Genomic DNA, 72,089 nt, shown 5'->3' with positions numbered 1-72,089 from the left:
TAGTTTGGACAGGAAGCTATAAAATTGCCCCTATTTGCAAAAAAAAAAATCAAACAAACGTGGGTTGCAGCTAAACTTGGCTTATGGCAGAACCCCTCCTAGAAGTCCCCAGGCTGGCATGCCTGAAGACCAGGTTTGGACTGAACTAGAGATTCACCTGGCCACATCCGAGGATGAAACACCCAAAGGGAAGAATGGGCAGGCACCAGAGCCCTGCTAGAATGAATTCACGTCTGCAGGGTCAGTCCCTGAACAGACAGCTTTTCCAGTGTAGTCACAGCCAGTCCTCACAACCAATAAACCCAAGGGTCCATCCCTCCCACTGAACTGCAAACAACCAAGGCTCAAGTACAACAGGAGGACACATAAAACCCATACAAGAGACACGCCTGGAGCACTCAGCTCAAGTGACCAGGGAGACTATGCCACTGGGCCCTACAGAATACCTACTACAGAAGATCACTGTATTAAGACTGGGAGACATAGCAGCCTTACACAGAAACAAACACAAGGAGGCAGCCAAAATGAGGAGACAAAGAAACATGTCCCAAATACAAGAACAGAGCAAAGCTCTAGAAAAAGAACTAAATAAAACAGAGACAAGCAACCTACCAAATGCACAGTTCAAAACACTGGTTATAAGAATGCTCAATGATCTCAGGGAGAACTTTGACAAAGAGATAGGAAACATAAGAAGGAGATAGACAACATTAAAAAGAACCAGTTATAAATAAAGAATACAATAACTGAAATAAAGAATACCTTAAAAGGAATCAACAGTAGATTAGATGAAGCAGAGGACTGAATCAGCAATTTAGAAGATAAGGTAGCAGAAAACACCCAATCAGAACAGCAAAAAGAAAAAAAATTCAAAAATAGGAGGAAGTTTAAGGGGTCTTTGGGAAAACAGCAAGCACACCAACAATTGCATCATAGGGTACCAGAAGGAGAAGAGAGAAAAAGATTGAAAACCTATTTGAAAAATAATGACTGAAAACGTCCCTAACCTGGTGAAGGAAATAGATGCAGAAGCCCAGGAAAGGCAGAGAGTCCCAAACAGGCCCACACCAAGACACATCATAATTAAAATGCCAAAGGTTAAAGACAAATAAAGAATCTTAAAAGCAGCAAGAGAAAAATAGCTGGTCACATACAAGGGCACTCCCATAAGACTGTCACCTGATTTCTCAACAGAAATCTTGCAGGCCAGAAGGGATTGGCATGAGATATTCCAGTGATAAAATAAACAAACAAACAAACAAACAAAACAAAAAAACAACCAAGGACCTTCAACCAAGATTACTTTTACTCAGGAAAGCTATATGTTAGAATTGAAGGACAGACAAAGAGCTTCCCAGACAAGAAAAAGCTAAAGGAGTTCATAACCACCAAACCAGTATTATAAGAAATCTTAAAGGGACTTATTTAAGAAGACAAAGGAAAAAAAAGATAAAAAATATGAGTAATAAAGTGGTAATAACTACATATCTATCAACAATTACTTTAAATGTGAACGGATTAAATGCTCCAATCAAAAGACATGAGGTGTCTAAATGGATAAGAAAACAAGACCCTGACATATGCTGCCACCAAGAGACTCACTTCAGATCAAAGACACACACAGACTAAAAGTAAAGGGGTAGAAAAAGATATTTTATGCAAATGGAAACAAAAAGAAACCTGGGGTAGCAATACTTGTCCCAGACAAAATAGACTTTAAAAAAAGGCTATAACGAGAGACAAAGAAGGACCCAGTAATCTCACTTCTGGGTATTTATCTGAAGAAACCCAATGTGCTACTTCGAGGGCACGTGTGCATCCATATGTTCATTGCTGCATTGCTTACAATGGCGAACATGTGGAGGCAGCCTGGGTGTCCATCGATGGATGAAATGGATAAAAATGCAGTGGTACATATATACAATGTAGTATTGCTCTACCAGGGAATGAAATGAGTTCTTACCATCTGCAGCGGTATGGATGGATCTGGAGGGTACTATGCTTAGGGCAGTATACCAGATTGAGAAAGACACATGCAATGTGATATCGCTTATATGTGGAAGCTAAAGAACAAAATAAACACCCAAAACAGAATCTGACTCATAGACACAGAGAATATGTTGATGGTTGCCAGATGGGAAGGGGGTTGGTAATGGGTAGAAAAGGGGAAGGGATTAAGAAGTACAAGTTGATTGTTACACAGTAGTCATGGGGAGGAAGGGTATAAGCATAAGGAATATAGTCCATAATATTATAAAAATTATGCATGGTATCATGTTGGTACTAGATTTGTTGGGGTGTGATAGATGGGAGGGGATTGGAGGCAGGGTTAAAAAGGTGAAGAGATTAAGATGTACAAATTAGTAGTTACAAAATAGTCATGGGATATAAATTAAAGCAGAGGGAATATAGTCAATAACATTATAATAGCTATGTATAGCGCTAGGTGGGTACTAAACTAGTCAGGGAGATAACTACTTAAGTTATATAAATGTCTAACCACTATACTGTACACCTGAAATTAATATAAAATATTATTGAATGTCGACTGTAATTGAAAATTTTAAAAAGGGGGGTGGGGAAGATGAAGGGGAATAAGAGGTTCAAATTTCCAGGTATAAAACACATAAATCATAGAGATGTAATGTACAGGATGGGGAATATAGTCAATAATATTGTGATAGTATGGTGCAGTGTCAGGTGGTTGCTGGACTTATCTCGGTAATCACTTCTTTAGATATACAAATGTTGAATAACTATAGTGTACACCTTAAACTAATATCATATTGTTTGTTAGGTGTATTTTAATAAAAATCTTTAAAAATAAATACATAGAAACTTTAAAATAAGACAGATGTAAGGCTGAATGAAAAAACAAGGTTCAAATTAAGGTGCTCACATACAACCCACTTTAAATATAAATACAGAGACAGGTTGTTTTTTGTTTGTTTTTTGTTTTTAAGGATGAAAAAAAAGATATACAGAACAGTAACCCAAAGAAAGCTAGAATAGCTATATCAATATCTGACAATTTAGGACTTAAATGATAATATTAGAGAAAATAATTATATTACATAGTGATACAGAGGTCAATTCTCCAATAATTCTCCAACAATCCTAAATGTGTATTCACCTAATAGAGTTTCAATACACATAATGAAAACCTTATATAAAGGAAAGAAGTAACAGACATCTACAAAATTATAGTTGAAAACTTCCACATTCCACTCACATTAATAGAGTAGGTAGGAAGAAATCAATAAAGACAGAGATGATCTGAACCTGATCAACCAAATTGGCTAATTGATATTTACAGCACATTCCACCCAAGGACAACAGAATGTAGTTTTCTCAAATGCTCATAAAATTTAGAAGATACTCAATATCCTGGACTACAGAACAAATTTTAATAGATCTAAGAGTTGAGCTGATATAAAGTATGCTTTCAGACCCTAACAAAATTAAACTGGGAATCATTACAAAAAGGATACCTGGAAACTCCTTAAATTGATGGGAATTTTTTAAAAACTCATCTAAATAATATATGCTTTAAAGAGAAGGTCTTAATGGAAGTATAAAATAAATGAACTAAAGAAAACTGAAAATACAACGTATGAAAATTTGTTAATACAGTTAATGTGGTACTTAAAGAAAAAACTTGGAGCATTTAATGCTTATATGAGAAAAGAAATAAAATGTGAAAAAAAAATCAGTGATCTAAGCAACTATTTTAAGAAGCTAGAGTAAGAAAAGCAAATTAATTTAAAAAACAAGTAGAAGAAAGGAAATAATAGAAGATGGGAGAAGGTATTAATAAAATTGAAATGTAAAACAATAGAAACATCAAAGCTATTAAAAGCAAAAACGTTCTTTGGGGGGAAAAAGAAACAAAACTTAATGTCTTTAGGCAGATTGACAAACAAAAACAATAGGAAAAGACACAAATAATTAATATTAGAGATGAAAGAAGGGACATTACTATAGACACTGCAGATATTTAAAGGCTAATAAAGGAATATTAGGAATAATTATATGGCCATACATTTGACAAACTAGATGAAATAGTCCAATTACTTGAAAGGCACAAACTACCAAAATTCACTCAGTAGGAAAAAGGTAAACTGAATAGATTCACATTTACTTTATAAATTAATAATTAAAAACACTACAACAAAGGAAATCATGAGCACACATCGTTTCTATCACAAATTCTACCAAACATTTAAAGAAGACATAAAACCAATTCTACACAGTCTTTCAGACAACAGGAGGGGAAACTTCCGCTCACTCTATGAGACCAGAATTCTACTAATAAATTTAAACAAAGACATTTCAAGAAAAGAAAACTATAGAATAACATTCCTATGGCAATATTGCAAAAATCTTCCACAAAATATTAGCAATTAAATTCAGCAATATAGAAAAAGGTTAATACATATGACCAAGTGTGACTTGCCCCAGGAATATAAATTGGTTCAATAGTGGAAAATGTACCCAAAATAATTAATCATATTAATAAGCCAAAGAAGAAACACAATAAGATTATATCCATGTGATTATATCAACTGATTATCAAAGAAAAAACATTCAGCAAACTAGAAGTAGAAGAGAACTTCTTCAACCTGATAAAGCATGTCTACAAAATACTAGTATAAATATACAACTTAAAGACTGAATGCTTCTCCCTAAATTCATGAACAATGTAAGGATGTTCTCTTTCACCACTTCTATTCAAGAATATACTAGAAGTCTTAGACAGTGCAATATGGTAAAAGAAAAAAAGTAAAAGAAATACAATTTGGAAAGGAAAAAATAAAACTATCCTGTGCAGATGACATATTTGTATAAACAGAAAACCTGAATCTACCAAAAAGCTGCTAGAAGTAGTAATTTTTTCAGGGTCATATAATACTATATCAGTATACAAAAATCAACTATGTTTCTATTTACCAGCAATGAATAATTGGAACCTGATATTAAAAACACACAAAAATTCCATGACAATAGCACCAAAAAATTATTCAGGTTTGCATTGTATAAAACATGAGTAGACTCTGTATGCTGAAAACTACAAAACATTCACGGGGGGGGGGGATCACAGATGTCCATTTTCTCAATCAAATCTATTTATTTACTGCAACCCCAACCAAAATCTCAGCAGGCTTCTGAAAATAGGTATCAACAAGATGATTCTAAAATTTATATGAAAAGCAAAGGAATTAGAAAAACCAAACCTATTCACAAAGGACCAAAGTTGGAGGATATATAATACCTGAGTTCAAGACTTACTATGTAGCTACAGAAATTAAGATAGTTTGATGAATCATGCTTTATCTACTCTACATGTGAGACCATATCCTTATTTATCAACTTCTTCTGCCCTACCCTATTTCTCTTACTCCTCTCTTTTCTGAGAACACTTTCTCAATTACCACTTGCACAAGAGTGTCTACACAGAGTGTACCTCTAGGGCATCCAACCTGGGGCCACCAGCTGGTATTTAAGGGACTTCATGATACACCATTCACTCTGTTGACTGCATTATGGGCACGGCATCATTTAATCTGCAGAATAATCTTATTGCCTAGGTAGTATTATCTTCATTTTACAGGACAGGAAACTGAGAGAAGTCTCCTTCCTGAAGTCATAGCATTAGTAAGTGGCAGAACTGGAATATGATGAATTAACTCTATCCTTAGAACAGAGGAGGGCAGTAATGAGCAAGAAACACTCCCTGCCCTCAAAAGGATGTGTATTCCCAAATACCCGTGGTCAAGAACCACAGTTTTGGTATCAGAAATGCTTGTATCACATCTCCATATACAATAGAAGGCAAGTAGTCTATAAACTTTGTCTTTCACTATGATTTTGTGGCTCAACTTCTGGGTTCCCTATTCAATTCCATTGATTTCAGTCTACTCTTTCACAAACCCACACTGTCTTAATTTCTGTATCTTATTCCTAACAACCATGTGAGATAGTTATTACTTTATCACCCCCATTTACAGATGAATATACTGGGGCAAAGTTAGATACTCTGCCTAAATATTCTGCTAGTGAGTGGGAGAACCAGGATCTTAACTTAGGTACCAGGCTCCCAAACCTGCATCATAATTGCTATGCTACGGTTCACTGTAGCTCCAGCCCTGGGAATGAGGGAACGAGTGGTCGGGGGAAAAGATGGACCATTCAGTAAGGCCCACAAAGGCCATTTCAAGAATATAGGCCTTGAATCTCTTCCTCTTTTCCAAATGCCCTCCAGTCCCTGCTTCACGCAGCTGCTAGTTCCAGTACTCATACTTCAAGTCTACGTTTATATTTGATTTCTTCAAGGAAGCCCCCTGATGACCACGTCAGGCTTACTTAAGTTTGCATTGTTGTCGATTCATAAAGCTTTTTATCCTATTTATTTTCCTAGATAATTCCACCAATCCTCTGAGACTCAATACAAACGTCGCCTCTGGGAAGCCTTCCCTGATTCTCTTCTAGATAGATTAGATTACACAGCCGACAACCGTCACCCCCTTTACACTCAGCTATTCAGTGTCTGTTCCTGACTCAGTTCTCATCTCCTTGAGACAGGGATCTAGTCATGGTGTTATCGCCAGCATCTACATCATGACATGGAGTGGGTACTAAATACATGTTTTTAAATGAATGAATGTCAACTAAAATACTATCAGTAAACAACATAGTTGTTATCATATATATATATTTTTTTTTTTAGCTGAGCCATCCTGCCACCTGTTGGCAGCTCAGCTCAGACTGGGAATCGAACCAGCGACCCGGTTGCTCAGCGCTCACATTCTTGAGCGAGCTTTTAACCAATTGAGCCACTTGGCCGGCCATAGTTGTTATCATTAATGAGTACCTGATGTGTGCCAAGGATGAAGAAGATTATTTTCATAGGCACTACTGATCTTCCTAAAATACCCAGCATGGCAATGTTATGAATTCACTATTAAAGAAGAATAAAATGATGCTCAGAGAAAGTAAACACTGGGTGGGGATGTGGGAGAAGGTGAAGCAATTAGAAGGTATAAATTGGTAGTCACAAAATACCTACGGGGATAGGAAATACAGTATGGGGAATATAATCAATAATGTGGTAAACATTATGTAGGGTGTCAGATGGGCACTGGGCTTATCAGGGAGATCACTTCATAGATGGTGTAGCTGCCTGACCACTGTGCTGTACACCTGAAACTGAAGTAGAATAATATTGAACATCGACTATAATTAAATACACACACACACACACACACACAAACACACACACACACAGGGTGCCAAAAAATGTATACACATTTTAAGAAAGGAAAATACTGTATTAAAATTACACTGATGGTAACCATTTTGAGCACCTCTTGTAATTGCAGAAGTCAAACGTGACTTGTATTCATTTTTTGTTGTGAGTATATATTGAGTATTATAATTTTAATACATCATAAAATACAGTTTTCTTAAAATGTGTATACATTTTTTTGGATATATATATATTTTTTTTTCACAGGATGTGAAGTACAGCACAGGGAATAGAGTCAATGGAATTGTAACAGCTATACGATGTCAGAGGGGTAGTAGATTGTGGAGGGAGTTATCATTTTGTGAGGGGTGTCAATGTCTATCACATTGCTTTGTATCCCTGAAACCTATTTTTTTTTAAACTTGCAACCTGGGGAGGGGGGGGGAAGTAAATGCTTCCTTAGATCAATAGTCAAGTTCATGGTTTTCACTCATTTAGCTTATGTGTCATGCCCCAAGCTAAATGTAATTCTCATAAGATACCTACGACAAAGAAATTGCTACTGTCATATTACAGGTAAAGGAGCTGAGGCTCAGAAGTCAGGCAACCCGCCTGAGAGCACACATTTGTGTGTGTGTATGTGTAAAAACCAAGAAATAGGTCCAGGGCTCTGTAATCCTGAAGCCCAAGTTCTTTCCACTGCACAACAGCTATCACGCTTCTATTCATGAAAGATGCTTAACAAACTATTTTACGCTGATCAGAAGTGTTTTTTGGCAGTTATCTAGGTCTTTGATCTATTTGCTTTTCTTTTTTTCTCCTCATCAAGACATAATTAATGAATTGATGTAATGCAGTATTTTAAGATATAGATGTATCTGGTAAAAGTAACAAAATAGGTGTTAATTGTTGCAAAAAAAAAAAAAGACTTGGTGACCTTTGGAGTAGGGTACCACTTTTCTACTGGGAAACTCAAATGTGTAATTCAGAATCTTTTTGAAGGTCCCAGGTCTCCCAGCCAGTTAATCTTTAATGATATTTAATAGGAATTTTTTCCCCATATATATACTGTCCAGCTACAGAACTTCTTTGTGAGATGTTATTTGCAGGCAATAATGTAGTCAAAGTAGCTATCACAGAGTATACTGTTAGAGTATGTTGTTCACAACATATGTAGCCAAACATTGATGAAAATATATTATGATTAAAGTTTTTAATCACATCTCACATAGATGATTCCCTGATTATGACCCCTAAAGTCCTCGCAACACTTAACTTAGCTTTATGCATTTTTAAATGACAGCTAAAATAAGTCACCTGGCCAGAATACTAACAATGCAGGAAGAACATCAACTGTCTTAAATAAGATGAAACTGAGAAATGGACTTTGCATTTTGTTAGATTACAAATGAGTGACAGGAAATTGACACAAAAGCATGCTGTGAAATTTTATCTTCAAACCCATTTTACAGGAAAATATGTTTTCTTGAAGTCAGGAATGACAAAAGTCGAGTTGCCAATTAAAAAGCATCCTCCATTAAACTAGCAGTGGTGTACATGTCAAATTGTAGAGGGAGAATCAAAATTAAGGAAAAAACAGGACTTACCAGGGAAAAAGGACAAACATACATCCCATACTTATCAAGCATTGGTGTGGGTGTGAATATTAAAGAGGAAAGAATCTGAATTTGAAGCTCCAAATCTTGGGAAAAGAGTCTCCAGATGTATTTAATTATCCCAGTAGTTGGCAAAGGTGCACCTTGAATTACAATACATTCTAACTGTTCACACCCACAGTATTACCAGTCGTTAAGTGCACGATATGGGTCTCTTTCTCCTAGCAACTTTTAGCTCTTTAATGAGTTCTATAACCTGATTTACCAAACTCGGATGGATCAATGAAAGTGTAAGAGCCCAGAGCAGCGGCCATGCCTTCAGCACACAGCCAAGTAGTTAGCTTTTGTGAAGCTCAGTCCTTGATAGTTAAGAAAAGGGGGGAAATTCTTGCTGCAATGAAATATTTTAAACATCTACTGACATTCTCAACTAGTGTCCTTTCTGACCTTTTATGACACAGTGATGCCAACAAGCAAACTGGGGAATGACGTTCTTCACTCCTGTAATGGAATGAGGTAAAGCAAAGGGAGAAACAAATGTATACTGTAACCAATACCTATAATGGTAGAAATTATTTAAACTGGCTTTCCACTGGGAAGCAGCTACCAAGAGAGAGTGGATAAAACTCTCAGGGAAGTTTCTGGCTTCTGTGTGTATTAGCAGAGTGATTCCATGCAAGGTACCTAGTGTAAACAAACCAACCCCATAGGTGTCTTGAGCACCTATCTTATCAAACCCTCCTGAACCACACAACATATGTGTGCACATACACACAAATTATTTTCCTTACTCCTTCTAATTAGTGTCTTTGTCTTTCTTCCTCCTATGGCCCTCTCTATTACGGACAGTCTTAGCTATAATTAATAGTAGTGTCCTTATTAGGGTAGATATAACATGTTGCTAAGTTCCACAAGTGTTTCCTGATCAACTACTAGGTGTCAGCATAGGTATTGGAGACACAGAAATAAATTATAGAGGAAAAGAGTCCAACGGTCATATTGGAAGTCCTGCGTTCCAGCTGCTGCAACAGTACCAAAATAAAGCACTTGTGCAGTTCTTCAGGAAAATGTAATTTGCTAGCCTCACATTCACTCACTCATGGAACCTTCATGAAAGGCCTGACAATTAAGTTCGCGAACTCATCCTAGAAAAAGTGCTCCATACCTCATTGCTGAATAGCACGATGGTTATCTTTGTTGTTGTTGTTTTTTTGTTTTGTTTTTTTTTTCTTTAGCTGAGCCATCCTGCTACCTATTGGCAGCTCAGCGCGGGCCAGGAATCAAAACCACTGTTGCTCAGAGCTCAAACTCTTGAGCAAGCTCTTAACCAACTAAGCCACTCGGCCGGCCCACGATGGTTATCTTTGAAGTACTCCTTTTGGGAAGCTATGCACCCACACCAGTTATCCACGTCTAGTCCACCCTTCAAAGCAATTCTGGAACTCTTTTTCTGGAATGGCCATCAGAGCTGCCGTCAGATTACCCTTGATGTCCTGAATGTCATCAAAATGTCTTCCTTTCAATATTTTCTTTATCTCTGGGTAAAGAAGCAAGTCATTGGGGGCCAGATCAGGTGTTCCAATGCAGTTATTTGTTTACTGGCTAAAAACTCCCTCACAGATAATGCTATGTGAACTGGTGCATTGTCCTGATACAAGAGCCAGGAATTGTTGGCGAGAAGTTCAGGTCATCTAACGTTTTCACGCAGCCTTTCAGCACTTCTAGGTCGTAAACTTGGTTCACTGTTTGTCCAGTTGGTACAAATTCATAATGCATAAGCCCTCTGATATCAAAAAAGGTTAGCAACATTGTTGCAATAAGTTTACAAACCTAATTGTCAGACCGCCTGTGTCTTAGCTCAGATGTTCTTAAAGTACTGTCTCTCAAACTAGCAACATCAGACTCACCTATGAACTTGTTAAGACATGCAAACTCTTTGCCACATCCAGATTCAGTGACTATGAAACTCTCAAGGTAGAGTTTCTCCATCAATGTGGAATTAATCAAGCCTTCCGAGTTATTCGGAAGAATACTCAGACTCGTTTGAGAACCACTGTCTTATTTCATAGCCTAGGCCTACATGGGTATGTCTTTGCTATTTTAGTTCTCATTCCCAGACAAGCAGGCCCCAGTTACACTGGTTCTGATCCAATTCCAGGTGTGGCTTTCTTAAGGATGAAAAATCATAAGGAACGAATTCAAGTGATTCCAGCCATCTGAGCCGAGCCCACAAGCTGAATGCAGCCACAGAAATGAGCCAGGTTAGACCAACAGAATTGCCCAAGCAAACTACAAAACCATGATATGAAATAACATATGGACTTTTAAGCCACAAAATTCTGAGTTATTTTAAATGCAGAGATAACTAAACCCTGGTGCCTGGGCTCTATACTGAAGAATATGAGGGAAGCACTGAAGAATTTTTAAGATAGAGAGGAATAGGATCAGATTAAAAGATCACTCTAGCTATCATATAGGAGAAAGGTTGGAGAGGAAAAATAGGCAGAGGAATTAGCAAATTTATGCAAAGATATTAGGCCCTGAATCAGAGCCACATATGTCATTTACTCTTGATTGCATTACATACCAGTCGGGGTGTTGTTATAACTCCAAATGACTGGAAAACTCTGAGATGCGCCCATAATGTCTGAAGAGGCAGGAAAGATCATGTTCAGCCCAGTTCATCAACGGGTTGCTTCTTACATCCAGGTAGGTCACTCAGGTAACCATATGGGTATTACTGTGATGTAATTTGTTCTCCATACCCGTGCATGTCTTCAAAGGAAAGGTACAAGCCCTTCTGTTGGAAGAACTATTTCACAACCAGAGAAATGGAATCACTTGATTTTTTTTTCCCAACAAAGTCCAATTATTTTTTTTAACTTCTTCATTAACTTTGGTTGGTGATTTTTTGGCCTAACTTAAATAAACCCATTAAGTTATTTTCTTCATTAATCCAAAAATTAAAATAACCAGTGGTACCCTGGGAGAGGGTATAGCAGAGGGAATAATACGAGTCTGGTCTACACTCAAGACATATATCATTACGGATAAAAGAAGGGATTCTGAAATTAGACATACCCAAGTTTGAATCCCAGGTCCACATCTTAAAAAGAAAACTGTGTTACCTTGGACAAAAAACTCTTCATTCCCTATGTGTGGTGGCGTTGACAGTGAGAGAATATATCTTAAAGTATCTCAGCACAGCGCCTGGAAATCAGTCAGAGTTTAGTAAATGGCATATGATATTGATAACTGTCTCCGGCAATATATATTGTGCCAATCATTTCCCCATTTGGGGGCCTTAATTACGTTATGTGTAATCTGAGGGGTTTGGGACCCTGCAAGCAATATATTGTTTTAGGAATTGAAGAATATTCCTACTTTGGGTCATTGTCGAAATTGTAATTGTTTCAACATGAAGTGCAGTACTCTGCCTCTCACAGTGATTTGCCATGTGAACAACAAGGGAAAGATATAAACAAGTATAATTGCCACATTTCTTTGGGAGCTTTTTAAAAAGCATTTTCAAAAGTTGTATAATGCTTTACAGAAAGTATGCCCCCTGACTGTTTCTTTGAGCTGTAGTTTTATTTGCTTTGTTTCAAGAGCTCTTTTGTGTTAGACGTGATTTTCTCTAGTGGAAAAGGTAGTGGCAGGTCCTGAAATTTATACTCAACAAGGTACTCTTTAGAGATTTTCCTTCCCTACTCTTGCTGATATCAAAGTCAATGCCTCATGTACGATTCCCAGGTTCAGTCCAGTTTCTGTTTTAAAAAACAAAAGTATCAGTAGTCAGCCCTCATCCAAGGCAATGCCTAAGAAGCTGTTCATAATAATACGTTGCAACTTTCTGTGAGGAGTCCAGCTGGGGCCCTCTACAGAACTTCACAAAGAAGGCCACCTGATGGTTAAACTCCTCCTTGAAATTTAATTTCTTACAATTGCCATTTTTTGCTTCCAATAGACTTGTTGCTGTATGACATATCAGTTGTCTACATGAAAATAGCCACAGCTGAGCAGTGTTTGTTGAACCGTCATCTTCTACATGTCTGTGGGATCTGTGAATGACTCAAATCACCACCAGATTCCAAGAATTGGGCCACATGTACAGGTTCTTGGATGACAAAATATGGAGGGTTATCAAAGGAGATAGTCCCCTCATGTATGGAAAATTCTGCAGGGATATAGGGCTTGGATTGTCTAGTTTGGGATGGTTATTCACTCACTCATTTATTCATTTATTTGTTTATTCACTCATCCATTTTTCTAAGACATTACCTCGTTGTGTCACTATAGACTTAAACACCTCAATCCCTCCACCCCTGCCCCCAGTTCCAATAGTATCACCACAACTATTTCCATAAGATAGAATCAAAACTCATTAGTATTGGTATATGTTTTTTCTCACTTCAATCTCTGCCAATATCTCTAAACTCCATCCACGCAGATATTCACGGTACTGTCCACAGATGCCGTTGCATGTGTTCTTCTCTTTGCTTGAAATGACCCCCACTTTGCTGTTTTCCCCGTGATTGCCCTAGGAAGTTATGTGAAGAACTTTTGTGCGCTAACACACTTTGAACACTTCTCTACAATGGCCCTTAAAGCAAGTTGAAATTCTATGTATATGTACTTACTGCTTTGGTAACGGGGAACATGTCTTCTTTCTCTTAGTGTCTCTAGCACCACTAATGAAGTAAGGAAAAGATCCAACAAAAATTATAGCTGTTCATGAATGTCATAGCAAGCTAGGGCTTATAAGAGTAGAAAGGGATACGTACCAGGTATGAATCAATCATGGAAATAAGCCAAATAGAAGGATAATTGTAGATGGGTGATAAAGCCAATATGGAAACTACAGCAGCAGAGGCTGATTAAAAGGCTGAAGTTGGGGGCCGGCCGAGTGGCTCAGTTGGGTAAGAGCTTGCTCAAGAGTGCGAGCTCTGAGCAACAGCGGTTCAATTCGTGGCCCAAGCTGAGCTGCCGCTGAGCTGCCAACAGGTGGCAGGATGGCTCAGCTAAAAAAAAAAAGGCTGAAGTTGGAACATTGATTCATTAAACCCACTCATTAAACACAGACGGACTTTACACCATTAACACAAATTTATTCAACATGAATCATAGGTCTAAATTTCAAATCCAAAACTATGAAACTTCTAGACGATAACATAGGAGGGAATACCTAGGTGACCTTGAGTATGGCAATGGCTTTTAAAATACAATGCCAAAGACATGATCCATAAAATAAATAATTAATAAGCTGGACTTCATTAAAATTAAAATCTTCTGCTCTATGAAAAACAATGTCAAGAGAATTAGAAGACAAGCCACAGATGGAGAAAATATGTACCTTTGCAAAAGACACATCTGATAAAGGACTGTTATCCAAAATATACATAGCATACTTAAAACGCAACAATAAGTTAATAACCCATTAAAAAATGGGCCAAACACCTTAACAGACACCTCAACAAAGAAGATATACAGGTGGCAAATAAGCATGCAAAAAGTTGTTTCATATTGTATATCATCAGGGAAATACAAGTTAAAAATAACAATGAGATACCACTACACACTTATTAGACTGGCCAAAATCCAGAACACTGACAACACCAAACACTGGTGAGGATGTGGAGCAACAGGAACTCCCATTCATGCCCTGTGGGAAGGCAGTTTAGTGGTTTCTTAGAAACTAAACATACTCTTACCATATGACCCAGCAGTCTTGATCCCTGGTGGCAGCCCAAAGAAGTTGAGAGCTTACGTACATCCAAAACCCTGCACGTGGATGTTTATAGCAGCTTTATTCATAATAGTCCAAACTTGGAAGCAACCAAGATGCCCGTCAGTAGGTGAATGGACAAATAAGCTGTGATATATCCAGACAATAGACTATTATTCAGAACTAACAAGAAATGAGCCCGCAAACTACGAAAGTCGTGGAAGGACTCTAAAAGTACGAACTAAGTGAAAGAATCCAGTCTGAAAAAGCTACATGCTGCATTGTTTCAACTATATAACATTCTGGGAAAGGCAAAACTATGGAGACAGTAAAAACAATCCGTGGTTGACAGGGGTCAGACTCGTGGGGAAGGATGGCGAGGTGAGGACACACACAGGATATTTAAGACAGTGAAGGAATTCTATATACTCTCATGGTGGGTCCATGTCATTATGCATTTATCCAAACCCACAGAATGTACAACACCAAGAGTGAACCCTAATGTAAACTAGGGAGCTTGGGTGATAATGATCTGGCAATGTAGGTTCATCAAATGTAACAAATGTACCACTTTCGTGGGAAATGTTCATAAAAAACATCTGTAATACAACACTAAAATGAGCCTTACCATTGGACCCCAGGCTTTGACATTTTTAGACACTGTAGTATAAAACATCGTTACAGTAATTTATAAGAGTTATGAATGAGCTATGCATAAAAGTTGCCATATTTTTATTATTAGTTCCCTTGTAAATGACTGAAGGAATCCTTTCTGTTTTTGGTTAGATATTATGTGTCCTCCTCCATAATGTGATTATAAGATGAAAAGTTTCTCTCCTATACATCACATTATCCAAACTGCTCCCCTGAGCACAGCCCTGATGTGAGAACAGAGCAGCATTAGAGAGTCTTGGTTCAATCGTCCCCTTCTCTCAGAAGATCCATGTTGTATACTAAGGGATAATTAATCAACCTGAGGACTCTATACCTTTAAAAAGTCCTTAAAATGTGCATATCATCATCTTGCGTGCTTTGGTATCTTGTAAATTATTATCTGCTTATCTGTATATTTCTTCTCTGAGAAAGGTGATCTCAGAAACCATGTACAGTAAGACCTTGGATTGTGAGTAATGTGGTTTGCGAGTGTTCCTCAAGACAAGGAAACATTTCTAATACATTTTAACATGGTAAATGAGCGATGTCTTGCAATACAAGTAGTTTGTTTCTGAAACAAATTATGCTCGCAAACCAAGGTATTACTATACTTCTCTGATGATCTGTCCTCCAGGGATTCTCATGTTTATTGTCTTAGTCTGGGGCCCAACAAGGAATATTTAAATTTTAGGGGATATGTAATGCTCCCCTTTGTTTTTGGCATAAGTGATATTATTTCTTATCATAGAATAAAGGAATTTGATCTGATGGGACACACTTCTTTTTGTGTGGTTCAAAGTCATAGTGGAACACTCACCCAAGGCCTGCACTAAACCTGACCCAACCCACCTGTTCTACCTGATGTTGACGCGTCTTGGGGCTGTCTAACTGTCACCCGAGCAGCTGACAGTGCAACTTTGCCACATGACCTCTCCATCCACCTCCTCTCCAAAAAGTGGAAGTTTAAGGGAATTCCATAAACTCACTGATTCCCTATCGTCAACACATCCATGCATGCATGTATGCTGACAGGTCTGTGTTGTAAATATTATTGCTGTAATACAAACTAGGAAACTGAGGCACAGAAAGGTGAAACACGGAACAAGTCATTTGCCCTACTAGGCATAGCTGGAAAGTGGTACAATCAGGTGTGTAATTCTGTCCTGCTCCAAAGCCCTGCTCTGCTTTAAGTGCATCTCACTAATCAACAGCTTAGGTGAAGTATCAGAGAGGGGGTCTAAAAGAGAGTGCACAAACCAAAGTTCAGGAGAGGAGGAAGGGGAAAAGGCTGGAGTAAATAGCTTCCTGCCTATTTCCAGATCCTCTTGTAAATGGGTGGATACATTTGTATTAACTTTCATAGTTTCCTAGTCCACATCTGAACTATTTATTTTCCTGTGTAAATTACTTTAAAAACTTAGGATAAAACTGTGCGTAATTAGCCTTTGCAGCTTCCTTTACGAGTTTCAAAGGACTCCACAAACATTAATTACTCACCTACATCTGGAAGGCAAGGCAAGAATTATTGCCTTCATTGAACCAAAGGAAACTGAGAGGTGAAGCAGTTCCCTGTGGTCCCCACAGCAAGCAAATGATGGAGTGAGTCAAGAATTGGAAAGCATACTTCTTAATTCCACTTCTATATTTAGATATTGACTTTTTTATTTTCTGGTAGAAGGACAGTGCTACTAACAATATGGAGCTGTTATTCTGCTTATCTCTCAGAGGAAGACGTGTTTATTAGAGATAGGACAAGCAAGAAGAGACGATCAGGAAGACAGAGATATAAACAGATAGGGGCAGAAAGACAGCTTTTGAGTAAAAGGGATGAACTTTCATACTTCTTGGGGGGCGGGGGGCAACAGGGAGCTTTGTCAGGAAAAAAGTCAAGCTCAAGCTAAATAGGGGAAAATGCAGACCAGGAGACAAACAAGCAGGCCAGCAGGCAAGAATTTTCTTCACACCACAAGTGCTACTCGCCAGCAGATTTCAACACGAAAAGGGATGACGATACAAAAAAGGCACAGCTGTAAGATTTCAGAACTTTGACTCACGTGCTCTTCGCTCATCACCACTGGAGAGTTCCTTGAGCATCTCCATGAATTACAAAGAAAAACCAAATGAAAAAGGCACTTCATTTAAAAAGGGGAAAAAAATGATGGGGGGGAGGGGGGTGGGGATTCTATTCAGTAGGAACAAACCTGGCCACAATTAGATAATACTAAATTAGCAACGATGTAGAAACATGAAAATGCTCTTTAAGAGCTTATCTCGAAGGCGGGGTTCCAACATGGTGGAGTAGATAAACTCTGCACTTGCCTACTGCCATGCACATATTAAAATGACAACTCAATTATTGAACAATCAGTCTGGAGAGCCATCTGAAGTCTGACTCCACAGCCCTGAGTACCCATGCCAGGAAGAGGCCCCAGTACCAATATACCCAGAGGTCAGCTTCAGATCACATCAGAGCACCACAAGTGGCACACCCAAAAGGCAGTCTCAGCAGGCATTAGAGCCCACTGGAGTGACTCTCACTCCATGGGGTAAGCCTCACACACAGCAGCCCATAAGCTATGGAAGTGGTCAAACACCAAAGCCAATCAGCCTGAGGATCAGTCTCACTAATTAACATGCCAACAGCAATCAAGGCTCAGGAGGCACATACAATCCACACAAAGGACAGTCCTGGAGCACCTGACACAGGTGGCCAGGAAGACTGCCACTGGGCCCCACAGGACCCCTACTACATAAGGCCACTCGATTAACATTGGAGACACAGCAGATCTATTAATACATAGACACACAGAGAGGCAGCAAAAATGAGGAAACAAAGAAATATGTGCCAAATAAAAGATCAAGAGAAAATTTCAAAAAAAAGGTACTAAATGAAATGGAGGCAAGCAACCTACCAAAAAGAGTTCAAAACAATGATTATAAAGATGCTCAAGGAACTTAGTAAGAACTTCAACAAAAAGATAGCAAGCATAAAAAGAACATAGAAACCATAAAAACAAACCAGTCAGAAATGCAGAATACAATAGCTGAAATGAAGACTGCACTAGAAAAAACCACCAGCATACAAGATGAAGCAGGTGACTGAATTGGCAATTTAGAAGATAACACAGCAGAAAACATCCATTCATACCAGCCAAAAAATAAACAATAAAGAATAAATGAGGAAAGTTTAAGAGGCCTTGAAAAAACATGAAGCAAAACAACATTCACATCATAGGGGTAACAGAAAAAGAAAAGAGAAAGCAAGGGATTGAGAACTCATTTGAAGAAATAAATAGGATCACACCAACACACGATATAATTAAAATGGCAAAGGATAAAGACAAAGAGAGAATCCTAAAAACAGCAAGAGAAAGGCAAGTAATTACTTACAAGGGAACTCCCATAAAATTCTCAGCTAATTTCTCCACAAAAGCTTTGAAGGCAAGAAGAGATTAGTATGAAATATTCAAAGTGATGAAAAGCAAGGACCAACAACCAAGAATATTCTTCCCAGCAAAGGTATCATTTAAAATCAAAGGACAGATGAAGAGCTTCCCAGACTAGAAAAAGCTAAAGGAGTTCATCACCAGCAAACCAGTATTATGAGAAATGTTAAAGGGATAAGAAAGCAAGACCCGTACATCTGCTGTCTACAAAAGACTCACTTCAGATCAAAATTCACAAAAAAACTGAATATAAAGGCATGGAAAAAGATATTTCATGCAAATGGAAACAAAAAAAAAGGCTCGAGTAGCAATACTTATATCAGACAAAATAGACTTTAAAACAAATGCTATAATAACAGAAAAAGAGGGACATTACATAATGATAAAGGGATCAATGCAAAAAGAGGATATAACTCTTGTAAACATTTATGCATCCAGCACAGAAACACCTAAATATGTAAAACAAATATTGACCAATGTAAAGGGAGAGATTGACAGTAATACAATGATAGTAGGGTACTCTAACATCCATTTGACACCAATAGACAGATCTTCCAGCCAGAAAATCAACAAGAAAATAGTGGCCTTAAATGACACACTACACCAGATAGATTGAATTGATATTTTTAGAGCATTTCACTTGAAAGCAGGAGACTACACGTACATGGAACATTTTCAAAGATAAACCACATGTTAGACCACAAAACAAGTCTCAATAAATTTAAGAATATTGAAATCAGATCAAGCATCTTCGTCAACTACAATGATATGAAACTAGAAATCAATTATAACAAAAAAAGTAAAAAACAGAGAAACACATGGAAGCATAATAACATGATACTAAATAATGAATGGGTCAACAACAAGATCAAGGAAGAAATCAAAAGATTACTTGAGACAAATCAAAATGAAAACATAATGACCTGGAACACAGTGAAACAGTTCTAAAAGGGAAAGCCATAGCAATACAGGCCTACCTCAAGAAACAAGAAAAATCTGAAATAAACATACAGCCATACACTTAAAGGAACTGGAAAAAGAACAGCAAACAAAGTCCAAAGTCAACAGAAGAAAAAAAAAATAAACATAAGAACAGAAATAAACAAAATACAGTCTTAAAAAAAAACCCCAAAAAATAAACCACAATATAAAAGTTCAATGAAACTACGACCTGGTCCACTGAAGAGATAAACAAAATTGATAACCCTTTAACCAGACTCATGAAGAAAATAGATAGAGGACCCAAATAAATAAAATCAGAAACGAAAGGAGAGAAATTATAACAAACACCACAGCAATTCAAATGATTGTAATAAAATATGACAAACAGCTATATGCTAACAAATTAGACAATCTGGAAAAATTGATAATTCCTACAAGCATACAATCTGCAAAGACTCAATTGAGAAAAACCAGAAAATCTGAACAGACCAATTACTACTGAGGAAATCGAATCAGTAATCAAAAAACTCCCAAAAAACAAAAATACTGGACGGGTGGCTTCACATGTAAATTTTACCAAACTTTCAAAGGAGAATGAACACCTATCCTCCTCAAACTATTCCAAATAATTCAAGAGGAGGGAAGGTTCCTAAGGTAATTTTGCAAGGCCAACATTACCCTAATTCCAAAACCAGACAAAGACATTTAAAAAAAAAGAAAATTATAGGCTGATATACCTGATGAACATAGATGCAAAAATCCTCAACAAAATATTAGCAAACAGAATTTGACAATATATTAATACCATGATACACCATGATCCAGTGAGATTTATTCCTGGGATGCAAGGTTGGTTCAATATCCACAAATCAATTAATGTGATACATCACATAAACACAGTGAAGTATAAAAAGCCTGTGATCGTATCACTAGATGCAGACAACGCATTTGACAAAATCCAGCATCACTTTATAATAAAAAGTCTCAGTAAAGTGGGAATAGTAGGAAGATACCTCAACATAATAAAGGCCATATATGACAAACCCACAGGTAACATAAAGGACATACATGACTAACCCACAGCTAAAGTCATACTCAAAGGTGAAAAGCAAAGTGTTTTCCTTAAAATCAGCTAAAATACAAGGATGGTCACTTTCACAACTTTTATTCTACATCATATTGGAAGTCCTAGCCACAGTAGTCAGACAAGAAAAACAAATAAAGGCATCTGAATTGGAATGAAAAAAGAAAAACTTTCATTATTTGCAGATGACATGATGCTATATATAAAGGCCTAAAGATCCCACCAAAAAGTACATTAGAACTGATAAATGAATTCAGTAAAGTAGCAGAATATAAAATTAATATTCAGAAATTAATTACATTTTTATATATCAATAACGAATTATCAGTAAGAGAAATTAAGAAAACAATCCCATTAACAATTGCATCAAACAAAAAAATACCTAGTAATAAATTTAACCAGGTAAGTAAAAACTGTACTCAGAAAATTATAAGACACTGAAGAAAGAAACTGAAGATACAAACAAATGGAATCATATACCATGCTCATGGACAGGAAGAATGAACAACATTAAAATGTCCATACTACCCAAAGCAATCTATAGATTCAATGCAATCCCTATCAAAATCCCAATGACATTTTTCACAGAATTAGAACAAATAATCCTTAAATAGTCACTTAAGATGCATTCAACCAGCCCTCTATTATATTCCAAACACTGTGTTTGATACCAGGGACATACAGTTGAATAAGACGGATTATCCTTCAAGTGGCTCAAAATCTAGTGAAGGAAGTTAGTCACATTTATACAGAAGGAGTAAGCATGTGTATGATATGTAGGGTAGCACAGGGAAGTGGGGATCAAATCTTCTGGTTGGGGGGGGGGGCAAAGCATGGCTTGAAAATGTATAGCCAAACGTATTGAAAGAGATTGCAGCACTTGACATTGTGAAATTCTCTATCATAGAAACTTTCTTTTAGCTTCTGGATACTACATTCATCTGGTTCTTATCTGATCTTTACTGGTCCTCTCTCTATTCCCTCTTACTGCTGCTATCTCTGACCCTGAAACGCTAGTGTCTCCGAGTGTTAGGGATTGAAAGTTTGTGTTCCCCCAAAATTCTTATGTTGGAACGCTATGCCCCCCAATGTGATGGTATTAGGAGGTGTGGGATTAGGGAGGTGATTAGCTCACGGGGGTGGAGCCCTCATTAATGAGATTAGTTCCATTATAAAAAGGTCTCTCCCGATCTCTTTCTGCCACGTGAAGATAATGTCTGGAAGAGGGCTGTTATCAGAACCTGGCCATGCTGCATCCCTGATCTCAGCTTGCCAGCCTCCAGAACTGAGAAATAAATGTCTGTTGTTTATAAGTTATCTAGTCGATGGTACTTTGTTATAGTCCCCCAAACTAAGACACACAGAATTCCATCCTTTGACTATCCCCTCTCCCCCTACAGGAATTTCACTGGAAGTCTCAGCAACCCACATGGTCCAAATTACCACATTTATTACCTCAATCCCCAGCTTCTGCATGGGTTTCATACGTATATCGAACTGTCATATATCTTATGTACTCACTTATTTATCTATCTGTCTGAAATTATATATCTTAAGTGCCTAATATGAATCAGGCACCTTGCTAGGTACAGGGGGATATAGTGATGAGCAAAAACAGGTGTGGTCACTGTCACATGGACATCCCACAGGCATCTAAATCTCAGCATGCTCAAATCTGAATGAGTGCATTTTTTTTCTCCTAAAGCAATAATAACAGTTAGGATCTATACAGTAGTCATTGAGAGCTATGGCTCTGATAATTTTATATTTGTGAATCTATTCAATCTCAGTAGCAGACCTATGAGATAGGTACTAGCTTATCTCTCTTTCACAGATAGGGAAACTGAGGCAAAGAAGCAATAAATGTCTTGCCCAGGTTCACACAGGAAATAATTGTCACAGCTGGATGGTAAATCAAGGTAGTTTCTTTTGAAAGTTTGAATTTATTATACCTGCTACATTATACCTCTTCTCGAACCTCATCCAGCATTCTCTTTCTCAGGGACACCACAATCTATCCTCGTGTTCTCAAACTCTCTCTCTCTCTTACTTACCCTTACCCTCTCTCTTTCCTTCTCCTTTTCTCCCTTCCCCTCCTCTTCTCTCTCTCTCTCTCTCTCTCTCTCTCTCTCTCTCTCTCTCCTACCACTCAGTTACACAACCAATGAATCAAAAAATCCTGTAAATTTGACCTCTCTCAGTAGTTTATATTGTCACATTGCCCAGACTCTATATTTCTACTACATCTCCCACTGAAGCAGCCCTCAACATCTCTTCTCTGGGACACCACAAATGCTTTTTCACAGAGATTTCAACTTTAAGCATTTCTCACTTTCAATTCAAATTTGAAAAAGCTGCCATCATAATTTATCTAAAAAGTCAAAACCACATCACTCCTGTGCTTAAAAGCCTATATTTCCCCTTTCTCTAAGAAGCTCAGGATATAGACAGATCCGTTCATGATCTGGTCTTTGACTTTCTTCCCAGCATCATTTCCTCTCAGCTCCATCCTTCTAGGGCATTCATTGACAGTTTGGAAATCATTACAATTCCCCACATGTGTCACATGGTTTCTGATCTCCACACTTTACCCATGCTCTCCCACCTCTGCCTGAAATCCTTTCTCCAACTCCACCTGGTTCATTGTTGCTCATATTTTCAAAAGTGAGCTGAAGTACATATGAGTTTGGAAAATTAAGTTTACGAACTCATCCTAGAAAAAGTGCTACATACCTCACTGCTGAATATCACTATGGTCACCTTTAAAGTATTCCCATTGAGAAACTATGCACTGATGCCAGCACCTAGTTCACCCTTAAAAACAAATTTGGAACTCTTTTCTGGAATGGCCATCAGAGCTGTTACATTACCCTTGATGTCCTGAATGTCATCAAAATGTCTTCCTTTCAATATTTCTTGTATCTTTGGGTAAAGACAGAAGTCATTGGGGGCCAGATCAGGTGAGTAAGGAGGGTGTTCCAATACAGTCATTTGTTTCCTGGCTAAAAACTCCCACAGACAGTGCCATGTGAGCGGATGCATTGTGGTGAGGCAAGAGCCATGAATCGTTGGCGAAAAGTTCAGGTCATCTAACTTTTTCACGCAGCCTTTTCAGCACTCCCAAAGAGTAAACTTGGTGAACTCTGTGTCCAGTTCATACAAATTCATAATGAATAATCCCTTTGATATCAAAAATTGTTAGCAACATTGTTGCAACAAGTTTGCAAACTTAATTGTCAGACCTCATTCATCTCTGACAGCTTTCCCTGACAACCAGAGGGTCTTTTGCCTCCCTCTTGGATTGCACAGCACCCATGCTTTCATCACACCTGAACTTACCATTATGTCTCATGATTGTCTATAGACTTGCCTTAGAATCTCCTGAAGATCAGAGACATATTATTTTCCATCCTTAATATCCCTACCTCATACTTCTCACACAACAATTTTAAATTAATCTCTGTGATTATTTGATTGATGTCCATTTCCCTACTGGAATGTAAGGGTTATCCAGGATGGCAAGAATTATGTCTGTATTTTTACCACACTGTTCCTAATACCTAATGCAACATCTGGCACAGAATGGATGGATATAATGAAAGCTTCACTGGAATGACAACATTTTGCCAAGCATAGTTAAGCACTATGAACCCAGAAGAAGCACAGAGCCTGGTCTCTGCCTTGTGGGAACTTAATATCAGCGACATGAAACTAGTAGTACATGAAGCTAGATCAAATTTCTATGTAGTAAGTAAGCGCATGCCCAATCCTGGTGCACAGTTCACATACTCTGCATGATAAGTGAGACAGCAGGTGACTACAAAGTAAAGGTGACACTTGTGTGACTTCAGAGAAGAGATAAAGAAGGAGCTGAGTCCTTGAATGGCACTCATTAGCACATCCTGAGCACTTCAGCTAAAAGCATAGTGAAAGATTTTTTTTCCTTTCTTTTTTTAAAAATTAGTTTCAGGTGTACAAAATAATGTGATAGTTAGACATTTACACCCCTCACAAAGTGATAACCCCCTCCCCCACTCTACTACCCCTCTGACGTCGTATATAGCTGTTACAATTCCATTGACTCTATTCCCTATGCTGTATTCCACATCCTGTGACTATATACGTATTAAATTATAGTTGACATTCAGTGTTATTCAGCTTCAGGTATACAGTGCAGTGGTCAGGCATCTACACCATCCATGAAGTGGTCTCCCTAATAAGACCAGTGCCCATCTGACACCCTACAAAATCTTTACAACATTATTCATTACATTCCGCAAACTGTCTTTCGTATCCCCGTGGCAATATTGTAGTTACAATTTGTACTTTCTAATCCCCTCGCCTTCTCTCTCATCCCCACCCCCCTCATGTGGGATCCAAACCTGCGCCCAGCTGCTCAGAGCTGGCATCCTCAGTTCTTACTCTACATTGCTGTGACTGAAAGATTTTAAAGGTTAAATGAGGTAACATGACCACCACACTCTGCAGCCTGTTATACCAAGCAGAGGAGGAAGAAAATACAATTTATGTTCTTTCTTCTGTCTCCCCACACTCACACTGGTTGCCGTTGTAGGGAAGAGGAGTAGAACTCCAAGACTAGCCCTGAAACACATGACATTCCAAGAGAGCATATATTTCCTGTCCACATTTGTACAGCATTTCAACAAGTTTTCTACCTGCAACCTATTTCCCTGTGTATTTTACTCTTAGATAGTTAATATGGTTTCTAAGTCCCTGAAAGAAGCCTTTCAAAAGGAAATGATGTGGGCTGGCCGAGTGGCACATTGGTTAGGAGTTGGCTTGGGACACCAGCTCTGAGCAGCAGGGCCCCGGTTCGGATACATGAGGCCCAGTGACACTGCGCCCTCTACAGCTAAGATGGTGAACAGCAGTTCGACCTGGAGCTGGGCTGCCGTGAGTCGCTGGCAATGGCGTGGGCTGCAGTGGGGCTGCAGTGGGGGTGGCCAGCAATGGGGGTGAGCTTTCGTGAGCTGCCGTGAGCGGCCGTCCAATGGCCAGTGAGTGACTGCCTCACCCAGGAAGAGTGCAATGATAATACCAACATGGGCCAGTGAAGCGACGTCCTCCACAACTAGACTGAAGAACAAAAGGACAGCAACTTGTCTGTTCTCCTTCCCGGATTCCCCAATGCTGTTCCCCTCCCCCCAATTCCCCAATAAAATCTTTGAAGAAAAAAAAAAAAAAGGAAAGGATGTTTTTTCTTTAACCTTTACCCAGACTTTTATGGCATGGGGACTTGCTGAATCCCGAGGACCCCTGCAGGAACTGCTGTCCAGACAGACTGAGTTCATTGCTGAGGGTTACAAAGGTCATAAGCAGCAGAGTTGTCATTGAAAGGATTTGAGGATTAGAGATATTATATGGGAAAAGCGGTAAATGGCACACAGTAGGCACTAGATATGTGCTAGTTGTCACCCTAATTAATCCTGTCTGGAGATAAAAGCTTGAAAACGACAACCCTTTTGAAGTCCCCTTCTGCGCTTGAAATGTGATCTTTTCACAAATAACAAAGGGTAGTATAAGGATCACGGTTTATCTCTCTAAATAGAGCCTAATTATAAAATATGAGCCATCAATGCATTGGAACGCTTTTTCTACATTTTAGTGGAATCTATTTACCCCAACATAATAAGTTTCTGCATAATTTGTACTTTTCTTTATGATTTAATTAGCCCCAGTCTTTGGCGTTCTTTGTTTTGACTGGTGCCCTCTCAATCTCTGCAGCTTTTGATTATGAACACTTGGAAACAGACAATACATATTCATATGGCTGCCAAGCTTGGACCCAGGATATTAGAGAGCATTTTCCTTTTCATGTGCCTTATAAATAATAGATTATAAATTTTGAAATATTGTACTTAGTCGGGTGCTTGAATTCCATATGTAAGAGAGGCAATTGTGCAGATCTGTAAAACTGCTTCTCTCCCAGGACACTTGACCACAATCATTAATGATTTTTGCTGCTGTCATTTTAGTTGCATTCTACCTTCTCCTGAGTCTGGATTTTTTTCTACATGTATGGCTTAGTGCAGGGGTTGGCACATTGTGGAACATAGGCCAAATCTGGTGTGCCACCTGTTTTATTAAATACAGTTTTATTGACCAGAGCCACACCCATCATTTACATATTTTCTATGGCTGCTTTCATGCTACACTGGCTACACTGACAGAGTTGAGTAGTTATGACAGCTCACAAAGCTAAACACTTTTATTATCTGGATATTTACAGAAAAAGCTTGTTGACCTTTGATTAATTCCGTATTGCTTTTCCTATCATTCCATAGAATACAATACTGTGTGAAGTTGGAGAATTGAAACATTTTCCATCCTTAGAACTGAGCAATACGTTTACCGCTTCAAGTAATCACTGCCCAAAATAACAAAACATTCCATATTGGCATTCTCCTGAAACTCTCCTTTCCGGAAATTTTACTAGGAAACCTCCCATTGACTAACTGGAAAATCTTGCTGCTGGTCATTTTTGCAATGATTGAATGATTCTCTTGTGTTATATCACCACATTTATAAAGTCCCAAAGCTTTCTTGAAAGAAACCAAGGTTTCTTGACCTTTAATGAATTATAGAAAACTGGACTTACCTACTACTGTATACTTTGCTGTTTCAGCTAGCTTTACTTTACTTTGAAATGTTGTACATATTTCAACAAAAAGATTCAGAAAGTAGTTGCAGATGAGTTTAATGAACCCATGAGGGAACATTTCAAACTTGGATTGCATCTGATAAATACAGTCCAATACTGACTTGGAAAATAAGTTTCAAATTTTTAGATTAATCACACGACTTGTAGAAAATGTAAAGAATGACTAGAGAATAGTTGTTTTAATAAAATTAACAGTTATGAGCATTCAACATGTCATATCCATAACCAACCTATATTTTCTTAAGTTTACACTTCCTACTACCTCAAGGCCCTGCCTCTTGCTTCAAGTCTAGGAAAACATTTTCTTTATGCTGAGTGTCACAAAGGTACAAATCTATAATACATTCCCATTCAAGAGTCCTGGATAAGTGTTATATCTTGCTCTCAGTGTAGGTCTATAACTCATGGTAATGTTACATATAAAGGATAATACACCTTAAAGTTGCATATCCTAACTGGGATAATTACACCCACACAGATTTATATTCCCTTCTGCTGCCTAAATTGATAGGTTATCCTATCCAGCTACATGAAAACTCACAATTCCTTAAGGATAAACATTTTAAATAACAACCAGATAGAGGTTTCATTTATTATTTTTTGTCTGGTCAAGAGAAACAGAATCTCAGCACTTACTCTGTACAGCTATCTGTCATTTATTACTTTGATTTGGGTGGTAAGGATCAAGTGTAGAAGAATGTTTCTAAATTTCAAATACACTGCACGCTTGACATGACCATATACGGCTGAATTGCTTTAGGTGCTAATACATTTCCTCTCCATGAAGCATGACTTCCGGTTTCTACAATGAACAGAGCAGCCTACTGTTTGGCACATCCACCGTATTTTTAGAAAAGCAAGCTTGTCTGTGTGAACCTTAAATGCATCAATAGTTATTGATTCCCTCTTGTGCCGTTTGGAGTTTGAGAGCATAAAAAGTCTAAATCTAATAACTTGAAAGTTATAATCTTCTTATGATTTGATTTTTAACCCATCTGACATCTGAAATTTATGTTTGTGTTTTCTATGAGGTAAAGACATACACTGATTTTGTTTCCATATCCAGTCAATACCCCAACACCACTTTTTAAAACAAGTCACATATTTACCCCTTTTTGGTGATCTATTCTTAAGTTGAACATTTTTATTATTTTCTTTATTTATGAATTATATCCAAGACATAACAGGTATATATAGCATATGTAAAATTTTAAAATAACCTGAATAAATGGACATTTATATACCCACTATTCAGCTTAAGAAATAGAACATTAGCAGCACATTTGAAAACCTTGTGTGTCTCTTCTCACTTGCATCTTCTTCCAATCCAGAATTAACCACTGTCCTGAGTTTGTGTTAACCACCCCCTTGCTATCTTTATAATCTGATCACATACATCTTAACTACTCCAAAAAAGATATATGCTGATTGGTTTCATCTGCTTTTTTAATTTTGAGGTTGGGCAATTAAGTTCGCGAACTTTCGCGAACTTAATTGCCTGAACTTTCATCTTTAAATAAAGATTTGCATACACTCCACTAGATCTTATTTTTCCACTACATATTATTTTAAAGATTTTTAGAGATGTATATAGCTGTCTTTTTACTGTTGTATAATATTCTATTAAATAAATACGCTATGTATTTATCTATTGAGGGGGATCATTATGATTTACTTAGTAATATCATTGTCTTTCCTCCACACATGAATATAAGCTCCATAAGGAATGTATTTTGTCTGTTTCTTTCACTACTGTATCAACAAGAAAAAAGAGTAAAGGAGTCCACTGTTGAAATTCAATGAATATTAAATATCAAATACAAATGAAATTGTCTTATACGATGTTTTAAATGTGCATTAAGACACAAGTAGGTTTTTCACAGGTGTCAGTAAACATTTTTTATAAAGTGTTCAACATCATTAACCATTCAAAAATACAAATTAAAAATGACAAGACATCTTTCCAAAAAAAAACAAACAAAAAAAACACCACAATTAATGGCAAGAAAAACAATTAGCCAAGATGGGATGCAAAGCAAACTAGCACATTACTCATAGACTGGTACAACAGCTTCAGAAAACATTTTGGTATTATCTGGGAAAAGAGGAGATAAACATAACATATGACCCCACAATTCTACTTTTAGATATGTGTCCTAGATAAACACTAGCCCCAGGTAACAAAGTATTAGAAAGCTCATATCAGACAGTTTTTAATAAAAAAAAAACCACAGTGGAAACATCACAGATTGTATTCATTTATTTGTTCAACAAATATTTATTGATTACCTATTACATACCTGCTGAGCACCTCAACTGTATTCGCTCATTATATCCCCACAACAATACTCTGAGGTAGATACCAGTACTATCCTCATTTTAAAGATGGGGAACATGAGGCACAGAGAAGTTTAAGTAAAATAGTCATGATTCTAATCCAGGAAGTCTAGCTCTAGCATCCAAGTTCTAGAAGAGAGCTTCCTGAGAGTGACAATTCACAGAAGACTTTGTGAGAGAATTCCAAACATAGTCAAGATGGCCTTAACATAATGGTGTTTGAGCATTGACCGAATCACTTCCAGTACATTTCTCTACCCTCTCATTGACATAGTCGGATTTATCACACAATGAGATGAGACATGCTTGTTCAATTGCCCACACCATCCAATTGTTCCTTGTTTAGGCATCCCCTGAACTGAAATTTCTCTGCCAAGTGGGGCAAGGGGCTGAATTGTCTCTTGAGGGCTATTCCAGCCTGAAGGTTTGGTGATTGAAGTTTTATATCAAGCAGATTCTTTATTCCACCAAAAATGAGAAGTGTATCTATTAACACCCTGTAATATCCCTCAGGCTATCTCAGTTTTAAAAAATCATGAAATAAACCGTGGCTTCTAGCCAAGTCCTCATCAGTTTAGGTTTAGCAGCTGAAACATAGATGTGTCTCAGGACACATCAAAAGAACAATTTCCCTAAAAGGGAAATAAATTCTTTTAATTTTCTGACATTCACTCATACTTGCCTGGTTAGACATGAATATGTAATGATTATGTACATACTTCACTATTATTATTCTTGTTATTAACTACCTTCATTTACATTTACATGGCTTATGAAGTTTTCCAAGTAATTTCATCTGCATTAGCTCCTTGAACTTCATAAAAAACCATCCTAGCTTTTCAAGGCAGACGTTATATATTTTTCCATGTTTTTCTGATAAGTACATTGAGTTTCTTCATCTAATGCCATTTACATGAGAAAGAGTCTTACTATGATTTAATTTTTACCAAATTGCAAAAAGAGCACTAAGACCTTTCCTAAATCAAGGAGTTGAAAAAAAATATCTCCCCATTGGGCTGACAATCTAAGATAAGGTAATTAAATTATAAATCATCAGGTGATGATAGCTGACTGCCACTGGGGAGATATATTTGGCAACTGGTGTTATTTTAATTACCCGGGTCCTGCCGAGCACAGACTTTGCATTCAGAGGGCAGAGAAATTAATGATCAGGGAGGACTCCATTAAAAATTATGCTTGAAGGAGGGATTTGCACTTTGGTTGTAAGAAAACAAGGAAGCAGCGGCAGAGAGTGAACGCCACGTAGAGAAGCAAGTTGGAAGAGAGCAAGGATAGGAAGAGGAAATAGGTGCACAAATGGTAGAGAGAGGGTTCACTCACATAAAGATATATTATGGTTTGCTTTGAGAATAATAATGGGTACATGCATTAACACACACTGCTCTTCGAATTGGAAACATGTTATAGCACCTATTATTTCATTTGCTCCTCACCAAACACTACATAGATAGGCAAGTTTTTATGGTCAGACCAGTGGAGTTAGAAATTCTGTAAGGTTAACCTTCACGTGGCAAGCATCACATAGATGGCGATTGATGGAGCGGAGACGAGTCCTCATACCAGTCGGATGCTTCCTTGAGACACTCTCCGCTCTACTCCTTTTTCCACTGTTGATTTTCTCCCTTCAATTTTGACTTCTGGAAATGTCAACAACAGCATCTACTGCATAGGGCTATTATTAGACTTAATTTTTTTAAACCACGTTTCATAGCAAAAACTATAGTGAATTTCTCTTTGTATTCATTTAGCAAATATTCCTTGAGCACTTACTACCAGGCTGAGCACTATACAAAACTCTAGAGAGGTCACAGCAAATAATACAAAGTTCTTCCTCTAGGAAGCTTATATTCTAGTAGTAGAGAAAGGGGAGGGGGTGAAAAATAAATGAATAAGTAAAACATATGTTTATTTTAAGTCTTCCAGAGAAAATCAAAGCAGAGTAATGAGGGTGAACCTAGAGAATATTAGGGGGGCGATGGGAAATTGTTCTTTTCTATATGGTTGTCACTGATACAACGATAAATGAGAGGAGACTTGAAATAAATGAAGAGTTTTCCAGATAGAGGAAAGAGTACATACAAAGGCTCTGAGGAGGGAGCATTCCTAGAATGTTCAAAGAATATCAAACACGTCTACATGATGACACAGAGTGGCCAAGGGGAGGCGCAGCTGGAGACGTGGTCAGGAAAGCAGATGACATGCGGGGATCATAGCTCATGCGGGATCTTGATCGTTATGGGAAGGACTGTGGTTGTGGAGCCCGAGGAGAGTTTTGAACAGAGGATCTGACTTCCCTTTCTAAATGATGACTCTGCAGTGTTGAGAAGAGACTGAATATTGCATCTATTCATATGGTAGTGCTAACAGGTTTTGCTTACAGTTTGGATGTGGAAGACAGTGGAATTAGGGGGTGACTCCACTGATTTTGGCCTGAGCAGCTAGAAGAATGGAGTTACCACTCAGGTGGATGATTAAGAAAGCCAGGTGTCTGGGATGCAAGGCAGAAGAGGAATTCAGTTTGATACAAGGTTGACATGCTTCAGAACTGTTTGTTCCACTTATCTACTTTTGGTAACACACGACTCCATCACTTAGTGGCTTAAGGAAACAACACCCACATTTATTTGGTTCAAAAGTCTGCTATTTCTTATGACTTGATGGGAACAGCCCATCTCTGTTCCACGTTTAAATGGGGTGGCTCAACATTAAGGGCTGGAATGATCTACAACTTCATTTCCTCACATGTCTGATACCTTATATTATACTAGCTGTCAACAGGATCCTCGCTGCAAGTGTCAGCTAGAGCACTTGCTGGTGACCTCACCACAGACTTCATCACAACATGATGGCTGCTTCCACGGCAAGCATAACAAGAGAGGGAGAGACAAAGGCCAATCATGAGTTGCCTTTTATGACCTCGCCTTGGCAGTTACACAGTGTCAGTTAGGCCATGTTCTATTGTGGAGACAATCACACAGGCCTCTTTATCCTCAAGTGGAGAAGGAATAGACTCCACCTCTGGATGTGGGTGTGGCAAGGTTGTAGAAGAGTGTCTGAGATTGGAGATAGTGCTTGCTGCCATGTTTTTGTAAAATATAATCGGTCCGAACATTCAAGTGGAGATTTTGAATGGGCAGATCAACATGGGAGTTTGGAGTTCAAGGTAGTGGTGTTACCAGAGATATAAAATAGAATGTTTTAAACAAATATATTTTTAAATAAAAAGGGAATTAGAACAGATAGAAAAGAAAAGCAATCTAATGCCTGAGTCCGGGAGGACTCCACTATATACAGATAAGGAGATAAACGGGAAGCAGCAAAGAATGAGCAAAAGGAAAGAGTGAGAAAGCAGGGAAAGGAGGAAAAGAAAGGAAAGAAAAAAGTGTGTGTGGGGGGGTGTCCTGGAAGCCACGAAAAGAAAATGTTTGGAGCAGGAGTAAAGCCATCAACTACAGAGGGTGCCAAAAACATGTGTACACATTTTAAGAAAGGAGAAATAATTGTTTGAAAATTGTGATACTCAGTGTATACCAATAACAAAAGGTGAACACAAGTCACATTTCACTTCTGCAATGACAAGAGCTGCTCAAAGTGGTTCCCATCAGTGTAATTTTAATACAGTTTTTTCCTTTTTTAAAATGTGTATACATTTTGGGGGCACCCTTGGTATATAAAATCCTGCCAACGAGTTGAGTAACAAGAAGCTGAAAGAGTGATGGTTGGTCCAGGAAAGGTGGAAATTATTGCGCACCTTCATAAAAGCTAGTTTGGTGGAGTGATGGAAGCAAAAGTGACTGGAGATACCTGCATGTAACATGTTTCAAAAGAGGGGAACTCGGGCCAGCCGAGTGGCTCAGTTGGTTAAGAGCATGAGCTCTGAGCAACAGGGTTGCCAGTTCAATTTCCACATGGGCCAGTGACGCTGCGCCCGAGCTGAGCTGTCAATAGGCAGCCGGATGGCTCAGCTGGGGGAGAGCACATGCTCTTATAAAGGTTGCCGGTTCGACTCCTGCATGGGATGGTGGGCTGTGCCTCCACCCACCCCCAACTAAGGCTGAAAGCGGCGACTGGACTTAGAGCTGAGCTGCGCCCTCCACAACTAAGATTGAAGGACAACTTGACTTGGAGCTGACGGGTCCTGGAAAAACACAATGTTCCCCTTCCCCAATTCCCCAACACTGTTCCTCTTCCCCATTTCCCCAATAAATTCTTTAAAAAAAAAGAGAGAGAGGGAAACTCAGTGTGTTTCAGGTGCAAGGCAGCCACAGCACCTGTTTTGTTTCACTCAAACATGAGAACGCTGAAGGTAAGAACAGGAGTCAGAGAACAGGAATAGAGAAGTCGGAAGCAGAGAATAAAGACAAATATTTTTTTATAGATACAGCTTGGTGTTTTCCTTTATTTTTACATAATGTATTCCTTTCATTTAGATGTTACCTATTATACAAGCTTCCTGTTGCCATGGTAACAAACAACCACTCTTTCAAGGGATTAAAATGATAGCGATTTATTTTCTTACAGTTCTGGAAGTCAGAAGTCTGAAATGAGACTTACAGGGCTAAAAGTGTGCTGTAGGAATAGCTGGTTCCTTCTAAGGAGTCCAAGGGAGACATTCTGTTCCTTGTTTCTTCCTGATTCTAGAAGCTGCCAGCATTCCTTGGCTTGTGGCTGCATCCTTCCAACCTCTGCTTCCCTCATCACATTTCCTCCTCTGTCTGACCTTCCTGAGTTCCTCTTATAAGGACATTTGTGATGAAATTGGGCCCACCTGTATCACCTCCAATCCCAAGACTCGCAACTAATCCCATCGGGAAAGAACCCTTTGCCATGTAAAGATGACATTCACAGGTTCCAGGAATTAGGGCATGAACATCTTTGGGGGAATATTATTCAGTCAAACACATGAGTCCAATTTAAGAAAGACATCAAAGTGCAGAATAAAAATGGCCTTTAGCAATATTACATTATGAATAAAAAACAATCTACCCTTTTCCATAGTTACTTTCTTCATGCTAGGAATATAAAATCACTTTTACTGTCCTCAGTTTTTCCATGTTATTAGAACACAAAAAGGTCACCGTTACAGGGCTGTGTGACGTGTGTGTATTTATGACATCTTTACACGTGTCTGAAAAGACGAGGAATCTCAGTGTGCGCCAGGTGCAGAGGCAGCGACAGTCTGTGTTTCGTTTGACTCAAACATGAAAGCTCTGCAGGTGACAGCAGGTGTTATCACTGGGAAAGCAGTGCTTTCCTGAGATGCGCTTCAGGGTCAATGTTAATTACTGCAATGTTACAGGGCACAGCAGCCACCCTTCAGAATCCCTTTGCAAAGTGAAGGAATCTCCATTGATTAGGGTACATCTGAGAAGTCAATGAAAATGATAGCGTGACGTGAAGGACTGTATTGAATTGTGCCTCCTCCTGTACAGTCAATATTAAATAGGGAGGTAAGGAGGAGATTATTACATTATGATGAGTCCAGCAAGTTTTGCACCTAGTAATATGGAAGAACTTTTTTAGTCCAGAATTTGGAGGATGGATCAAGAACAGTAAAACCTATCCAAATATAATATATGCTATTCAGTGCTATGACACAGATGATAGATGATGATTGATGATAGATAGATAGATAGATAGATAGATAGATAGATAGATGTTTGATACCAGGTAATATTCTAAGCACTTGATGCATCTCAACAAATTCAATCCTCACAACAGCCCTATGAGATGGAACTATTATATGCACTTTGCTATATATGAGGAAATTGACAGAGAGAGATGTAATACCTTTTTTAAAGTCACTCAGCAAGTAACAAGTGATGCTGGAAAGTAAACCAAAGTCATTCTGAATCTAGAATCTGTGTTTGTAAACACTGTACTCTACAGTTTCCTTGTTTTGTGGTAAACTTATTTGCTTGCTTTTGGATATTTCATTCTAGGTTGATTTATGTAAATTCCAATAAACAAAATGGGGTTATATATTATATGAGTTGGTGTCTGCATCAAATACAGAATTAAAACTACTCTTGACCATGGATCTACATAAACAAATTTACATTATATCACATAAGGATAGCTACTGGTTAATAATTAAAATAGTTTGCATGTGTATGGGAATTTATGATTTTTATCCCATGTACATCATCAAGTTTATCCCTCATAAACCAAGTGGGAATGGAACAGTACACTTATTTTAAAAATGAATAACTTAGGCTCAGAAAATCTAAGAGATTTTGTTCAAGGTCATACAATAGATGGAATTGGCATCTCTGCAAATTGAGTAGACATTGATTATAAGCCTTAGTATCTCAGTGGACGTTCTCTTATACTATTTCTTAAACAGTCTTCTTATTTTCCTTGGCCTTATAGTGGTAGCTACAGCCCCAAATTGGGGTGTGTGTGTGTGTGTGTGTGTGTGTGTGTGTGTGTGTGTTGTGTGTGTGTGTGTGTTTTAATAGGGGATGAATTCCTAGATAACTATAAATGCCCGTGCATGGAGTTTAGGATTTCCTGCACTCTGAAATTGTGACCTGATTGAACACATTAATAGATAATGCAAACTATATTTTTGCAGAAGCTCAATTAACCTTGAGGATTACTATGGGGAAAAATTATTAACAATGTATCAGTCTGAATTGTCAAAGGCAGGACGACAAACATGTAGCATAGACTGTGAAGTCTGAGGATTTATATACTCAGAGCAATGAATGGTAGCTGGTATAACAAATAATCTAAAAACCTAAGTGCCTTAACACAGCAAATATTATGTTTCCCTCAGTACAAGTCCAAGGCCGTTCCTGGTGGGCAGTTCTTCTCCATGTAATAATAACTCATAGCTCTGCCATGTCAGAGCCCTTCACTTTGAGTCTCAAGGAGAGGGGGGAGGTGGAGAGCAGGAGTGTGGAAGATTGCACAGAGGATTTTACAGCCAGAAATACAAGTGGTGGACATCACTGCCACACATATTTTATTACACAGAGCTCAGTCACGTGGTCCCTTTTAGAGCAAGGGAGGAGGGGAGGGTATTCTGGGTACTGTTGTCTTCCTGTGTTATAAGGAACAAAATAAAAGTTTGGTCAAACATATAATATTTTCTCTGCCACAGGAGAGGCCCATCGAGGGTTCTACTAGCCCCGTACCAGCCCTTCCCACATGAGGACAAACTGTCATTTTAAAAATCAAACATGGATGAACAACCAGAATATATGCTTATGTAAGGTGTGCATGGCTGAAATGATATCGGCTAGCTCTACCATCATTTCGTTTTGCTAGGGACAAATCACTTAACCATTTATACCATTTATTGAAATGAGCATTTATACCATTTATTGAAAGCTCCCTAAAATCATCATGACTTCTCTGGTGCTCTTCCATTATCTTCATCAGTAGCAGCTTAGTACAGATAGTAAGATACGACAGCAGACAATTACATTCACGAACTTATCCTAGAAAAAGTGCTACATACCTCATTGCTGAATATCACTACGATCACCTTCGATGTACTCCCCTTGGGAAGGTATGCACTGACACCAGCACCTAGTCCACCCTTCAAAGCAATTTTGGAATTCTTTTTCTGGAATGGCCATCCGAACTGTCATTGTATTACCCTCGATGTCCTGAATGTCATCAAAATGTCTTCCTTTCCATATTTCCTTTATTTTCGGGTAAAGAAAGAAGTCATTGGGGGCCAGATCAGGTGAGTAGGGAGGGTGTACCAATACGGTTATTTGTTTCCTGGCTAAAAACTCCCTCACAGACAGCACCGTGCGAGTTGTTGGATAAAGTTCAGGTGGTCTAACTTTTTCATGCAGCCTTTTCAGCCCTTCCAAATAGTAAACTTGGTTCACTGAGCATCCACTTGGTACAAATTCATAATGAATAACCCCTCTGATATCAAAAAAGGTTTGCAACATCATTGTAACAAGTTCATAAACTTAATTGTCAGTCCTAGTACAGTATCTTACCATCTGCAAAGAACTTCACAGACTTGTTATCATTTAAGTTTCACAATAATCTGAACCAGTGGGTCAAGAAGCATTTTTCTCATTTTATAGAACAAGAAACTGAACTTTACTTAGAGATTCAGAAATCTTCCCTAATTTCATCCAGCTATGGGGCAGCCAAACTGAACCAAGAGCCCAGGTCTCAGATACCTTCCCATCATGCTGATTTACCTGTCACACTTACAGCCTCTGTAGAGAGATTCCTACATGAGGTGCAGCCAAGAAGGATGTCTGGAATATAGGTATTGAAAGAAATTTGTTGTGTTTTTTTTCAGTATGACCTTCCTCACACAATCAAAAACTCTGTCAGTCAATAAGTATTTACTAAGGACCCACGCAAGGGAATATCACTGCTACGCAATAGCTCTGAAAGAAATTTATACTTTGTTAAGTGTTTAAAAATTGACTTTCACAGGGTGAAAAACTTCTGCCGTACATTTGAGCAGAATATTGATCTGAGTGCAACAGCTTTTTGAACGATTTCAATACAGCAAGATTTAATATTGTTGATAAGTCAGGCTAGTTTTTCATATGGCCTGACCTGGAGACAGTGAGTATAGGGGGAAAAATCAATTAGTATGTTGGGAGGAAATTTCTTTCACATCCACACAAACAATCAGTACACTTATACGAGGCTGAGATAAAAATAAGAACTCATGTTGTGAACAAATAGTGAAAAACCAGCTAGAGGCTGTCAACCTTGCCTGACTATGATGCTTCTGGGCAGCTAGGTGATAGCAATACCATTAGAATGGCAGATCTCACTATGTATGTGTTTTGAATGCAAACATGAATCGCCTACTATCTTCCTCTAGATCTAGGACTTGGACACGAGATTATGTTCTGTGAGTTAAGCTATATAACTCTAAAACAACCTTTGAGAGGAAACATCTGCCATCTACAAAGACTCCTTAAAGAAACAGAAGAGGTAATTAATGCAATGATTGCAAGTTTTCACTTTCAGAAGGAAGGTGAGTCAGCCACACCATCAAATAATAATAGCTACGCAAATTGAACACCTGCAATGTGCCTGGCATATGCTAATCATGTTCCATGCATAAATTTAATGAATTTTTGTGTGACTAGTGATTAAAGTACCCTTTTTACCACTCCCATTTTACAGATAAGGCATCTGAGGCTTAGAGCAAGCAAATGACTTTTCCAAGGTCACACAGCTAGTGAATTTGGAAGTCAAAATCAGGATTCAGATTCATGTGGATGAGATTTAAGAACTTGAACAGGGGCCAGCCTGGTGGCTCAGTTGGTTAAGAGTTAGGTTAAGAGCACGAGCTCTGAGCAACAGGTTCACTGGTTCGATTCCCACATGAGCCAGTGAGCTGTGCCCAAGCTGAGCTGCCGCTGAGCTGCCAACAGGTGGCAGGATGGCTCAGCTGGTAAGAGCATGCGCTCCAACAACAAGGTTGCCTCTTCGATGGTGGTCTACGCCCGCCTGCAACTAAAGATTGAACTTGGCACCTTGAGCTGAGCTGCTGCCCGGGTAGCTCAGGAGATAGAGCATGTGCTCTTAACAACAAGGTTGCCAGTTCAACTCCCGCATGAGATTGTGATTACGCCCACCCGCAACTAATTGAACACAGCACCTTGAACTGAGCGGCACAACTGGACCTGGAGCTGAGCTAGCTGTGCCCTCCAGTTGTTGTCCTAAGATTGAAGGACAACAACTTGGCTGTTCCCCTTCCCCAATTCCCCAACACTGTTCCCCTTCCCCAATTCCCCAATAAAAAATTTTTTTAAAAGTAAAAAGTAAAGGGGAACTCACTCCTACAACTTCAAGAACTGCTTTGCCACAATCATGGGAGTCTGGAAGAGGACCCTAAGTTCTAAAAAGAAACCCAGCTCAGCCAACACATGGTTTGCAGCCATGGGATGACCTAAGTAACTCGTGCTCAGACTCTTGGCACGTGGAAGCTGTGAAATTGTGTGTTGTTTTAAGCTACTTTGTTGTAGAGTTTGTTATGCACCCATAGATAACCAATACAGTTATCAAGGAAAACTTATGGGTGTTAATTCAAGGCTTGTTCAGGAGAGAGGCTGCCCAGGTCCAAGAAAGGTACCAATGGTAGCTGTATTTCTATTGCAGTGATAAGCTCAAACCCAATCCAGCTACTTAGCTAAACCCCTTCTTCTGATTCCATGCGAACCATGTACACTTCTGAATTTGATGTGACTTGTCCCATAGGTGTACCTAAAATATGTGTCCACTAAAGGACTTAAGAGCTTTGGTGCCTCAATAGTGTCATATAACATGACAAATACCTATACCTGATATTCTAATTTAGACCTCGTTTTCTATGACCTTGGTGAGTGTGGCTATACCCATGAGAGATCAACTATGTGGGGTGCTAACAAGTCAGGCTTTTGAAGCTGCTTCCCCTGGAAAGAACCCTGGGCATCATTGTTCCTCAATTAACTAAAGATCTATCAAATGCCTACCTAGCAGGGGCCAGATTCTGTCAGCTCACAGTATGAGTGCTTTCATTGAAACTTCTTCATCCACAGGTGACTCATTTGACAAAAGTCAGCCAAGCAACCACACTTAAGAAAATACCAAGTGGACGGGCCGGCAGAGTGGCTCAATTGGTTAAGAGCTCGCTCAAGAGTGTGAGCTCTGAGCAACAGCAGTTCGAGTCCCGGCCCAAGCTGAGCAGCCACTGAGCTGCCAACAGGTGGCAGGATGGCTCAGCTAAAAAGAAAATACCAAATGGAGTGGTATGTGGAGGCAGAGAGAAGAAGAAAAAAAAATGACATACATAAAAATTAGTATAGTGCATTGTCCAAAATGTAAAGCATCTGGTTTTTTCCCTTCATGACAGAGATCTTTGCAGCATGGCATTCACGAGTTTGACATTCACTCTGTTTTAGCTGGGATTTCCTTGCTGGGAAAATGATCTCAGTAAGCACTGTGCACTGGAATTCTGTCTCTATTTGTTCTAATAGCCAGTGTAATGGAGGAATTCCGGTGCCAATGTCCTCCATTTGTCCTCCAGTGCAATCGTAACTGGCAGGCTGCAGGAAGTGGTACAATAGCTAATTTCTAGATAAGTATATCTTAGGACACCATACAAAAATCAGCTGCAGGTTTGGACTGCCAGATTGAATTTCCTAAACATAATAGCTTAGTTGTAACAGCAATAGAGTAGATATGTATTCTCTGATGCATTTCTATCCACTGATATTGGAGATGGGCAGTTAAAGGAATGGAGCCTATTATTACTCTCCTTCTACAAGCACATTTATCATGGACACACACATTTTCCTGGCTCTCTCAGGCTCAGTTACCAGGATGCTTATGAAATGTCACTGCAAAGAAAACAGAGGTGCTTGAGTAAGAACGCACTGGAGCTGTATTTCTCAAGTATTAGTTAGTATGAAGTTCTACAAACATGAAATCGAGGACTGTGCTGTTTGCTATGAAAACGCAGTTGCTGTCCTTGGTGATGATAGTTTCATTCAAATATTTACGGAGCATCTGATCTGGGTCAGCTCCATGACAGATGCTGGGTAGACAGTGGTGAACTAAAATTCACAGTGTCTGTCCTCTCGGCATTAGAGTCTAATTGAAGAGGCAGAAATAACAAGCCAACTACAAAACAAAACCAAAAAAAAGTGATAAATTCTTAGAAAGGACAAATATTACAGCAGTGGGAGTAAAAACATAGTAATTGCTTATACTTGTATGATTCTTTCCAGATTTATCTGAATAACTCTTCAGGGAGGTGTTATTAATCTCCGTATTACCTATGAGGAAACTGAGGTAAGGTTCAGAAAGATTAACTGGCATGCCAAAGACCAACTGCAATGGACTAACTAAAACCAGATTTATCCAACATCAAATCCAACGCAGCTTTAGCAATTCAAAAAGCAGGAATTTTCTATAAAGACAATGGATAATCAGATGGATGAGGTCTCACGTGTGACTGAATAAGAAGAGGGGGGATTGATGATAAAATAGAGGACAAGCTGAAAAGCTCATAAGAAGAGGCATCCTGTGGTTCAAGTGGAAGCTGAAAAATAAGATGAGAGAGAGGGAAGCAGAATATGGAGCAGAGCCAGCAGTAGAACTAGTAACTAGTAAGAAAGCAATCCTAATAAATTCCAACATTTCCTCCTGCGTTCATTACAATGGCCAAGATGGGAAGGCAGCCTGGGTGCCTGTTGATAGAAGGATGGATACAGAGGAGGTGGTAACATATATACAACGGAACATTGCTCGGCCAGGGAAGGGAATGGGTTCTCGCCATCTGCGGTGGCATGGATGGACCTGGGGGGTCCTGTGCTGAGTGATGTATGTCAGACACATAAAGACAGATGCAATGTGATTTCACTTAAATGTGGAATTTAAAGAACAAAATTAACAAAGAAATAAAACAGGAACAAACTAAGATACAAAGAACATTTTGATGGCTGCCAGATGGGAGAGGGGTTTCAGGGCGGCGGTGAAAAAGGTGAAGGGATTAAGAAGTACAAATTGGTAGTTACAAAATAGTCATGGGGATGTAAAGTAAAGCCATAGTGAATGTACGCCGGTCTGACAATTAAGTCCGCAAACTCATCCTATAAAAAGTGCTACATACCTCATTGCTGCACTACGGTCCTCCGTCACAGACTGTCCCATGGGAGCTGATGCACTGTCGTGATTCAAGAGCCATGAATTGTTGGCAAAATGTTCAGGTCATCTAACCTTTTCACGCAGCCTGTTCAGCACTTCCAAATAGTAAATTTGGTTCACTGTTTGTTGAGGTGGTACAAATTCATAGTGAATAATCCCTCCGATATCAAAAAAGGTTAGCAACATCGTTGAGACAAGTTTGTGAACTTAATTGTCAGACCTCGTAGTCAATAATATGGTAATAATTGTGTACAGTGTCAGGTTGATACTAAACTTATCAAGGGGATCACTTCTTAAATTATATAAATGTCTAACCACTACGCGGTACACCTGAAATTAATATAAAATAATATTGCATGCCAAATGTAATTGAAAATTTTTGTAAAAGAAGCTAAAATGGTGTAACAGGACAAGAGGTCCTAATTTCCAGATTATAAAACAAATAAGCCATGGGGATGTAACATACAGCACAGAGAATATAGACAATAATATTGTGATATAGCGTGGTACGGTGTCAGATGGTTGCTGGACTTACAGTAATCATTTCTTTAGGTATATAAATGGTGAATAACTATGATGCATACCTGAAACTAATATGTGTGCTAGCTATATTTTAATCAAAACCTTAAAAAGAAAATAATACGGTTGCAATTGAACACTATTTGTTTTACACTTTGGAATTTTGAACAAGGTGGTTTCCTTACACAAAAGGGCACCACTGGTGGCCATTTAGAATGTCAATGGCCAGGAACATCCTGGGTCTTCATATTAGCTTGCAGAATATCTCCTTATGTTTCTTTCTTAAATATTCTAATGCTGAAAAAAGAGCATTCAGGTCAGATGACTGTTCTGTCCCAGGCTGCCCTGCAGAGAATGCCAATGAAGCCAGAATCACATAACTGGAAGCACAGCATGTGGCCCTGTAATCGTTAATCTATCCCTAATAATGACCAGCTCACATCAAGGAGCAATTTTGCCTCACAGTCCAGTATGATTGACTAAAATCAAATTCTAATTTGAATGTATGCCAATGAATTCCATATTTCCTGTGGGTTATAAATCATAGTAATGTTAGAAGTTTTGTTATTCACGTGGTCTTGATTTGCAGCTTTCGATTCCCTGTATATTGATGTTAGGCCCTTTCAGCGATGAGCTATGATCTACCATATCTTTGAGAGTCAAAAGCAATATGCCTCAACTTCCCTCGTGGTCTCCCAGAAACCTATTGGACAAATCTTAGTGGTACAAGCTGGTATGATTCAACCCACCATAGGAATCAACTTAGTCCCTACTTACAGAGATTCTTCCTACCAGCTTTTACATGCTGATCAGGGCTACATTTGTTTTTTGCCAAAAAGTGCCCTGAATCTCCAAGGGCAAGTTCAAAACCTGAAAGCTCTACCTGGAGGGATTTAGATGCCCTGTTTAAGTATACACAATTCCCTTCACTCTAAAACACGTCTACAGGACTCAAAAGCTTAAGAAATACCACATCTGCTGGTGGGAACTCTTTTCTTTTAACTTTGTATTACATTCCACAACCTGTGTCCTTCATAAAACCAAAGTTCTATTATGAAAATTATAGTATGTAGCCCAAAGCAGCCTGAGGAAAATTTATTTGAACCCCACTCTTGACGGGTTCAAGAATGGCTCATCAGGACACAGCCAACAATGAGAACTTGGCCATCAGCTTGGTATTTTTTCTTTTTTTTCTTTTTCCTTTAGAAGAATGTGTGTAAGAGATATACAAGGTAAGACAATTAAGTTCCCTAGCTCATCCTAGAGAAAGTGCTCCATACCTCACTGCTGAATATCACTATGGTCACCTTCCAAGTACTCCCCTTGGGAAGCTATGCACCAACACCAGTGCCTAGTCCACCCTTGAAAGCAATTTTGTAACTTTTTTCTGGAATGGCCATCTGAGCTGTCGTCGTATTACCCTTGATGTCCTGAATGTCATCAAAGTGTCTTCCTTTCAATGTTTCCTTTATCTTCGAGTAAAGAAAGAAGTCATTGGGGGCCAGATCAGGTGAGTAGGGAGGGTGTTCCAATACAGTTATTTGTTTCCTGGCTAAAAACTCCCTCGCAGACAGTGCCGTGGGACCTGGTGCATTGTCGTGATGCAAGAGCCATGAATTGCTGGTGAAAAGTTCAGGTCGTCTCACTTTTTCATGCAGCCTTTTCAGCACTTCCAAATAGTAAACTTGTGTCCACTGTGTGTCCACTTGGTACAAATTCATAATGAATAATCCCTCTGATATCAAAAAAGATTAGCAACATCATTGCAACAAGTTTGTGAACTTAATTGTCAGACCGCGTATTACATCCCCTCGTTTCCATTTCTATATCTCAGGCAGGCAGGGCACTAGCTGGCTTCTGTGTTATAGCAGGATTCCTTTCCCCTGTGTGTACTTGTATTTAAGAAAGTGCAGTCTATGACTCTGACTTCCGATAGCTAGAGACCCTAGGAATTGTACAGTATCATATGACCCACACCAAGATAAAGCACCAGACTATGAAATCTAATGCTTTCCTTCAGCCATTCTTTGTTCCACAGTGATTGTGAACCAAGGTTTGGAACATCATTTATTTAGCGCTTACCATGGTGGTAGGCTTCCTACCTTCAAAGACAAGCAGAATTTCAGGGAGGCCCATAAAGCTACGTGTACTATAGGTATGGCTTACATTCTAACCCACATTTGTAACATCACTATAAAATGGACCCAACTATGTATCATTTCCAGTTGCCTAAAAGAAGGAAACTACTGTTAGCACTGAATATTCACCTCGGAATAAAAGATCAGCAGGAGTAAGCCAGTCACGCCCTACATGACTGCTTAGGTTTTTAATGAGTACATTTTTCCCAGGGTATCCCGTATCACCCAGATGCTGCTCCACACAACTCTGTACATCCTAAAATCTACCAGATTCTGACATTCCTTTGCAACTGTTTCCATTACGTCATTCAGCCTTTGTCTCCAAGATCGGCTTGTCTTCAAATTGACCAATAGATTCAAACAGACCAAACAGAATCCCAGTTGGTGGGTTTTTTTCCCTTTGCAGAATTTGACAAGCTCATCAGAAAATAACTGTGCAAATGCAAAAGATCTAGAATAACCAAAACGATTTGTAAAATCAAAAGGAAAGGTGGAGAGTTCATATTGTCCAATTTCATGACCTACTTAAAAACTACCGTAATCTAAATAGTGTAGTATTGGCATAAAGACAGGTGTACGGATCAACGGAACAGAAGAGAGTTTTTAGATATAGAATCACACATACATGGTCAATTTATTTTTGATAAAGTTGCTAAGATAATTAATTCGGGAAAAGATTTTCCCTTCAAAAAAGTAGCTGAAAAAAGTTGGATATCTCTATGCAAATATTTATACATATATATGTGTATATATAGAACTAGATATAGATGTCTATATACATACATATGCACATATATTATATATATATATATATGCATACTTCAAGCCACATTAAATTGAATTGTATCAATTACTAAAATATAAGAATCATATGTTTAAAACTTCTAGGGGAAATATATATAGGAGAAAATCTCTGTTATCATGGATAGGGCAAACATTCCTTAGAAAAGATATACAAAGAAACAAACATGGGGACCAGAGCGAGAAGCGGGAACTATGTTCCAACGCAAGCTGACGCCCTTGACTACCACAATCCTACTGGCTTCAACCACAAAGATGAAACAGAATTTAGAAACTTTATTGTTTGGCTTGAAGACCAGAAAATCAGACACTACAAGATTGAAGACAGAGGTAATTTAAGAAACATCCAAAGGGCCAGCCGAGTGGCGCATTGGTTAAGAACTGGCTTGGGACGCCAGAGGACCCTGGTTCGGATCCCACATATGAGGGCCAGTGACACTGCCCTCTACAGCTAAGGTGCTGGAGCTGGGCTGCCGCCCCTGTGGCAGTGGGTTGCCATGGGCTACCATGTGTAGCCAGCAGCCAGCGTGAGCGGCCAGCAGCCACCGTGAGCAGCCGTCCAGAAGCCGGTGACTGATCTGCCTCGCTTGAGAAGAACGCATGATGGTGCCAGCTTGGGCCAGTGAAACAACGTCCTCCACAACTAGACTGAAGAACAAAAAGACAACTTGTCTGTTCACCTTCCCCCAATTCCCCAGTGCTATTCCCATTCCCCAATTCCCCAATAAAAAAAAAATCTTTAAAAAAAAAAGGAACATCCAAAGCAGGGAGTGGTCCAACTTCCTTGAAAAGTATCTCAGAGATGTTAGTTGTCCTTTCAAGATTCAAGATCGACAAGAAGGAATTGACTGCCTTCTTGGTTTAGCTGTTAGACTTGAATATGGAGATAATGCTGAAAAATACAAGGACTTGGTAACTGGTAATACAAAAAATGCTGACAATGCAGCTAAAAACGCAGAGCCATTCATCAATTTGGATGTAAATAATCCTGATTTTAAGGCTGTTGTAATGGCTGTGGCTAACCTTCTTCAGATTCAGTGTCATGATGATTACCTGGTAATGTTTAAGGCAATTCACATTTTGGTCCAGAAGCACCTGACACAGGATGCAGTTGCTAAAGCAAACCAAACAAAAGAGGGCTTGCCTGTTGCTTCAGACAAGCATATTCTTGGTTTTGACACAGGAGATGCAGTTCTTTTTTTAAAGATTTTATTGGGGAATTGGGGGAGGGGAACAGCGCTGGGGAATTGGGGGAAGGGGAACAGACAAGTTGCTGTTGGTTTGTTCTTCAGTCTAGTTGTGGAGGACGTTGCTTCACTGGCCCAAGCTGGCACCAACTCTACGCTCTTCCCAGGCAAGGCAGATCAGTCGCTGGCTTCTGGCTACACATGGTAGCTTAGGGCAGCCCACTGCAGCAAGGGACTGCAGCCTACGCCTGATGTTGGCGACCCAAGGCAGCCCAGCTCCAGGTTGAGCTGTTGTTCAGCATCTTAGCTGTAGAGGGCAGCATCACTGGCCCTCATATGTGGGATCCGAACCAGGGCCCTCTGACATCCCAAGCCAGTTCTTCCCAAGATGCAGTTCTTAACGAAGCTGCTCAAATTCTGTGATTGCTGCATATAGAAGAGCTCAGAGAGCTACAGAGAAAAATTAATGAAGCCATAGTAGCTGTTCAGGCAATTATTGCTGATCCAAAGACAGACCACAGACTGGGGAAAGTTGGAAGATGAACATTTTAGGATTTCAGCCTCTCACCTACTTAGTACAATTGGGCACCATGTATGCTCTGGCATGTGTTTGGAAATCAAATGTCACATTTTCGAGGGAAGAATCCCAGAAAATTGACTTATGTTCAAGAGATTTATCATCATTGCTTTTTCTTTAATAAAGTTTGGGAAAGTGAAAAAAAAAGAAAGATACATTAAAAACTGATACCTTGGACTTTTTCTAAATTAAAACCTTTTTATTTAAAAGAGATGGTTCAAAGTGAATAGGTAAGCCCGAGACTGGGAAAAACTTGAATGTTCCCCAATTAATGAATACATAAATCAGTTGTGCATTTCATCATGATGGAATATGATTCAGAAATGAAAAAGAATGAGCTACTGAGATACATGTAGCCATATGGTTGAATCTCAAAAGCAATATAAGTGCAAGAAGACAAACACAAAACTCTAACCATGGTACGATTTCATTTATATGAAATTGTACAAATGGCAAAATTATAGTCGCAGAAGGCAGATCTGTGGTTACCAGGGACTTGAATTGGGAGAAAGAGAATGACTGCAAAAAGTCAGGAGGGAATTTTGGAAGCTAATGGAACCAGACATTTTTATTGTGGCGGTGGTCCAACGGCTGTATACTTTTATCAAAACTCATAGAATTGTACAGCTAAAATTAGTGGATTCATATTATGGAAATTATATCTCAATGAAACTGACTAAAATATACTTGATGAAAAGGATATATGTGTATTCACTTATACATATACTTTATATAGTTTACATAGGCATATTCCTTTTATATATGTGAGTATACTTAAAATGCAACAAAATGTCCGATGTGAAGCCCTCTTCCTTATGTGTCAGTGGATATAATAGCTGCTAATAATTAAACTACACAACAAATACCACTGCAATGAGTAAATCAAAGCACTATTATTTATAACACCAATTTTTTCACTTAGGAGTACACACTTAGAGAGTTTGCATAAGTGTGTTTGTTGATTGACTGACTGATTACAAGCCTGAGAAATTACCTTGAGAAACACTCTAGTTGTCCAAAGGTCATGCTATATAAAAGAGTTCCATGATTGCAAAATGGACAATTAAAATATCAATAAACACAAATGCATATTCTATATGAAATCAACAAAGGATGAGCAGGAGCAACAGAAACAGAGGGTCAATCAATACTTTCCAGAGCTTAGAATACAGAGAAAATAACAAAATTCAAAACCATAGAAGACCCATGCAGCAAATATATTCAAATATCAAAGACGAAAAATACAAAGAAAAATCAGGCTAAAATCCTTTAAAGAGGCACCTACACTTGTGCAGAGCATTATTTTCCTTCAATTCAGCTACTTCTGATTAACCAATTCTATTAACTATAATTACTAAGCAAGAATCTTAGCAGAGCGTACCTGTATTATAATGAAGCATCTGGTTATTCTTAGTTCCAAAAGATCTGCAGCTCATGAAGACTGCCGTATGGAAACCTGTGCAGCCAGCTGCCGCCTTAAGGACTTCATGCAATGTGTCCTCGGTGGAATATGGCTAAATGATAGAAATAATAAAACAAAAAGTCAATGGTTTTCTCAACTCCTACATCATGAGAAGAAGTTTATCAAGCCATATAGTGTGAATGAAGGAATGTCACTGATTGACAAATCTGTGATTTCTTGCTATTCATCCATCAATAGCAGCTTTTGGAAGTTGTGTCGCTTTTTGCCATACTAGGTAAACATTTGCTATAAGAAGGCAGTGCTTTTGCCTATTTATAAAACTTTCTAGACCAGGGGACGGCAAACTGCGGCTCGCAGCCACACGCAGCTCTTTGGGTATATACATGTGGCTCAAGTAAAATTGAAAATGAAAATGAAACTATCAGTTTCATTTATAAAAGTTTTAAAGGATATTATTCACATAATGGTGATTTCATTTGTTTTATGGCTCTCTAATAATTTTTAAGTTGTTGTGAGGGACAGGATTGGCTCTTCCATCTCAAAAGTTTGCCAACCCCTGGGCTAGCCCATCTAACCAAAACCACACTTTACACGTTCCTAAGTTGAACTCTCCAAGCCACCAATTTCACAGTTCCTTCTCTTATACAATCCTTACCCTACCCCTGCAATGTGATATTACATATCATCTTCATGTCATAACTTTGGCTCTTCTCTAGTATGTTTTGTAATCCACACCACAAGGCTGCAATCATGAGGAACCCCAGGTAAATTATGCTGAACCTAACTATTTATGTCTGAGAAATAGAATTAGGACAACTCTCATATGTTGTCAGAGCTCCAAAAATGGGAGTGAATTTTGGTAAGAAAACCCCATTTATGCTACTTATAATGTATTAGCCCAGACATAGAAGTAATAACTGTTTGACAATCTAAAACGTATCTTCATCTAGTAAGCAGTAGTGGTTCAGCAGTGTAAACTCTTAGTAAAAGAAAGCATGGCATGATTGCTCAAAGAGGATTTGAAACTCTCATTTGATTTGAGAAGCAGATACAGCTTCATGTAACTTATGTAACCATTGCCGTGAACAACCACAATGTAATTATAAAGTGCATTTATTATTATTTTATTCTTTTCATTGAACCGTTACATTTATTTAGTTTGGCTAGTTCCTCATTCACTCTGAAAAAAAAAACCAAAAACAAAACAGTGTTGGGCCTCATGGATCTTTCTTTTTTTTTTTTTTACTTTTTTTTCTTAATTAAAGTTTATTGGTGTGACAATGGTTAGTAAAGTTACATAGGTTTCAGGTGTACAATTCTGTAATACATCATCTATATATCACATTGTGTGTTCACCACCCAGAGTCAGTTCTCCTTCCATCACCATTTATCCTACCACTTTTACCCTCTGCTACCACCCCCCTCCCCCCCTTACCCGCTGGTAACCACTTAACTATTGACTGCGTCTATGAGTTTTTGTTTCTTTGTTTGTCTTGTTCCTTTGTTGCCTTCAGTTTTCTATACCACAAATTAGTGAAATCATACGGTTCTCAACTTTTTCTGTCTGACTTATTTTGCTTAGCATAATAATCAATCTCAAGATCCATCCATGGTGTGCAAATAAAAAACACAATGAGGGCCGGCCGAGTGGCGTGATGGTTAAGAGCTGGCTTGGGACGCCAGAGGGCCCCGGTTCGGATCCCACATATGAGGGCCAGTGACACTGCCCTCCACAGCTAAGATGCTGAACAACAGCTCAACCTGGCGCTGGGCTGCCGTGCGTCCCGGGCGACGGCATAGGCTTCAGCCCCTGTGGCAGTGGGTTGCCATGGGCTACCGTGTATAGCCAGCAGCCAGCATGAGCGGCCAACAGCTGCAGTGAGCAGCGGTCCAGAATCCAGCAACTGATCTGCCTAGTCCGGGAAGAGCGCAATGATGGTGCCAACTCGGGCCAGTGAAGCAACATCCTCCACAACTACTGAAGAACAGCAACTTGTCTGTTCCCCCTCCCAAATTCCCCAGCGCTGTTCCCATCCCCCAATTCTGCAATAAAAATCTTTAATAAAAATATTTTTAAAAAAGCACAATGTGATATCACCTCACACCAGTTAGAATGGCTATCATCAACAAGACAAATAATAACAAGTGTTGGAGAGGCTGTGGAGAAAAAGGATTTTTTTTTACCATTCTTATATAATACAGGTCCTCTGAGAACAAATTAAAATATCCAGTCCCATGTAATAATCTCCATGGCTATTTTTTTTATTGGGGAACAGCCATGGTCACTGGTTACATGTTGCTTTCATGCTACAATGGCATAGTTGACTCTTTTAGGGAGGGCGCAGCTCACAGTGGCCCATGCGGGGATCGAACCGGCAACCTTAGTGTTATCAGCATGTTCCCTACCTTGTCTTTCTACTCCTCTTCCCTCAACTTGTTATTTAAGGTTTATATTCTAAGTAGGGTTGGAGCAAAGGGAGGAAGGAGATGTAATGGAGTAAGACGATCGCTGCATGGCTAATACTGACTAGGTGATCTAAGGCTGCCTTTCTCTGTACTTGAGGCTGCCTTTCTCGTAGAGTGATTCCGTGAGTTCCTCAGGCATGCCACATTGTTGGAGGTTCTCGTGTGCAGTTCCCTTGATGAGGGCTATATCCATTGGATTACCACAAGGTACAGTTGATACACTCAAATCTAGAAAATCTGAAGGTTTCCTTTAAAAGGGGCTGTTGGGCCGGCCGAATGGCTCAGTTGGTTAAGAGCTCGCTCAAGAGTTTGAGCTCTGAGCAACAGCGTTTCTATGCATGGTCCGAGCTGAGCTGCCGCTGAGCTGGCAACAGGTGGCAGGATGGCTCAGCTAAAAAAAAATAATGATAAAAGGGACTGTTTACAGATTTGTAGGTGGAACATAGGCAGACCATGAGGGAGAGTGAAGGAACCTGGGGTCAGTGACAGCGAGAGTTACCACCTGTAGGTCTGAACGGATGACGGGAAGGAGTAGTCACCAGGACCCAAGAGGAGACGGTCATATAGAGAATGTCAGTATAAGAGGAACAAGACAGGATACGACAGGCTGAGAGACCTTGAAGGGAAAGAGTCAGGAAACAAACATTCGGACCTAATCTCCTCCTTCCCTCTGATCTGCTGCTGTGTATCCCCATTGGGAAACCAGACTGGGAGCCAAAGGGCAAGGGAGCCCTTTGATGTAGTACATCAAGGTCAACCTTCAAGGGCAAGAACTGGGTGTAGAAAGGGTAGAGTTGATGTCTCGAATAATATTGTTTTCAACCCCTAGGCATGTTCTATCAATAACACCTACAATTTCTCTCTGCAAAGGTCTGTAACTACTACTGGTGTCCCTCTTGTTTGGAACCAAAGATAACATGGACATGACCCTTCAAAGCCACAGGAAGCTCTCATGCATCCGCACAACAAACTCAGGCAATAGAAGCAGCCCTAGGAAACTGTCTTTCTTTTGGCTCAACAATGGGTAGCTAACTTGTTTCATGCCCTTTCGATTTCTCTGGTGTGAATGAGAATTACCGTATTTGCCGGCGTATAAGACGACTGGGCATATAAGACGACCCCCTAACATTTCCACTCAAAATACAAAGTTTGTTATATACTCACCGTATAAGACTACCCCCTCTTCCGCACACCTTCCACACACCAAATAAAAGGTAAAACAATATCAGATTTGCTTTGGCCCACTGAAGTGCAAACAAGCGTATTGTATTTCGTGTCACCACATAACCGTTTTGGCGATGTTGAGCCACCATGTCTGCTACATGTTTTTCGAGTTCTGGCCAGTGTGGGGTGCCTCTTCTTAATGCACACTTACCCCTTGGCATACTCTTTAATGCTTTCTCATTTGATTTCCAGTCCCGAACCATCTTTTCTGTTACTCCATATTGTCTTGCAGCAGCACAATTATTATTTTCCTTAGCAAAGTTTATAACTTTCAGTTTAAAATTTGCATCATACTTCTTTCTTTTGGCTGGTGCCATGATAGGGATGATAGGGGTTTGACTGGTCGACATTTTCTATGCTGTACTGTACAATGGTGCAGTATTGTGGTTGGCTGTTGGCTGTATACAAAGCCTGATTTGATTGGTCCCTGCTCCCTGTTTGCCCGCCCTGTCACTATAGCAGTCTGGTCCACCCTTGCATCAGCATCTCCCTGGGACCTCACTAGTGCGCAAGTGCGAGCTCTTCAACATTCTAACAGGTACCATGATAGCGCAAAATCGCGAATCTTCAATGCATATGTAAAGAAATATACGGTAACCCGAATTTACCACACTCGCAAAATCGCACACAGCCGACCATACACCCAGTATGGTATCGCGATTCGCGATTTTGCGCTATCATACTGGGTGTATGGTCGGCTGTGTGCAATTTTGCGAGTGTGGTAAAATCGCATAACAGCAAAATCGCATAACAGCCGAGCATACACCCAGCAGCGCTGCTGATGCCTGAACGGTATGTGGAATGAAGTGGGCGGGCATCGGGAGGCCACTATGGCACGGGGCAAGCACTATGGGCAGTCTATCTGAAGTGTACCAGGCATATAAGACGACCCCCCACTTGGAGGCATATTTTTCAGGGCCAAAAAATCGTCTTATACGCCGGCAAATACGGTAGGCCAAACTGGAAGGGACACAAATGAAGATATCCATGGGGTCCTCTTGAAACTCCTTTCCATAGACTTGAGGTGAGGGACAAGCACTCCTCATCTCTATTTCTGCTTGAATGTCATGAAGGCCACGGATAACCTCAGATTCATTCTTCCGAAGCTTGGTGTTCTCAGCTGAAGGAGAGTATACACAAGGTCAGACAATTAAGTTTGTGAACTCATCCTAGAAAAAGTGCTACATCCCTCATTGCTGAATATCACTATGGTCACCTTTGAACTACTTCCCTTAGGAAGCTAAGCACCAGCCCCAGTGCCTAGTTCACCCTTCAAAGCAATTTTGAAACTCTTTTTCTGGAATGGCCATCAGAGCTGCCATCGGATTATCCTTGATGTCCTGAATGTTATCCAAATGTCTTCCTTTCAATATTTCCTTTATCTTTCGGTAAAGAAAGAAGTCATTCTGGGCCAGATCAGGTGAGTAGGGAGGGTGTTCCAATACAGTCATTTGTTTCCTGGCTAAAAACTCCCTCACAGATAGTGCTGTGGGAGCTGGTGCATTGTCGTGATGCAAGAGCGATGAATTGTTGGTGAAAAGTTCAGGTCGTCTCACTTTTTCATGCAGCCTTTTCAGCACTTCCAAATAGTAAACTTGGTGAACTGTTTGTCCAGTTGGTACAAATTTATAATGAATAATCCTGATATTAAAAAAAGGTTAACAACATCATTGCAACAAGTTCATGAACCTAATTGTCAGACCATGTATTTAGGTGTCACTGGAAAAGTAGTGCTGGTATAGATTCTAGCTGTCCCAGTTTGAGATACACACTTGCTACTGAACAGTTACTGTTATTGTGGTAACAGTACTGTCATTGTTGAAACCTGGGTGATGACCTCCTCTCTGTGGCTGGAATTGAGGATACATATGACTTAAAGCCCCACCAGTACTACGTGGCTTCAGAGGGCACATTCCAAAAGAAACCAGATATTAAAATGATGGTTAAACCTGCTTATTAGATGAACACTAGCTGTTATATCTACTGTAGTAAGAACCTAAACTCTTAGAAAGGAACTTGAGAAAATTCCAAGAACAAAAGAAATTTGAAACAGAATTCTGAATACATGACACTTAATACACAATGCTACTCCGTGTGGAAGGATTCAAGGGCACACATAACTGAAATGCACGGTCAAGGACAGGTCAATGCAGATCAAAAACTACAAAGAGATGATTTACTGAAGGTCCTGTGGGTCTCACAATTGCACTTTATAATAGACTTCGACACTTGCAAAATTGACTCATAGCTGAAATACACTCTTCACTTTCTTATAGAGCAGTGTTTTTCAAATTTTATTCCTCATAACCATCACCTGAGGGACAGATTATAAAACCTTAGAATCTTTAGCCTTCCTCCTAGAAATTCTGACACAGTACATATAAGATAAAAGCCAGGAATCAGCATGTTAAACAAGCACAAGGTGATTTTTAAGAGATGGCCCATAAACTGAAAAAAATCAACCAATCAATCAATCAATCAATCAATCAATAAGAATTTTTAAATTATTTGCCCTTGGATCAAAAGGCACATTTCTAGCTTTGCAAGTTACTTCTACTGCGCTTCCCTGATTCTTTTCTCTGTGTAACCTAGTGTAGGGTTCCCCTTAACTGCAATCTTCACCAAAAGCTATCCAGCATCTTCTTGAACACCAGTTACGGAAAACTTACTACTTTTAAAAGCAGTGTATTGGAACGGCCAACAGATACATGAAAACATGCTCAGCTTCACTAGCTATTAGGGAAATAGAAAACAAAATCATCAAGACAAGTAATAACAAGCGATGGAGAGGCTGTGGAGAAAAAGGAACCCTCATGCACTGCTGGCAGGAATGTAAATTGGTATAGCAAATATGGAAAACAGTATGGAGGTGCCGCAAAAAGCTAAAAATAGAATTTTATGCCCCAGCAATCCCTGTTCTGGGTATCTAACTTCCAAATCTGAAAACACTTATCTGTAAAGGTATATGTACCCCTATGTTCATTGCAGCATTATTCACAGTGGTCAAGACATGGAAACAACTGAAGTGTCCTCCGATAGACGATTAGATAAAGAAAATGTGGTATATACCAGGATGCCAAGAAAATGTATACAAGTGGACACTTTGGTCAGCGTTGCTCAAGCAGTAAGTAGTTTGCCATAATTAGAAGTGTCTGGGCGCTGATGGGAACTACTTTGAGCACCTCTTGTCATTGCAGAAGTCAAACGTGACTTGTATTCATCTTTTGTCATCGGTATACATTGAGTATTACAATTTGAATACAGTTTTCCTGTCTGACAGTGTGTATACATTTTTGGGGGCACCCTCTGTATATATCCTTGCCTTATTGTTTGCTGTTCCTTTTTCCTGAGTCAGATTTCTCTTCCAAGTCATTAACACACATCACTCATACCTTTCAAGAATCAGCTCAAATCTTCCTACTCAGAGAGGAACCCCGCACTTCTACAATAATTTCCTGCCCGTGTCCAAAGTCTAGTCACTGTCTAGTACATTATCTTTTAGAAGATTCACAGTATTTATTAATATTTGAAATTATTGTATTTAATTTGTCCAGTCAACTTTCCATCCTCCATTGTTAGAACCTTAGATCAATGAGAGTGGACGCCTTCTCTAACTTTCTCAGTGTTGTGTCCCTCATACATATAACAGTGCCTGGCACGTGATAGACATTCAATAGATGTTTGCTGAGTGAATTCATGGATAAGTGAATGAATGAATCAATCAACATATTAATATGTATTTTAAGCAGAGCTTTCCAACCAATGACAGAATATCATTTGGTCCTAAAAGGGTTACAGGTATATCTGATATATTGATTCTCTCAGCAACACCTCTCCATATCCTAAACACCAGTCTCATCCAGCTTCCTGTGTAATTGTACAAATCATATCCACACATGCCATGATATTAAGAAAAAGTTTGGGGAACTAGGTAGACATGCATGCTTTTATTCTTATTTCTTTAATTTTTCTTGCTTTAAAGAATAGATGCCTTCACCCTCCCAGGTGGAAACCATAGGGAGGCTGAGTAGTGACTGCAGGAAAGTGGCCCAAACAGTAATTTCGAGGCAAGAATGAGCTTCACTGTAATAAATTCTCCATGCCAGTAAAAGAGAAGAAAGTATGTGTGGATGTGTGTGGGAAAGGCTATGTACGTGCACTCGGTGAGCTGGTGTTCAAAAACATCTCTGCCTAAAAGCTGTGGAACGATCTTAAATCCTGGAGCAGTAGCTCAATTGTTTGCCGTTGACACTTCTGTTTGTTACACCAAAGCCTGAGATAGAAAGTCCGGTCAGTCCCCCACAGCATATTCTTCTCAGCAAATCATTGTTTCTACAAATCCTGAGTGACAGCTAGCACCAAGGGAATTGCCTTTTCCTTGCTGATATGCAGCCACCCCAAAAAAGTAACTTTACGTGCCAGACAGATTGCTCTGCTTTGGCCAAGCCATCCAGGATGGGGAACTGGTGGCCAGGGTCATGGGTCACACTGGAAAGAGTGCATCAGAGGAAGAGTCAGCTAGGAAGATGCAGGGGCATTTCAAATAGGCCAAAATCAATGGCCACACAAAATGCCCCCGTGAGTCCTTTTTACTCTTGCTTTTCACTGCCTGGATTACCAGACAAGACAAAACAAAACAAAACAAAACAAAACAAAAAATTAGCTGTGTTGTTGGGCCTTTACTACCCCCTTGGAGTCCTTTATCTCCCCATTTCCCCATCTGTACAATCAGGGCTTGGCATTATCTGTGCTTCCCAATACAGCAACCCCAGGCCAAATGTGGCTATTGATAACTTGAAGTGGGGCTGGTCCAAATTGGAATGGGCCTAACTCTGAAACACACATCAAAGGCCGGCCAAGTGGCTTAGTTGGTTAAGGGCTCGCTCAAGAGTGCAAGCTCTGAGCAACAGCGGTTCGATGCCTGGCCCGAGCTGAGTTGCCGCTCAGCTGCCAACAGGTGGCAGAATGGCTCAGCTAAAAAAATAAAATAAAATGAAAAAAATATAAAATAAAACACACATCAAGTTTTGAGCTCATAGATATACACACCAACACAAAAATATAAAATATCACATTATATCTTTATACTGATTACATGTTGAAATGACAATATTTTAGATGTATTATTAAAATTAATTGTATCTGTTTATTTTTATCTTTTGTGGGTAGTGATGGAAGAAGAACTGACTCTGGTTGGTGAACACACAATGTGATATATAGATGACGTATTACAGCATTGTACACCTGAAACCTATATAACTTTACTACCAATTGTCACCTCAATAAACTTTAGTAAATTTTTTTTTAATTTTTAAAATTATACATGTGGATTGCAGTGTATTTCTAATGGAGAGCACTTGACTGTGTTATCTCTAATGCTCTTTTCAGTTCCATGGTTGTTTTATTGAAAGAAAGAAAAAAAGAAAGAAAGGAAGAAGAGAAAGTTAATTTATTTTTATGAAGATAATGTTCTGTTTTGTATGTGTGTCTATATATATACATACATATATTTTCTTATTTCTTAATGTAGACCTAGAAGAAATTTTCAGAAATACATCACCTGTGATAATAATTCTTTGATTGAAACTGAAATACACTTATCAGAGAGATCTCTTCATAGACTGTGTAGATGCCTGACCACTGCCCTGTACACCTGAAGCTGAAGTAGAATAATATTGCATGTCAACTATAATTAAATACACACACACACACACACACACACACACACACACAGGATGCCAAAAAAATGTATACACATTTTAAGAAAGGAAAAAACTGTATTAAAATGATAATAGTCAATACATACCGATAACAAAAGATGAATACAAGTCATGTTTGACTTCTGCAATTACAAGTGGTGCTCAAAGTGGTTCCCATCAGCGTAATTTTAATATGTGATGTAAAGCACGGTCAACTGAATTGTAACAGCTCTATACGATGTCAGAGGGGAAGTAGATTGGAGAAGGGGGGTTATCACTTCATGTGGGGTGTAAATGTCCACCTATGACGTTGCTTAGTACACCTGGAACTAGTTAAAAAAATTAAGATAGAAAGCATTTTTATCACCTCCACCCCCCAAAAAAATTTTTAAATACAAACAGTCAACTAAAATAGGTGTGTGTTTAAGGAGTAATGGCAGGAGAAAAAAGGGATTGGCCAATTTTCCTGGGGCAGCTTCCAAAGGGAGATTGAAAGCCAAGCCTGGAGGACCAGACAAGTTCCACCCTCTTTCTCTAGCCTTTCTCACCTAAGTCCCTTCCTGGTGCCAAAGCGCCCTTTCTTAAGTGTGATTCTCATCCTAGCTCTCCCAGCTTAAAAGTTAGTAATTCTTTACATTCAGGATCAATTATTTAACCCAACAGAGCATCCCTGATAACTTGGCTTCTGCCTGTCCCAGCTGCCACATTTAAGACCACGTCTCGCCTTGCACACTACACTGCTTCAGTCATGCTTTATGCATTCACACAGCAAGCAGTCATTTCTATATTATGCCACAAATACTGGTTTTATAACAGTGAAGAAGATAGACAACATTTGTATCCTCATGAAACATATATCAGAGTTGGGCAGATAATATCGAGCAAGTAAATAAGCAAATACTATGGAGGAGAGTAAGAAAGGAGGCCCTAAGGTCATCAGAGAAGGCCCCTCTGGAAATGCAACGTGTAAATTAAAACATGAAGGTTAAGGGGTGGCCGGTTAGCTCAGGTGGTTAGAGCGCAGTGCTCATAACACCAAACTTGACGGTTCGATCCCCGCATGGGCCACTGAGCTGCGCCTTCCACAACTACATTGAAACAACTGCTTGACTTAGAGCTGATGGGTCCTGGAAAAGTACAGTTCCCCAATAAAAAAACAAAACAAAACAAAAAAACACATGAAGATTAAGAAATGACCACCTACTCAAAGACTTGGGAGAAAAGTTTTCCAAGCAGAACAGAATGTACAAACGCCCTGTAGTAGAAACCCACGTGCTCATCATTTACAGAAAAGTCTGCTAAAGCAACGCTTTCTTCAGCAAGTCTGCTCTGACCTTCTGAACTAGATTAGGTTAAATGAAACCCTCTACATTTTTCATGCTCCCTCTCTCCCTAATGCTCTGTAGTTTTCTTCATCATTGTAATTACTGTATTTCCCCATGTATAAGATGCACCGTTTTTTGAAAAATTTGGGGTCTGAAAGCTGGGTGTGTCTTATACAGTGGTTGTAGATTTTTTTTACTTGCATTTCCCACAACTAATGAGGAGTTGTATGAATTTTATGATGAATAAAACTTGAGTTCAATAACTTCACGTAATACATTTTTTGCAAATTTCAGGCCCCAAAATTAAGGTGTGTCTATCCATGGGGAAATACAGTACTATATTGTACTAAAAGTATCTGTTTACGTATTCGTTTGTCTAACTAAACTGACAGCTCTGGAAAGAAAGTACAGGCTTCGTGTTTGCTCTCTTTCTTTCTGCAGGGAAACTAGGCTATTGTTTTATCCTTAGTACAGAGACTGTCAATATTTATTGATCTTTTCCCAATGTTGGGTTGGTGTATAATCTGACTCTGAACTCTCTCATAATTACTGAGGAAAATTGGAGGAGATCATGTTCTTGATGGCCGTGTGAACGATTTGCCTTGCCTGGTGATTGATGAGGCAGAAAGGGGCTAATAAAAGTGACCCTGAAGGGCCCAGGCCTGCATCCTCTCCCCAGGGACCACCCAGGCGCATCCTCTGGAAATAAATCTAAAATGTCTAAACCCTCATAAAAAGAGGCGATAAGATCCAACTCGTATTAACTGGTTCTTCACACATGCGCAAATTGCCAAACTCTGTCCATTAGTTGAACTCTAGCCTAATTATAATGCAATTAGAATGGAATGAACATTAAGGCTTGGCCCCTCCTTGGGTTTTTCTGTATGCATTCTTGGTAAGAGCATGTGCAGAACGAAACTATTAGTTTGTTGGAAAAGTCATGATGCATTTTTGCAATGGAAAACATAGAAAAAATACATCATGACTTTTCCAACAACCCAATAGTTATATAACCAACATATGTCAATCGAATAACCTCAGTCTATACGTCACATCTCCTGCTGTAAAAAAATTTACCTATTCTTTCCTATATAAGAAAAAGCTAACCTAAAGTTACGTGCAGTTGTCTGCCCCGGCAACTTCTATGCAAGCATCTTTCTTCTTGAATAAACTTACTCCCTTGTTCTCTTCATTTCAGGCTGAGTCTGTGAATTTCTTCACCTTTTGCAAATGACCAGGGGTCAATTCCAATGACACAACAGTGATAAAAACAGCCCGGAAGTAGCATGTATACCTTATTCTCAGGGGTATATCCAGCAAAGCTAACAGTAATAAACTGACCTTTGCACAGAGGCTAGGATTTGGGGCAGAAATGGGGAGTGTGAGATCTGGGGACAAGCAAAACAGGAAAGTGTAAGTAAGGCTATTGGGACCTGTGAGTTGGAGCAAGGGATGGGGAGCAGCACATTACAGAAGGAGAGTTAAGTTAGTATCCCTGGCAATGAACAATGAAAAACATTTTAAAATCTGACATGTGAGCATGTGCAGAGTGGCGTCCAAGGAGGTGAATGGGCATTGAAATTTTTTCCACCTTCTGGTATCAGCTACTCAGTCTCCTCTTTGGCATTTGAACTCTTACTTAGTAGACCTAGAATTGCTCTTTGCCTTGCTATCTTTTTCTCTTTTCTTCACTGCCTATCCTGTCCATCTGGTCTTGGCTACTTTGGGGCTCTAGCCATTTGTTACTTGTTCTCAGCAAGAACTCCCTTTTCTATTTATTTAATGTTATGATGACGGTGCCTTTGTGTTTGTGTTAGATCTCAACATGGTATATATCACATAGTATAAGTACTGGTCACCACTCACTGGGCTTGTGGGTCAGAGGAGCTGAACCACTGAGTCAGTGTGTGGTGGTGGAGGAGGGTGAAATAAAAGAGCAAGAGAGGGGGGATAATAAAAAATAAAACCAAGAAGCTAGGGAACCAGACAGGGGGGTCTTTCAGGGGGCAGTCATTTTATATCAGAACCCTGCCTTCTTACGGCAAACGGCTTGGTGACATGAACATGATAGGTTTGATTGTGTGTTTAGAGCATTTATCACAAGGTCTCTTGCACAGCACTCACCTAACCCCACAGCAAATTGTAGAGCTAAGAAATCTTCTTATACTTCCTGAAGCATTCCTTGGGTGCTGCAAGCCTTTGGGGGTCCTTATCCATGACTCCAACCCCTGTGTGACCTTTGTCCACCTTTCTTTCTCTCTTGCCTTTTCCTTGGAGAAGTAAGTATGTACAAAGTAGCATCTTCATATGCTTCTTCTGGTCCACAGCTGTTCAATGACTACAGTCCATTTCCTTAATCTCCCCAAAAGAGGCAATTATATGTAGAGGGAATCACAAAATTGGCATGCCCAACTAGGAAAAAAAGAAAGAAAGAAGTAGCTTCTCCATATATAACTTCTCTGACTTACCTAATGAGCACCCTCTTACACACACACACACACACACACACACACACCCACACACACACACCCCACCACCACCACCATCACCATCACCACCCTATTACTACCCACTAAACAGCATGGGAATATCTCTTTTCTTTTTTTTCTTTTTAGCTGAGCCATCCTGCCACCTGTTGGCAGCTCAGAGGCAACTCAGCTCGGGCCGGGCATTGAACCGCTGTTCCTCAGAGCTCGCACACTTGCGCGAGCTCTTAACCAACTGAGCCACTCGGCCAGCCCTGGAAATATCTCTTTAAGTAACACAGTTTCTACTTGAAGGGCTTAGACCAGGATTCAGAGTTCATTACCCCATCCCCTGGTCCTCTCCAAGATGAATTTTAGATTATGGGGAAAAGAACCTTACATTACCTGGGAACTGCAAGGAAGAGGTAAGCCTCATATTCTCATGGTACGACCTTACATTGTCCTATAGCTTCCGTTTGCACTCAACCATGTTCCTTGTTTCACTGATCACATAAGCATCTTGCTGTCCCCCAGTTCCAAAACCTATGGTCTGAGACCTCATAACCTGGCATTTTGGTTTTCAGTGAGCATTTCTACCTTAGTAACTGGTCCACATCTCTGTTTATACAGATGACTCAGAACCTAGAGTTAAGGTTGGCACTCTGGCCCAGTAGATATGCCCTGCAGCACTCAGCTTTAGGACCACTTCATCCCCACCTCCATGACCTTCTCTTGAGAACTATTTAGGAAGCATCCTTACTTATCTCTTTGATATGCTACAGAAAAATTGAGACGTGCTACCTGCTTTCCACATCACATGAGAACCATGATTCTGAACCATGTTGCACCACAAATTTTTTCTGTCGCAACTTCCCACCAGATTGGGGTGATGCTAGCCTGCAGAATAACTTATTCTCAGAGGACATGCAGCTAAACGGATCTGACGCTTGTATTCCTTTCAACTTATCGAGATAGTTCTGAATCACATCCTCTCCATGCCCTGATGACTAATGTTTGTTAAAATTATATCCTGTCCTTTTCTCATACAATTTCACAGGATGAGAAGGAAAAGGGCTTCGGGGTTCCCACCTGCTTTATATCACATCCTTCTTTGTCTTACTCTGACACAGAAAACCTTGACAATCTAGTTAGTCAGTCCTTGATGATAAAGATAGAAGGAGTTCATAAAATAGTTCTCTTTCTTAACCAACACTGACTCTCAAGCTGATTTGCTTCCTATTTTAATTATTAGAATTTGAATATCAAAATTTTTCTCTTCGTGTTTTCACAATAATTCTTTTCTCCTTCCCAAAACTTAAGAACAAACGTTATGTCTTGGAATGACTAAAAAGAAGTTCCCACACCTTGACAGGTTTCAAAAATATTATCTCTAGGCTGTACGTTTGAGTAAGTGACCATTGCAGGTATTCTGACTAAAGACAAAGAGATTGGGCCATGAGCATGCTGGAATGAGCACATGCTACCATGTAAAAGCATGCATGTCTCATCCCAATGCTATGTTCAGTGAAGTCAAGTTGGTAATTTGACATCAGCCATGCTTGCAGCATTTACATTAAGAAAATCAATCATGAAATGCTACAAATCAAGGTTTTGTTTTGTTTTGTTTCATCATCAAACATTTACGATCACACGATTGCATTGGGCATATAGCCAAACCAAGTTTATATCCAAAAAATAGCTATTACTTTTATGTGGGATAGCTACCAATCAAAATGCTAAGGTCAGATAGCCTAGAGAGTCCAAGATGCTCCCCGTAAATCCAAAGACCCCTACACCCAAGCCCTCATGGCCAGTGTCATTTTCTTTTAAGATTTTATTGGGGAATTGGGGAGGGGAAAAGCATTGGGGAATTGGGGAAGGGGAACATTGTTTTTCAAGGACCTATCAGCTCCAAGTCAAGTTGTTGTCCTTCAATCTTAGTTGTGGAGGACGCAAGCTCAGCTCCGAGTGCAGTCACCACTTTCAATCTAGTTGCGGGGGGAGGGCACAGCCCACCATCCCATGTGGGAGTCAAACCAGCAACCTTGTTGTTAAGAGCACACGCTCACACCAGCTGAGCCACCTGGCCGACCCTTGGGCGCAGCTCACTGGTCCATGTGGGAATCGAACTGGTGACCCTGTTGCTCAGAGCTTGCACTTTTAACCAACAGCGCCAGCCGGCCGGCCCCCAGCAAGTGACATTTTAACAAAGGTAATGACAAAGTCCACAGCACACCAGGCTCTAGGCATAATAATGTAGCAGTATCAGTAGTACTACATCAGAAAGTGTAGTTTGTTCCAATTTGCCCCAATACACGTATCAAGGGCTTCACCAATGTTATGTCTTCACCAATCTTCACAACACATTCTTTTTCTATCATTTAAAAGAGAAGCCCAGCGTCAGAGAATGCTAAAGTTTGACATTGTAAAACAATGGCTACAATGCATTTTCCCCAGATATGTCAGAGCACACTTTATATACTATTTTAAGGTCACTCCTGGTGTATGGCTAATAGCCAACATTTTAAAGAGTTTTTAAACTCTTGGGTTTTATTCTTTCATGTAGAATAAATAAAAAGCCCTAACTTAGACTTCATTTTAAATCTTATGTTTTTCCTCTGTTAAAAACAAAAACATTGTATGGGTCATAGCCACGGGGCATGATATGATATTAACAGTAGGTTTCTGCTAAGTTTCCCAAATTTACTAGAATGTGTATTTAGAAAAGGTCAGTAGTAACAACAGGAACCATGGATCCAGACCCAAAATTATGGACAGGATCACCTCAGAATAAGATAAATGGTAAGAGTCTATTATATCTCCTTTGTCTGGACAACAAAGGCCATGAAAGGCTTATCCTGGAGAATTGTTTTCAATTTATCTTGGTTTTGGAATCTAAATTATTTGCAACGTGTTTAGTTTTTCACACAGACTATGACTTTGGAAAACCAGTTAGTTGAAATAATAAGAAAAAAGAACAAACAAACAAAAATCACTTGAACATGTATCATTCATGCCGATGGGGTATAGAGTCAGCAGCAGTGATGTATAAAGGAAACTTATGGCATAGTTTCAGACGGGTGCATTTGAACTCTTGCAGAAAGCTGGCATCCTGCACAGCCCCACACGATTCCACCTACGTGCGTGTGGGTATGCACGTGTTCAACTTCACAAAGGAAAACAAGTATTTCCCAAAATAGACAAATATGAGCTATGCACATTAGGTTATAAAGAGTTCAAAGTCAAAATGTTGAATCCTGGGTGTAGTTAGTCACTGTAGCTGAAAGTCTGTCAGCCACTACAGTAAGGGACTGAGTTGTTTTGCCCCAAATCCAGCCCTTTTTCTCCAGTGGTATTCATTTAGGACTGGGTTTCTCTAACTCCCTACTGTTGACAGTTTGACCTGGATAATTCTTTGTTGTGTGATGCTGTCTTGTGCATTGTATGATGTTTAGCAGCACTGTTGGCCCCACCCACTAGAAGCCAGTAGCTCCCCCTCCCCTTCCAGTTGTTGCAACCAAAAATGTCTCCTGATGCTGCTACATATCCCTGGGGGATCAAAATCGGCCCTGGTGGAAAACCACTGATTTAGGGATGAATCAAAGAAATGCTTATGTCACATCACACAGAACAAAATAATTTCAAGTGAACCAAAGAACTAAAGTGTCTAAAAGAGACAATCGGGGGTGACCGGTTAGTTCAGTTGGTTAAAGCGTGGTGCTGATAATACCAAGGTTGCCGGTTCAATCCCTGCATTGGCCACTGTGAGCTGCGCCCTCCCTAAAAGAGTCAACTATGCCATTGTAGCATGAAAGCAATGTGTAACCAATGACCATGGCTGTTCCCCAATGTTTTTTAAAAAATTACTTTTAAATAAATAAATAATAAAAGAAAATCATAACAGTACTAAAAAAAAAGATAGTATGTTTTTATAATATTGTGTAAAACATAGTGTGTGTTTTTCAGTTAACTAATTGAGGATAATGTTCTTGAGCAAAAAAATGAAATTCAAAAGCTGTAAGGGATATGACTATGCAAATTAAAAGCGTTTATAGTGTAAAAGAAGCTACAAGAAAAGCTAAAACATAAATCATAAGGTAGATAAAAATACGTGGAAAACATTATATGTTTCCAAATATTACAAAAGACTTGTTTTGTTCATAGAAAAATTACTACTGAAAAAGTGGAACTCTTATATTTAAGACCTAATACAGCTTTCTTCTATTATGGGAACTTCCTCAATTCTTTATTTTAAAACGCAAAATACCATTTTGAGAATATAACAAATGGATGAGCCCCATTCAGTGTTAATTTTAAATAATTATAGAGATTACCTAAAATAATTTGCCAATTTTTTATTTTTTATTATTTTTTTATAATTAGCTTGCCAAAAATAAAAAGTGGAAAAATAATATCGACTGATTCCTTATTGTCGTTTCACTATCAAAACTATAAGATACAACTGTAAATAAAAAGAACTCTTTAAAAATTACATTATAAAGCAAATATGTGTTCTTGCTCTTCTTTCTCTTCCCTATCCCTCCTTGATCAATTCAGTCCAGAGTCATTAGGTGTCTGCACAAAGCAGGGAGAGCAACAGGGCAGCTGTGGTGACCTGGGTCAGAATGTTTGACTTTGACCAGGTCAAGACAAAAGCGCAGTAGCCCATGAAAAGTGAGGAAAACATCTATGCATGGAGGAGGCACACTGGAGCAGTTCAGAGCCCACGAGGATGAGGTGGGCAACCTGGTAGGAGAGAATGCCAGTTTGAAAAGTCAGAGCCAGAGCAGGGTAAGGAGGACATCCACATGGGTAAGGAAAGGCCTGGGAAACCATGGCAGAGCTCCAGTGAGCTGCAAGGGCATTTGTTTACTAGGGCAGCCTAGCACGGGGTACTGGAGCGCAAATGTAATGTGGAGGGCTCCATCTTGGTGTGACGTGGAATGGAAGTTTTCCATGGGGTTTCAGAGCCCCAGCAGAGGAAGGAGGGCTTTCACTGCAATCCTACTAAAAATCTCAGCAAATTATTTTATGGATATGGATGAACTGATCTTAAAGTTTATAACATGGAGAGGCAAAAGGCCCAGACTAGCCAACACGATACTGAGAGAAGAGCAAAGTTGGAGGGTTGATGGGAACCAACTTCAAGAATGACTGTAAAGTTATAATAATCAAGACAGTGTGGTACTGACAAAAAAAACAGAGAAGTCAATCCAGTGGAAAAGAATAGAGTTCAGAAATAGACCCACATAAAGACAGTCAACAGATCTTCGACAAAGGAACAAAGGCAATATAATTGAGCCAACAGAGTCTCTTCAAAACTTGTGCTGGAAAAACTGAACGGCCGCATGCTAAAAAATTAATCTGCACACAGTTCTTACACCTTTCACAAAAATTAGCACACAATGGATCATAGACCTAAATGTAAAATGCAGAACTATAAAACTCCTAAAAGACAACATAGGAGAAAACCTAGATCACCTTGGGTATGCTGATGCCCTTTTAGATACAACACCAAAGACACAATAAATACATCAAATAATTGATAAGTTGGACTTAATGAAAATTTAAAATGTCTGCTCTGTGAAAGACAATATAAAGAGAAATAGAAGACAAGCCACAGACTGGGAGAAAATACTTGAAAAACACATATCTGATAAAAGACTATTATCCAAAATATACAAAGAACACTTAAAACTCAATAATAAGAAAAATTTAAAAACATGATTTAAAAAGGCCTCATCAAAGAAGATATACAGATGGCAAATAAGCATATGAAAAGATGTTCCAGATCATATATTATCAAGGAAATGCAAATTAAAACAACAGTGACATACTGTTACGCACCGATTGGAATGGCCAAAATTTGGAATGCTGACAAAACCAATTGCTGGTGAGGATGTAGAACAGGAAGTCTCATTCATTGGTCTTGGAAATGCAAAACAACACAGCCACTTTGAAAGTTTAATGGTTTCTCATAGCACTACATACTCTTACCATATGGTCCAGCAGTTGTGTTCTTTTGTATTTACCCAAAGGTGTTGAACACTTACTGTCCACGCAAAAACCTCCATGTGGATGTTTATAGCAGCTTTATTCATTATTGTTAAAACGTGGAAGTAACCAAGATGTCCTTTAGCAGGTGAATGGATGAGATAAACTGTGGTACATAAAATGGAGTATTATTCAGAACCTAAAAGAAATGAGCTAATCAAGACATCAAAAGATGGGGGTGACGAGTTAGCTTAGAGCATGGTACTGCTAACACCAAGGTTGCCGGTTTGATCCCTGCATGGGCCACCGTGAGCTGCGCCCTCCCTAAAAGAGTCAACTATGCCATTGTAGCATGAAAGCAATGTGTAACCAATGACCATGGCTGCTCTCCAATGAAAAAAAAAATTTAAAAAGAACGACACCGAAAAACCTTTAATGCATATTACTAAGGTAAAGAGGCCAATTTGAAAAGCTTACATACTGTGTGATTTCAACAATACAACATTGTGAAAAAGGCAAATCCACGGAAACAGTAACAACATCTCTGGTTGCCAGAGGTTGGGATGGAAATGAGGGGTGAACAGGAAAAACACAGAGGATTTTTAGGGCAGGGAAAATACTCTGTATGATACCATAAGGATGGATACATGTCATTATACTTTTGCCCAAACCCACAGAATGTGCAACACCAAGAGTGAACCCTAGTGCAAACTATCGACTTCGGGTGATTATGATGTGTCAATGGAGGTTCGCCCTTGGGGATGAAAATAAAAGGATCCTTCTGGTGAGTGATGTTGATAATGGGAGACCCTATGCATATGCAGTTTCAGGGTTTATATGGTAAATCTCTGCATCTTCCTCTTAATTTTGTTGTAAACCGAAAATTGCTTTACAAAAATAAAAACTTTGAAGAAAAAATGAAAGGGATGTGTCAGAAAATAACACAGAAGTCAGACTGAAGAAGTTCCCCTGGCTAAATCTGAAACAGTTTGAGCATCAAAATAAATGATGATAGTGACAGTTTATAATTCATTAAAATAAAATAGAAAAGCATGATTCCATACAAATAAATACTTGACATAGGTAGAAAATAATACATAATAGATAATATATAAATTTTGTTGAGGAACAAGGAATTTATATTGTAACAACTCCCTAAAAAGGAGAAAAGAGTACTTCTAAGGGGGATAACGCTGGCAGAAGCCATTTTAATCAAGTCATCAAAGTCGCCATCATCATTTATGGGACAATTTGAAATTGTGTGATGCCTGATAGGATGCAGTAAGAACACAGCATCATTTCTGGCCTACCAAAAGTGCATCACCTCAATGTTGTCATGCAAAAACATGATACAAATCTAAAAGGAAAGCCATTCAACAAATTAATTGGCCTATGCTCTTTACAAGTGTCAATGTTATTCAAGTCAAAAGAAGACTGAAGAATTGTCCCGGTATGGAGGACGGTAAAGAGATACTAAATGCAAAGCATGATTCTGACCTGAATCTATTTGCTATAAAATTTATTATTGGGACAGCAATTGAAACTGGAACAAGGTCTGAGGAATAGTGATGGTAGTGACATATTCATGTTAATTTTCTGATTTAGATGATTGCATTGTGATTATGAAAGAGAATGTCTTTATGCATACAAATGCACATGTAAGTATTCGGCGTTGATAGAACATCATGATGATGACTTTCTCTCACAGCTCAGGAAAAAAATTATAACATACTTGCTACTTTTTTTGTAAATTTGAGATAGTTCCATATTAAACAATATACAGTGTAAAAATGAAAAGAAAATATATCAAGTTGTTGCATTATGGAGATCTTGAAAATACACACAGATCCAAACGGAAACAAACTCTAATCTTATGCAAATGGTATTTAGGAAAATAAAATAAAACATACAGGGACAGTGTTTTATATGAATTCTAAAAGAGCTGTATCTCAAATAATTTAGAAGGAGTTCAATAAGATATCTTCTGGGCTTTACAATAGATGACTCTGAAAGTGACTCATGTTGAAATTAATGTAAAGGGTTTAAGTGTAATTGTTTAATTAAAAAATGAAAATGAAAAAAAAAACAGTATTTCCAAGTCTGTGTACTATTTTATGTGTTATAAAATGAAATGTATATATATGCATGAAAATACTGAATTTAATATTATATATAAATCTTTGAGTAATTTTGTTACTATAGGCAGAAAGAACAGGGCTATGGGGGGGGGAGGAAAAAAAGGAAGACATAAGGCGAGAAACAGGAAAGAGAGGAGATGACATGATTACTCTTAAGGAAAGATGCAGCTACAGGCTAATTGTAGTGAATTACAACACTATTAGCATTGCAGGCAGAGAAAACTCTCCACCCGCTTTGTCGCCATGACACTTCCAACAAGGGCCAAGTAGAAACGATGAAATCCCACCACCCGATGGGAAAGAGTGGTTACCCAAGACAGCAGGGACCCTCCCTGGGAATGCTGGCCGGTGATGCCACCCCTAAAACTTGTATATTTCGCACCCTCATTCAAATAAAATCCTAAGCCTCTTTGTTCTTTGGCGCAGTTGCCCTCCTCCTGGCCTGCCCACTCCCAATATTTTGGGAGTGTACTATTTCCTTTCTCTTAATAAATCCACTGTTTGCTTGGCTATGTTTGCATTGCTTATTCAGTACATTCTGGAATTCATTCCTGCAATGATACAAGAACCCTTTTTTTGGCATCAATTTCATCTATATTTCTAAAAGTATATATAGTAAATTGCATGGATTTTTCCTGTTGGAACCTCAAATAAGGGAAAGGATAGGAAGATGGCTCTATATTTGTGGTTGCTTCATTTTCAGGTATAGCCATTCTATACTGGACAAAGTCTTTCTATGCCAATTATGCCTATGCTCATCAATAATATTAATTTGTAAAATTAAAATAAAAACATCCTATAATTTAAAAAAATACAACCTAAAAAGGCAATTAGTAAAGCTTTAAGTGGGGAAATATGCAGGCCAAGAATTTACACACACACACACACACACACACACACACACACACACACACACACACACAGAGAGAAATACCTAATATGCATATGAAAAGATTATCAAATTTACTAGTGATCAGGAAAACAATTTAAAACAAACTGCAAGTTTGTTTTGTTTATTTGTTTTTGGTTTTTTGCTTCTCTGGTTTTATCTAGTTTTGTTTTCAAATAATAACAATATCTACGACTGGTGAGCACATGGGGAAAAAGGACTCTTACACACCCTGTTTACTGCAGTGTGTGACTTATTTGGAGAGTAATTTGGCCAGATGTCAAAATAAAATTCCCATTAACTTTGACCCAGCTATCTAGTTTCTAGAAATACATCCTTTGAAAATACTTACAAAAGCATGTAGAATGGCAGAAACCGGAAACAAACGTCAAGTTATAACAGAGAGAACAGTTGCAGAAAGTGAGCTCAAAAAGTGAGCAGAATCAGGAATCCCAAATTATAATTTACTATAATACATGACTCTTGCATTTGCAACAACAACAAAAAAAAATGGGAGAAAGATAAGTAATATATTTTGTATAGAATAGGGATTAGGGACTTAAACCAATTTTATTTAAATATCAATGGGCAGAGTGCCCATAGCTCATATGTGGGTCACATATTTATATATACATGAAAATTAAAGTGCTATAAGTGTATATATCCAATAATTTAACAGTAATTATACATGGGTAGTGGAACTGAGGTGATTTAACAAGGGACTTTCACTCTGATTTATATATTTTTTTATTTTTTAACGAGAATTTATCCCTACAATTCACTGTTTTAGCCACTTTTTGTCAATACCTGATTTATTCATCTTAAATCTCTATTTTCTCAACCTTTACCCACCCC

General features: G+C 39.0%; 1 pseudogene; it reads left to right on the top strand.

Annotated features, from left to right (window-relative positions):
* Positions 1 to 46,070: 46,070 nt before the first annotated feature.
* LOC109384834 (UPF0568 protein C14orf166-like) lies at positions 46,071 to 47,726 on the top strand (annotated as a pseudogene).
* The last annotated feature ends 24,363 nt before the right edge of the window (positions 47,727 to 72,089 follow it).

This window comes from Hipposideros armiger, unplaced genomic scaffold (genome assembly GCF_001890085.2).
Source record: "Hipposideros armiger isolate ML-2016 unplaced genomic scaffold, ASM189008v1 scaffold_103, whole genome shotgun sequence".
Classification (NCBI taxonomy): Eukaryota; Metazoa; Chordata; class Mammalia; order Chiroptera; family Hipposideridae; genus Hipposideros; species Hipposideros armiger.
The sequence above is the reverse complement of the archived record's forward strand: the minus strand, read 5'-3'. Positions and strand labels throughout refer to the sequence as shown.